Genomic DNA, 72,089 nt, shown 5'->3' on the forward strand with positions numbered 1-72,089 from the left:
AATTCACTTTCTGAGGCAGTGCAAGTCGATAGGCTACTATCCCAATCCTCTCAATGATACTAAAGGGTCCACAAAATTGTGGTGACAACTTGGCACATGATATAATCCACAAGGAGATCTTCTTCGGTTTGATGTGCAAGTACACCTGTTCCCCAACCTGGAACTCCTTGAACAACCTATTCCTATCTTCATAAATCTTCTACCTATCATGTTATACCTTTGTATTCTTCTTGATTACCTGCATTTCCTGTTCCATGTCCACCAACATATCTGATCCAATCAATACCCTGCTAACCGGATCACTCCAACTAATGGGAGTGTCTCAACTCTGCCCATAAAATATCTCAAAAGGAATCATCCTCAATGGTTCCTGATAACCATTGTTGTACGCGAACTCCACCAGTGGAATATACTCTTCCCACTTTCATTGCTGATGCATCACATACATCCTCAACATGTCCTCCAATATCCTATTGACCCTCTATTTCTGTCCATCTGTCTATGGAGGATAAGCTGTGTTGAAGGCCAACTCCATGCCCAAACCTACAAACAACTCATTCCAAAAATTGGAAGTGAACTTGACATCCCTATTTGACACAATCATCTTCAGAACACCATGCAATATGACCACATCATAGATGAATACCTATGCTACATCGGTAGTTGAGAATGTAGACTTAACCAAAATGAAGAGTTCAACATTTGTCAACCTATCCACAATAACCATAATGAAATCATGCTGTCTCACTGTCTTCAACAACCCTGTGATGAAGTCCATGGAAATAACTTCCCATATCCACTATGGAATCACAATCAGCTGTAGTAGTCCACCTGGGTGTTTACATTCTTATTTCACTCATTGACAATTGAAACATCTAGCCACAAACTCTACTACATCCCTCTTCAAATTCGGCCAATAATAAAATCTCTTCACAACAATTAATGTCTTATAATAACCAGGGTGACCTGAATAAGGTTTCACATGAAACTCCCTCAGTATCACCTTCTTGAGCTCATTGTTATCTGGTACATATATCCTTTCTCTAAATCTAACCAATCCATCTGCCGTGAGACAATAATCCATATCCTGTGCGCCTGCACCTGCACCTGCACCTGTACCTGTACTACTACATGTAATTGTACCATCACCTGTACCTATACCTATACTATCAGTTGTACCTATACCTATGTTCTATTTCAACCTGTGCACAATATCCATATATCTGACACCTTTCTGACCTATCTACAAGATCTTATCCTATAGATCTATCCCATAGGAGTTCATAGCTACTAAGTGATTTGCTTGTATATGTCTGCTAAGAGCATTTTCCACTATGTTTTGTTTACCTTTGATATACTTGATCTCAGAATAAAAATCAATGATCGTAGCCAACCACCAAGACTGCCTACCATTTAGATTCGTTTGGTCAAATACATATCATAAACCATTGTGATCACTCATCAATCTAAATCTCCTTGCCAGAAGATAGTATCTCCACATCTTCAACGCATGTATAATCAATTCTAACTCAAGGTCATGTGTGGGGTACTTTTGCTCGTGCTCATTCAGTTTCTGTGACTCATAGCATACCACTTGTCCATCCTACATAAGGAATCCACCAAGTCCCTTCTTGCAAGCATCTGTGCATACTATAAATTCTTTGTTTGGATCTGCAATATTTAACATTGGTGCATGTGTCAACAACTGCTTAATCTTCTCAAAACTAGGCTCACACTCCTCCGTCCATTCGAACTTCTTACCTTTCCTCTGCAATGATGTGATAGTATAAGCAATGTGTGAGAAGTTCCTGATGAACCTCCTATAATAGCTTGCCAACCCCATGAAAGATCTCACCTCATTCACATTCTTAGGAGCTACCCACTCCATGATGGCTCTTATATTTTCTGGATCTACTGCAATGCCCTCCTTGGAGATAACATGCCCTAAGTAGTGTACCTCAGTCTGAAAGAAACTACACTTTATGAGCTTAGCATACAACTAATGCTCTCTCAATAACCTCAACACTTCTATTAAATGTTCGACATGCTCTTCCTCATTTTTAGAATATACCAGTATATCATCAATGAACACAATAAAAATCTTATCCAAATATGGATGCAACACACTATTCATCAAACACATAAATGTAGCTGGAGCATTAGTTAAGCCAAATGGAACTACAACAAACTCATAATGCCCATACCTAGTCTTGAATGCGGTCTTGTAAATTTCCTCCTCTTTGATGCGTACTTAATGATATCTAGATCTCAAGTCGATATTAGAGAACACTGCTGCTCCCTTTAGCTGAATGAACGAGTCATCAATCCTCAGCAAAGGGCACCTGTTCTTGATAGTCACTTTTTTTAACTACCTATAGTCAGTGCATGATCTGAGAGTACCATATTTCTTCTTCAAGAACAATACCGATGCACCCCAAGGTGATACACTTGGCCTAATGTACCCCTTGTCCAACATTTCCTTCAACTTCAACTTTAACTCAAGAAAATTAGGTGTTCTCATCCTGTAAGGTGATTTTGATGTTGGAGCTACCCTTTGCACTAACTCAATAGAAAATTCTACCTCCCTATGAGGTGGAAACTCTGCAATGTACTCAGGAAACATATCCTTGAAATGCTGTAGAATTGGGAATCTTTTCAACACATCTGCATCCTCAACTCCTTACCTTTATTACTATAAATGTGCACTACAAATAACTTACACACTTTTTTGCAACTACACTTTTCTTGCACAACTGTCACCATCCTAACTGAGGTGGCTTTCTTCTTTCCTTGTACGTCTCTTGGTTCTCCATTGTCATCAACACACTCAATGGCTTTGTCATAAAAATCTACCTTGGTTCTATGAAGATACAACTAGTCCATGCCCAACAACATATTGTATTAACCCAACGGTAATACATTCAAATGTATTGCGGTAGGCATACCATTCAAGTCAAATGCACAAGATCTTACCTAATGATGAACTCTTTTCTTCATACCTATATCCAACTGCACTAACCAAGACTCTGTATGAAATTCCTTACTCAAACCACACTTATTCACCAAGTTAGGGTTAACATCGCTATAATTATATCTAGGGTCAACCCAAATAGAAATAGCTTGATCACAAAGCTTACCATCCATCTCAATGATAGATGCCTGATGCTCTACCTATTTGTTATCCAATGATGAATAAATACGCGGAATACTCTGACCAACATCCCTAATAGTTTGTGCCTCCTGCGCACTATATATATGAGGTCTACCACCCTAATTTTGTGGACAATCTCTCATGTGATGATATTTTCCACAACCCCAACACTTTATAGGCTTCCAACCTGTCTCCTTGTTATGACCAAAATCCCTGTCCCATATTTGATGTATTGGACTTATTATGTGGTGCAACATTCCTTGTGTTACATGTGTCTTGTGGTTGTACTTACTTCTTGTCCCATTTGCCTTTGTTCTTTGCATTGCCTCTCCATTCTAGCTTAGTCTCAATTCTGCACTTCGATTGGCCATATAAATGCTTCAGTTTTCGGATGGACTCCTCCAATGATCTAGGCTCATCGAACTCAATCCTATATTTGAATGCAACCAGTAGTAACCCACTAACGAATCTCTGAATCTTAGCCTTCTCCTCCTTTAGGTAAGGCACATACCTCAACAACTCCAAGAATCTGCTAGTGTACTCATCATCTATCATGGATCCCATCTTTAGCTCATAGAATTCTTTCACCCTATCATCAAAGTATATTTCCGACAAATACTTCTTCTTGAATATCCACTCAAAATCAATCCAAGTCAAATCTTCCTCATTTATACATCTGATATTCTTCACATCTTCCCACCAAATGTCTGCTTTTCCTTTGAGACTGAATGTATCCACTCTTGCTTTCATGTTCTCCGAATAGTCAATCTGAATAACTTCTTCATGCCTATCAACCATGCCTCTGCATCTTGTGATTTCTTTACCTCTCCATCAAAAGTAGGTGTCTTTTCTTCCTCAAAGTCATTTGGAAAATACCCCTTATCACTCCTCTTGTAAGGATGATACCAATGATGATCAGAGTGCTTATCTGAATCAGAACTACAATCATACCTATGTCTATCCTTTCTCCTATCTAGAATGTACAACAATCTTCCATCTATGATTGTGTCATATCTATCTGATCTATGCAACCACACGATCTACGACCATATGCCCCATTAGTTATATCCTCCTTCTCATTGCTGATCTGAAGTAATCCCTATCGCTAACTTTTCCTATGCCTGTAAACAACTCCTTATTCTTCCTTTACACTTCTCAGTGTCACTGCCAAGTCGGAAGAGTTCCCAACACCATACTGCTCTTCTGATTCATAGGGAGAGTCTTTATAGTGAACCATCTCACTAGCCATTTGATATTTCTTCCTGCAAGGTAAATTATGTGAGATAAACCAAATCACAATAAACCAACGTACCTTAGTATAGCTCAGGAAGGATACCTTGTTAGCAAGATCAAAAAATAAACGTGATACATGTATAACATAATCAGGACAACATATAGATTCATAAAACATAAGAATATGACCATGCAACCGTCATTCTAGTTAGGGTCTAGTGATCAATGCATGACCTCAACAACAACAAACACCATGACCTCATGCATGACAACCACCATCATTACGTTAGTATGGACTTGACCACATGAAAACATGAACATGCATAAGTGATTCATAACAATCCACACATATGCATAAATACATATGACCAAGCATGAATGAACAATATTTTAAATCAAACCTGCAAGAATGATACATGCAACCAAGCATACAAGAATGTAACCAAACATACTACAATGATACATGTAAGTGACATAAATTGAGATGTAACCAATCATACACTTACAACAATGCATTCCATAATAAAAACCTGACATTTCACATGACGACATCACTACAACCATGAACAACATTATGCAATGCAACAAGCACATGGAATGCAAGTGTGAGAGACATAGATGCAACTGACATGCATGCATGACCAACAGATAGCCCATATAGTCCAAGGGATGAACCATGCTCTGATACCACTTTGTAACCCCCTCCTCCCACATCTACCTAAGCAACTAGCCACCTGGGGTAAACATGCAACGAGAGGCCACTATGACATTATTAGACCTCCTAAGTCATGTTAAGGAAGTGGAACCAATTGAAACACACCATATAAACATCCAATATCAACATAAAAATCCTCAGGAGACATGTCAACCACTCAGATAACTTGTCCCTGGGTCCCACTAATGTTTTAGATCTCTTAGGCCATAGCCGCTCTCATGCTATGGGCAAGGGAGTGACCAGAAACCCAAAGTCACTCTCACATGCTTTCCTTACAGTGACCTGACACCAATGTTTCCAGTGCTATTCTAACAACTCTGGGCCTTGAGCCACTTTTTCAGGCCCAGAGCCCAGGTCACTGCCCAGAATTGAAACATCTCTTCAAATTAGTAAAATAACATGGAAATGACAGTATTAAAGAAAATACTTGTTTAAGACCTTGATTGGACCCCTATTAGCCATAACAGGCATTTCATCAAATATATCAGGAATATGTAATCTACAGGTTTAAATAACAGTTCTGAGCATAGGGGTGTCATACTTAGTTGAGAATCACTAAGAATCACTGAGGGATAAACTTCCATTCCATCCATTAGGTCATAGATACTATTATCACTTAGAACTAAAAATTGATACATGTAATTTTCTATCCTAGCCCGATGACAAAGGTCTGTGCTAGTTTAATTTCAAATTTTCATTTTTAATTTTCTTCCCGTAGGATTTGGAGTTTTTAAATCAAGTTGTTCTCAACTCCCATTGGTTCCCCTGTACCCATCATTGTTCTGTAGCCACCTCTTGTCTTATGTGAGTCACCGTGCCTTTTCGTGATTTCGCAGCGCTATTCCAATTCGCCAATTTCGCAGCGCAATCATAACTAGGCAGTTTCGTAGCGCTTCATGATTAGGCAGTTTCGCAGCGCATCATTATAATTCAAAACTAACAGCGCTGCGAAATCATGGATTCGTACATTCCACAGCGAATCTTTCCCGAAATGTCAAGTCCGTTAGGTGAGTCATCAGCCATGTCTTCTCATGTCAGCTCATATACCTTTCTTATCACATTTTAACGCTCATTGCCACTATCACCACCACTAGATCTGTTGATATGCACAAGTTATTATTCCCAAGAAATTTTACCGTGCATAAACCATAATGATGGCCGTAAGTCCTGCATGAATGACAAATCTGCAAGATTATATCTTGAAAGGTTTTAAACGGAAGAGTTTCAAATTCAAGCGAGGCTGATAATCAAGCGAAGCCGAATTAAAAAAAAAGCTGAATCACAATTCCAACCGGAGCTGGTAGTCTTTGTGTGCGAAGATTTGGAAGAATCCATGAAGAAAAAGGAGCACAGATCCGACAAATGTCTAAGGACTGAACCCGAAGGCCTGGATATAACGCTGAGAAATGAAGAGGTGAAGAAAGCGTTTAAAAAGGCCGGGTGCTGGAACTTTTGCAAAAAGTTACAAGGAGGACATGCACAGGTAACTAAGGAATTTGCACTTAACTTCACTGGTTTGAATTCAAAGGTAGCCATGTTAGAAGTGCAGGTTTCTCTAGAAGTGATATCTGCTGTGACAGAGATCCCAAGAGAACAAGAGGAATGGTTCAAAAATTTTAAATTTGACATGAATCCTTGCAAGGAGTTTTTGAAGGATGATTTTGTAAATGAAGATTTAAGTAAGGCAGTGCCCAGAAATTATGTCAAAGAACATTATTCTCTCTTACTCACCTGCATACAGAAATATTTGACTTGTGAAGGAAGGTATAACAAGGTTTATTCTTACCATTTAAAACTACTTTTGCATTTCACCGGGAAAGTCTCCATAGACTTACCTTTTTATCTGTTTCGTAGTTTGAGTAAGATGTGTGATAAGGTACAGCTGAGGAAAGAGGACTATGAAACCTCTTTGTTTCATCATGGTTTGATTAAACTACTGGTTTTAGATGGGCTCCAAAAGATATACAGGGATTGTAATTCATTCATTTTTATGGCTGGCTTCAAAAACCAGACTGGCCTCACTCCCCAACCTGCTAGGGATTTTACAATAGCTGAGCTCCAAACGGAAGCAAGAGCTAAAAGAGTTACAAAGTCACAAGTAAGATCACAAGTAAGAAAACCAGTGAAGCCACTCATCATCCAAGATCAACCTCAGCAATAAACTAAGGAAAAAGTTCATGGTAAAAGACTGTACCTGAAACAAGCACATCTGGAGTAGTCTCGAGGGTAAGAACAAGAAGCCAGATAAATAAGGAAAAAGGTAAAGCTATAGCAGTCGAAGACAGTCCAGTGTCCAAGGCAAGTTTAAATGATTTATTACAGGCTATTGAATTCGAGCAGTCTCTACCAGTTCAAATCGAATTGATGCAGTCAGAACAAGAAAGCACCAAGAAATCCAAGGCCTCAAAAAGGCTTAAATTTGATGAGCCAGCTGAAGAGTTCGTTTTTAAACCTAGAAGACCTATGACAAGGAGATTCCAGCAAGTACAGGAAGCACTGCCAAGAACAGAGGAAACATGGGAAGGGATACAAAAAGACACAGGCAGAAACTTCATTACAGTTAAAGAAAACAGTATAGCAACCCTAAAGAGCCAATTAGAATCAGCCAAGTATGAGATTGCTAAATTGAAGAAAGCCGCTAGAAAACATGCAGCCATACATGCAAAATATTATAAAACCCTATGGGAAGGGAATGCAGCTGTAGAAGCCCAGCTGAATTCAGTGGTTGATGGCCATTCACAATTTCACACCTGGACAGTACCAGCAATCAAAGAAGCCAAGTACATCAGAAGGATTAATATGCAACTGAGAGCTGGGAATAAGGCTATGAAGAAACAAATTGAAGATCTGAAGGCACAGCTAAGCCAGCTACCTGCTAAATGAGTTTTCATTTCAAGTAAGGTTTTGTTTCCAAAATTTTGACAAATTTGCTTAATCTTATCTTTCTGAGGAAATATAAATCCCTGTTCGACATGTGGAAAGTTTAAGGGAGTTTTTGGAAATCAAATACTCGGCTAATAAAGGTCTCGGGTCAAAAGCAAGCTATTTTAAAAAAAACTCAGCAGTTTCGTAGCGCGCTACGAAACTGCTGAAGGTGATGATTTTTACGCAATTCAAGCAGTTTGAATTATAAGCGGGAATTTTGAAAGGAAAACGTCTAAAGGGCATGCAAGACATCATCTGAAGCTGTCAACAGCCAATTAGGTCAATACAGGTGGACGCTTAAAAAGGTTTAATATTCAAATCCAATTTTTGTCGTAAAGTGAACATCTTTACCACAGTTCAGGGTATATCAAACGGTTTGCCTGCAACAAACTTTTGCTTGCACACATGTTCATGGGAAAAGCTTACAACGCATCAAGGACGTGGCAGTCTTCTACATTTTGAGTAATTAAAGGCTAAAGGTCATGCTTCTGTGCATTCGAATATTTTGGGGAAAACTGAAGCCGAGAAGCAAGGGTAATCTCCTAATATTTCGGAGCAGTTAAAAAGATTTAGCATCCAAGGTCAACATGGAGCATTAATATTAAACACCCATCTCAGCTAAACTAAAAGAGGGCCAGATGTCAAAGAACGAGGAGAAGCCATCATGCATGTAATATGGAGTTAGAGTCATAGTTGATTTAGATCTCTAAAAAACTCCAGTCAGCACTTTGTTGTATTTATTAGTTAGTTAAATGGTTGATAGGTGTCATTAGAAGTAGTTTTCGAATTCCCCTCATGCTGGAGGAGGAATCTTGATCAGTTAGAATAAAAACTCTATATATAGCTGAAACAACAATGTAATCAAGGTTGGAAAACTTTATAACAGAGCATAGTATTTGGCTTATGTAAAGACTCACTTTCAATAATATAATTTTGATTTTACTTCTCAGGATTCATGAAGGATTTCTTATATTCAGAATGTGTAATCTTGTCCTTTTCTTAGTTTGTTTACAGTGGTATGGATGTATAATCACTCAGAATTCACAGAATGTGCTCTGATTTCCTGTATGCATCTATAAACTGTGTGGTTCCATATGAGTGAATGTTCTGAATATTCAAATGCTGAATGCCCTGACTTCCATGTAAGGTCAAGATCTTTGTTCTACTGAAGTGTTGTTGACTCCATAGGCCCAATGGATAGTTGTTTAATGTATTTCCAGCATTCAAATTTGTCACAGTTGTTCTACAAGAGTTAGCCATCTTATTTTTAATCAAAATCATTATTACACCCAGAGAGAGCCCTCTCAGGTTGAGGAGGCTAAGCCTCAGCCTAAAGTAGGTTTGAAATAGTTACTTAGAATCAACCTGACCAGCAGCCTATCAGGGTCTGATTTTGAGATAACATTTTGGTGCGTCTGCCGGGAGTCTGAAGATTACTCATTCCCGAAATCATGAAGCTGAACTTCTGAAGGTAGCAGGAGCTCAGAAGGTTTTCGAGGCTGCATTCTACCTTGGTGACTCCATACAATCTTAAAGTTAAAAAGGTGGCTTCGAGAGGAAGATATACAAGGAGTAATCCTGACCCAAATCCACCTACTCCTGTGGATAATCCAAACACCATCTCAAGGAGTAGGCAAAGATTTCCTGATATACCAGGTACTTCATCTGTATCAAAATCTTTGTTCCCTGAATTTTCTAGAAGTCCTGAAGATAAAATTGTAGATGATAAAATTCATGAGGTATTGTTGAGGTCTGAGAACGAAGAAGAGCTTATTGGAATTATTTTAGATTTACAAAAAAGAGGCATTGATACTTCATCTTTAGTGTCACAAAAGGATAAGGAAGAGTTTTGGGAGGTTGTTACTTCAGAATTATTATTAGAGGAAGAAGATTTGAATCAACTCAAAGAACTTGATCCTTTTGAAGTTTTTCTCAAGTCCAAAACTGGTTTACCTCTCCCAAATTGGAGTTCCTTTGTCAGTGGTTTGCAAAGTCCAAATAGTCCTTTTCGTACCAATACTTTATCTTCTGCCTCTGCTAGTCCAAATAGTCCTCAGACACTATCTCATACTAGTTCTGGTTCCACCGGTCATACAATACCTGTTGTCACTGCTCCTCCATTCATTATGGCTATACCTGCTAGGTATGCTCCTCTAGCTCTCCCTGCTGTTTTACATGATCTTCCTAGCAAATATGCTGCCAGAATTCCAACATGGGGAGGAGATGAAGATATTACAGCAGAGGAACACGTGGATAGGTTCAATGATTTTGTTGACAGGGAAGAAGTGGATGATGAAGATGTAAAACTAAGATTGTTTGCTCAAACCTTCATTGGGGAAGTCAGAAAATGGTTTAAAGCCCTTAGAGCCGGAAGTATTCATAGCTGGGTAGAATTTGAAGACAATTTTCTAAGGAAATGGGGAAACAGAACCAATCCTGTCCAAGCCCTTACTGAATACAACAATCTTAGGAGAGCTCCAGAGGAAACTGTCCAAAACTTCTCTAAGAGGTTTAATAAAATATACAATTCTATTCCAGCTCATTTGAAACCTCCTGGAGCTTTGGCACAGTTGAGATATGCTGAATCATTTGATTCAGATTTTTCTCTTTTACTCAGAGAAAGGGAGTCTGCCTCTCTTGCTGACATTCAAAATGATGCAATTAAAGTGGAGGTGAACATACCTACTGCTAAGAAATCAAAGATGGCAAAGACTAAACTGAAGGAAGAAGAGAAGCCTTCTACCTCTGCTCAAGAAGACAAGTTTGAAACAATGATGAAAACCATGGAGAAATTGATGGACCGACTAGCTCTTGGGAATGCTTCTGCTCCTCCAGCACAGCAAGAACCTCAATTCAGGAACCCTCAGTTCAGAAGACCTCAGAATCAGCAAAGGCCAAGAGACAACAGAAATCAGCAGGCAGATCCTCCAGTAAGACCTCCCTTCCAACAAAATTTGGTAGATGAAGAAGATGAACCTGAAGTCCCTGAGGAATCAATCCATTGTTTTGATGAAGAAATGTCAGGAATTTTCTTGACTAAGGAGGAACATGATGAGTCCAGCATGATGAAATCAGGAGAAGAGCCTTCAGATTTTTTAAAGGGCTATCAGCACGCTATCTTTGAGATGCAAAAGCAGTACAATCTTAGGAACAGAGATGTTCCTATTACAGCAAATAAAGCACAGCCCAAGAAGAATATCTCAAAGACAGCTGAAGATAAAAAGGAAAAATCAAAGGTGGTTGAAGGTAAAGATGATTCTCCTCTTGATAAAAAGGATATTCAAATTCCTTCTCCTCCTAAAGAAATTGAAAAGACTACTTCTGTTTTTAATCTTGAGAATGAGATTGCAAAAATTAAGATATCAGTCCCTTTTAATGAAATTCTCAAGGTAGACAAATACAGAAGCAAAATTGTGGAAATGCTTAATTCACAACCAGGAGTGGCTGATATCCTAAATGTACAAGAAGATAATCCTATTATCTGTTTGGGTCCAAGACTAGAGGATGAACAAAATGATGAGTTTCCCCCTTTCTACATAAGCATTAGCATTCATGATATGACTCTACATAATGCTATGTTAGACTCGGGGGCATCACATAATCTCATGCCTAAGGTAATCATGGAGAGACTGGGGTTAGAGGTAACTAGGCCATATAAGGATTTATTTTCCTTTGATTCAAAAAGAGTCCATTGCATTGGTTTGATAAAAGATGTTGTTGTGGGGCTCACACAAATTCCAGCAAAAACAATTGTTATGGACATTGTTGTTGCAGACATTCCACCAAAGTTTGGGATGCTTCTTTCAAGGTCATGGGCAGCAAAAATCAAGGGCACAATGCAGATGGATCTTACATATGCTACCATCCCAGTGTTTGGTGAACAAAGGAGGTTGTATCACGAGACAAGGATGGCCTACATGGTAAGAAGCAAGGATAAGCCTCAGAATTTTCCTATTTACTCATGTGATACTGGTCTTGGATCAGCTATCCTTTTCAATGAATCAGTTGGAAGAGAATCACAAGATAAACCTGCGGAAAATCAGTGTCAAGAAGGGCAGAAAGGAGATGAAAGAGACATCATGGGCTGCTGGTCATTATACTTTGATGGATCAGCAGGAAAAGAAGGGGCAGGAGTTGGGATTTGGATCACTAGTCCAACTGAAGAAAGTAAGTTCTCTCATACAAATTAAACTTTGATTGTGCCAACAATATGGCTGAGTACGAATCTCTGGTTTTATGTTTGGAAACCTTGATAAATTTGAAAGCTAAAAACATTGTTGTTTGTGGAGATTCTGAATTGGTAATTAAACAAGTAGAAGGTACATATCAAACTAAGGATGCAAGGATGAGAGCATACAGAAATTTAGTGTTGGAGATGTTGGAAAAATTTCAATCCTATTCCTTCAGCATCAAAACTAGAGATCAAAACTCTATTGCAGATTCTCTTGTTGTTTCAGCCAGTCTCTTTATTATTCCTAAGCATTCTTCTGAAAGCTATGAAGTGGAGGTTCGCCATAGACCATTCATACCGGATAATATCACAAATTGGCAAGTTTTTGAGGATGATCAGCAGGTAAGGAACTTCATTGAATTAAAAGAAGAGTTTGAGCACAATCAGATAGATCAGCAGAATATGTTAATAGAGTCAAAGGAAAGTTCTGAAGTCTTACAGTTACAAAACAACTTAATCCCTAAAGGCCTCATTCCCCTTGAAAAATTATTTGATCAAAATGATGTGTTCAAAGCACCAAGACTACAAGCTGATGAAGAGGAAGTAGAAAACTGCAATTTAGGTGACTCGGTTGTGCCTAAAATAGTCAAGATTTCCAAATTCCTTTCAGCTGATATGAAGACTAAATATGTTGAGATGATGAAAAGATTCATTGATGTTTTTGCATGGAGCTATGCTGACTTGAAACAATATGACTCTTCAATCATACAACATACCATTCCTATTTAGCAGAATGAAAAGCCTTTTAAGTAGAAGCTAAGAAGAATTAATCCTCTTCTAATGCCACTGATTGAAAAAGAAGTGAAAAATCTCTTTGATGCTAAAATTATTGTCCCAATCAGATTTTCAAATTGGCTTGCTAACTTGGTACCAGTCAGAAAAAAGAATGGAGAGATCAGAATTTGTATAGACTTCAGGAACTTAAACAAGGCTTCATTGAAAGATAATTACCCCCTCCCCAAAATGGATTTCATTATGCAAAACATTGTTGGTTCACAAAGGATGTCTATGCTTGATGGTTTCTTAGGGTACAATCATATTCTTGTTCACCCAGATGATCAAGAGAAAACATCTTTCACTACACCATGGGGAACATTCATGTATGCAAAGATGCCCTTTGGCCTCATGAACGCAGGAGCCACTTTCCAGAGAGCAACGGATATTGCTTTTGCTGAAGAAAAGGACAAATCAGTGGTAGTTTATCTTGATGATATCACAGTTTTTTCAAAAAGGGAAGAAGACCACTTAAAGCACCTTGAAAGGGTCCTACTGAAGTGTAGGAGGTTTGGTATTTCTCTAAACCGAACTAAAAGTATTTTTGCTCTAACTTCTGGCAAACTGCTTGGTCATATTGTTTCTGAAGAAGGAATTAGGATTGATCCTAATAGAGTTAATGCAATTCAAAAATTAGATCTACCAAGGAGTAAGAAGGAGATTCAATCCTTTCTTGGGAAAGTTAACTTTGTTAGAAGATTTATTCCTAATTTTGTTGAAGTTGTCAAGAACATAACAAAGATGTTAAAGAAAGGAGCAGATTTTAAATGGACAGTTGAAGCAAAGAAATCATTTGAAGAAATAAAAAAGGCACTTACTCAAGCACCAGTACTCATCAGCCCGGATTTTACCAAGGAGCTCCTTATCTTTACATTCACTTCTGAAGACATAATTGCTGGAGTTTTATTGCAAAAAGGAAGTCAAGGTACTGAACAACCCATTTCTTTCTTTAGCAAGACATTGGCCAATGCTAAATTGAAATATAATATCTTAGAGAAACAAGCCTATGCATTGGTGAAAGCAATTAAGGATTTCAGAATCTATGTTTTGCACTCTCACATTGTTGCATACGTCCCAAATGCTGTTATTAAAGATATTCCTACACAAGATGATCCAGATGGAAAAAGGGGAAAGTGGATAGCAAAACTGTTGGAGTATGATATTGAGATCAAACCCACCAAGTTGGTAAAGGGTCAAGGCCTAGCTAAATTGTTCATCCAGTCAAATCTGGACTGTATTGATATTAATTTAAGCACAGAAATCTCAGAAATTTCTGAAAATGAAGAGGAATTGGTCCAGATAAATGAAAAATTCTTGATCTCAGAATGGTACAAGGATATAGCATTTGTTTTGCAGCATAATAGAGCTCCTGATAATCTTTCAAAATCCAAAGCTCGGTTTACCAAATTGAAATCTCTCAGATATTTTGTGTATGACCAAAATTTGTTTTGGAAATATGTAGGAGGTATATTATTAAACTGCCTCATTGAAGAAGAAGCTGATAAAGTAATTGATGAGTTTCATAAAGGGGATTGTGGAGGACATCACTATTGGAAAGCCACTGCAAACAAGGTCTTGAGAGCTGGCTATTTTTGGCCAACTATGTTTAGAGATATCTATAAAAACATAGCCACATGCCATGAATGACAAGTGTTTGAAGGAAAGAGAAAGCTTATGCCAATGCCCTTGGTTTCTATTTATGTTGAAGCACCTTTCCAGCAGTGGGGATTAGACTTTATAGGGGAAATCCATCCTCCTTCATCAGGATAGCATCGCTGGATTCTCACAGCCACCGATTACTTTACAAAATGGATAGAAGCAATACCTACAAGGCAAGCAAATGATTCAGTGATTATTTCTTTCTTAGAAAACAATATATTATCAAGATTTGGTTGCCCAATCAAGATCATTACAGACAATGCTCAAGCTTTGAAGTCCAAAAGGTTAATTAATTTTTGTCATCAGTATCACATTTCCCTTGGACATTCTACTGCTTATTATCCACAGGGAAATGGTTTGGCTGAGTCATCAAACAAGAGTCTTGTGAGAATCATTAAGAAGCTGCTGCAAGAAAATAAAAAATCTTGGCATTTGAAACTGAAATATGCTTTGTGGGCTGACCGGATTTGCACAAAGAGGTCCATTGGAACATCACCATATGAGCTAGTATATGGGGCAGAGGCTATATTTCCCACATCCCTCGGTGTACCAGTAATGAAGTTGATTCAAGGACTAGAAGAGGAACCAAATGCTATACAACGAAGGATCAACTAGCTAATAGCTTTACAAGAGAAAAGAAATCAGGTGTTTGACAGTCATCAACAAAACTAGAACAGGATCAAGAGAGCATTTGACAAAAAGATCAAAGAAGTTACATTCCAGATTCATGATAAAGTCTTGAAATGGGAAGCCAAAATTGAAGAGAAAGGTAAACATGGTAAATTTGAAAATTTTTGGAAAGGGCCATATCAAATTTCTACTTTCCATGGGAATAACACCTACGTTCTACAAGAGATTGATGGAACACCATATGCTGGAGGACCTGTTAATGGCAGGTTCCTAAAGCATTACAATTGATTAAATCTCTGCCAAGTTTCTCACAAGCATTGTATATAACCGTTTTATTAGTCTTTCTTTGTTGCAAATAAATGACAAGCTGAACAGGAAGCTCAAGCCCGAGGTGAAGGCTCACAAAGCTAGAAAGGAATGCTTGTCAACTCTATCTATGTTTTCATAAATTGGACAAAGCACTGGACCTACGAGTTCTTAGTGTACTACAGGAGCACACTATCCCAAGTGGAGCCACTGTTATCACTTAGAACTAAAAATTGATACATGTAATTTTCTATCCTAGCCCGATGACAAAGGTCTGTGCTAGTTTAATTTCAAATTTTCATTTTTAATTTTCTTCCCGTAGGATTTGGAGTTTTTAAAAGAGTTTTTAACTCAAGTTGTTCTCAACTCCCATTGGTTCCCCTCTACCCATCATTATTCTGTAGCCACCTCTTGTCTTATGTGAGTCACCGTGCCTTTTCGTGATTTCGCAGCGCTATTCCAATTCGCCAATTTCGCAACGCAATCATAACTAGGCAGTTTCGCAGTGCTTCATGATTAGGCAGTTTCACAGCGCATCATTAAAATTCAAAACTAACAGCGCTGCGAAATCATGGATTCGTACATTCCGCAGCGAATCTTTCCCGAAATGTGAAGTCCGTTAGGTGAGTCATCAGCCATGTCTTCTCATGTCAGCTCATATACCTTTCTTATCACATTTTAACACTCATTGCCACTATCACCACCATTAAATCTGTTGATATGCACAAGTTATTATTCCCAAGAAATTTTACCGTGCATAAACCATAGTGATGGCCATAAGTCCTACATGAATGACAAATCTGCAAGATTATATCTTGAAAGGTTTTAAACGGAAGAGTTTAAAATTCAAGCGAGGCTGAAAATTCAAGCGAGGCTGATAATCAAGCGAGGCCGAATTAAAAAAAAAGATGAATCACAATTCCAACTGGAGCTGGTAGTCTTTGTGTGCGAAGATTTGGAAGAATCCATGGAGAAAAAGGAGCACAGATCCGACAAATGTCTAAGGACTGAACCCGAAGGCCTGGATATAACGCTGAGAAATGAAGAGGTGAAGAAAGCGTTTAAAAAGTCCAGGTGCTGGAACTTTTGCAAAAAGTTACAAGGAGGACATGCACAGGTAACTAAGGAATTTGCACTTAACTTCACTGGTTTGAATTCAAAGGTAGCCATGTTAGAAGTGCAGGTTTCTCCAGAAGTGATATCTGCTATGACAGAGATCCCAAGAGGACAAGAGGAATGGTTCAAAAATTTTAAATTTGACATGAATCCTTGCAAGGAGTTTTTGAAGGATGATTATGTAAATGAAGATTTAAGTAAGGCAGTGCCCAGGAATTATGTCAAAGAACATTATGCTCTCTTACTCACCTGCATACAAAAATATTTGACTTGTGAAGGAAGGTATAACAAGGTTTATTCTTACCATTTCAAACTACTTTTGCATTTCATCGGGAAAGTCTCCATAGACTTACCTTTTTATCTGTTCCGTAGTTTGAGTAAGATGTGTGATAAGGTACAACTGAGGAAAGAGGACTGTGAAACCTCTTTGTTTCATCATGGTTTGATTAAACTACTGGTTTTAGATGGGCTCCAAAAGATAGACAGGGATTGGAATTCATTCATTTTTATGGCTGGCTTCAAAAGCCAGACTGGCCTCACTCCCCAACCTGCCAGGGATTTTACAATAGCTGAGCTCCAAATAGAAGCAAGAGCTAAAAGAGTTACAAAGTCACAAGTAAGATCACAAGTAAGAAAACCAGTGAAGCCACTCATCATCCAAGATCAACCTCAGCAATCAACTAAGGAAAAAGTTCATGGTAAAAAGACTGTACCTGAAACAAGCACATTTGGAGTAGTCTCGAGGGTAAGAACAAGAAGCCAGATAAATAAGGAAAAAGGTAAAGCTATAGCAGTCGAAGACAGTCCAGTGTCCAAGGCAAGTTTAAATGATTTATTATAGGCTATTGAATTCGAGCAGTCTCTACCAGTTCAAATCGAATTGATGCAGTCAGAACAAGAAAGCACCAAGAAATCCAAGGCCTCAAAAAGGCTTAAATTTGATGAGCCAGCTGAAGAGTTCATTTTTAAACCTAGAAGACCTATGACAAGGAGATTCCAGCAAGTACAGGAAGCACTGCCAAGAACAGAGGAAACAGGGGAAGAGACACAAAAAGACACAGGCAGAACCTTCATTACAGTTAAAGAAAACAATATAGCAGCCCTGAAGAGCCAATTAGAATCAGCCAAGTATGAGATTGCTAAATTGAAGAAAGCCGCTAGAAAACATGCAGCCATACATGCAAAATATTATAAAACCCTATGGGAAGGGAATGCAGCTGTAGAAGCCCAGCTGAATTCAGTGGTTGATGGCCATTCACAATTTCACACCTGGACAGTACCAGCAATCAAAGAAGCCAAGTACATCAGAAGGATTAATACGAAACTGAGAGCTGGGAATAAGGCTATGAAGAAACAAATTGAAGATCTGAAGGCACAACTAAGCTAGCTACCTGCTAAATGAGTTTTCATTTCAAGTAAGGTTTTGTTTCCAAAATTTTGACAAATTTGCTTAATCTTATCTTTCTGAGGAAATATAAATCCCTGTTCGACATGTGGAAAGTTTAAGGGAGTTTTTGGAAATCAAATACTCGGCTAATAAAGGTCTCAGGTCAAAAGCAAGCTATTTTAAAAAAAACTCAGCAGTTTCGTAGCGCGCTACGAAACTGTTGAAGGTGATGATTTTTACGCAATTCAAGCAGTTTGAATTATAAGCGGGAATTTTGAAAGGAAAACGTCTAAAGGGCATGCAAGACATCATCTGAAGCTGTCAACAGTCAATTAGGTCAAGACAGGTGGACGCTTAAAAAGGTTTAATATTCAAATCCAATTTTTGTCGTAAAGTGAACATCTTTACCACAGTTCAGGGTATATCAAACGGTTTGCCTGAAAGAAACTTTTGCTTGCACACATGTTCATGGGAAAAGCTTACAACGCATCAAGGATGTGGCAGTCTTCTACATTTTGAGTAATTAAAGGGTAAAGGTCATGCTTCTGTGCATTCGAATATTTTGGGGAAAACTGAAGCCGAGAAGCAAGGGTAATCTCCTAATATTTCTGAGCAGTTAAAAAGATTCAGCATCCAAGGTCAACATGGAGCATTAATATTAAACACCCATCTCAGCTAAACTAAAAGAGGGCTAGATGTCAAAGAACGAGGAGAAGCCATCATGCATGTAATATGGAGTTAGAGTCATAGTTGATTTAGATCTCTAAAAAAACTCCAGTCAGCACTTTGTTGTATTTATTAGTTAGTTAAATGGTTGATAGGTGTCATTAGAAGTAGTTTTCGAATTCCCCTCATGTTGGAGGAGGAATCTCGATCAGTTAGAATAAAAACTCTATATATAGCTGAAACAGCAATGTAATCAAGGTTGGAAAACTTTATAACAGAGCATAGTATTTGGCTTATGTAAAGACTCACTTTCAGTAATATAATTTTGATTTTACTTCTCAGGATTCATGAAGGATTTCTTATATTCAGAATGTGTAATGTTGTCCTTTTCTTAGTTTGTTTACAGTGGTATGGATGTATAATCACTCAGAATTCACTGAATGTGCTCTGATTTCCTGTATGCATCTATAAACTGTGTGGTTCCATATGAGTGAATGTTCTGAATATTCAAATGTTGAATGCCCTGACTTCCATGTAAGGTCAAGATCTTTGTTATACTGAAGTGTTGTTGACTCCATAGGCCCAATGGATAGTTGTTTAATGTATTTCCAGCATTCAAATTTGCCACAATTGTTCTACAAGAGTTAGCCATCTTATTTTTAATCAAAATCATTATTATACCCAGAGAGAGCCCTCTCAGGTTGAGGAGGCTAAGCCTCAACCTAAAGTAGGTTTGAAATAGTTACTTAGAATCATCCTGACTAGCAGCCTATCAGGGTCTAATTTTGATATAACAGATACATTGATCATTCAATTACAAGTAAAAACATGATGAGAGCCACACATGGGTACTGTCATAAAACACATACATAACTAGCATAATAGCAACATAAATACTCCTGAAAGTCTAGCCATATAGACCACATATAATCCATCAAAATGTTCATAGAAATACAAGGATAAATAACCTTTCATTAATGATGCAAAATCCAAACTCGGGATGGGACTTCCATGTTCCACCTGATCGTAGAATGTCTAAGCCAAATCTCTCTTCAAAAATTCACCCCCATGCCATATTTCAAGCATGAATGTGGGATCTCATAGAACACATCAATCAAAACTCACCCAGGGCTTCTAGAGGCCATCCACCTCAACCAATCAAACAATGATTCCACCTCATGGTCAAACATCACAAAACCATCATCAAATTGGTCTCCATCCAAGCCTTCCAGGGCTTCCAGAGCGTTTGTTCCAACCGAGGCTTCCAGGACTAGTAACTCAACCCACAACTTATATAGAGCTTCCAGGACTAGGAACTCAATCGAAGTTGTTACAGGGCTTCCATAGTGTTTTTCCAACTAGGGCTTCCAACACAAGCTAAGGAAAAATGAGAACCAACCAAAACAAAACAATGAAAATAAACCCACAATCATCATGGCTATCTAGGAAATGGCAAGGCTAGGCAATCCACTGTCAATCCCGACCATCCTCCATGCCAATGAAAAATCACAACCAAAAATCCACATGCATATTCCATGCATGCCAAAACTAGTGAAGGAAACATACATGAAACTCAGTACCTGCAAGAAAATATGATGTAGCTAATGATCCCAATGCCTTCTTGCGCTCTCCTGCTCTTCCTTTGCCTTCTTACTCAAGGAATCCAAGTATTCCACACCCACCAAGAGTGATCCAAGAAAACTCTAAGTCTCCAAGAGTATGAGAGAGAGAGAGAGAGAGATAGAGAGAGAATAATGAGAGAGCTCCAAAACTGAACTAACAAATGGTTACCAACTAATCCTTAGAAGCCTTTTAATGAATGAGGCCTCTGTTTTCTTAATTTTCCACTATTTTCCTTCATTTTCCTCCTCACATGCAACCTATGACCTTTCACCTCCCTTTTCTCCTAATTTCCATTATTTTCATAAATAAATGTGCCAAAAATTCCATTTTCCTTTCCAAATGCTTATCCATTGCCTTTGCCAATTTCCTTAGCCATAACCAAGCACAAGTAATCCCCATCACTAGGATTCTTCCCAACATTCAACTTTAAATAAGTGTCCCATCATCCATGGTTATTATTTTTCCTTTATTTACTTTTATTACACAGAATTTTCACCAAGGCTGTTACAACTAGTGCCAATTGATGGAGGAACAAGTAGGCGGTCTAACAGTGGGGTGCTACTTCATGTGTTCAACTAGTTAACTGAAAATTCAACCATAAATAACTCATGCATGTGTGATTTGAGAGTTACCCAGTTGAGATTGGAGTTCAAGGGAGGTGTACTATCAGTTGTATAATCATCCAAATTGTACAGATGGTGCATGAAGTCAGAAGAAGGTCTATGCTGGATTGTGCAATTCCAATTAAGGAATTTCCCTAATTAATAGGGGTTAATTCCCAAGGAAACAACACAAGGAAATAGGGACTTGGACAAGTAGAAAATTGGTTAAGTATTTGCCAAGGCTTTTCTAGGAAGTAGTGAGACAGATAGAGATAGTGCAAAGGTTGTTTGGGCTTGAGAAAAGCATTGTAATCTTCTCATATTTTATGACTAATGAAATATACAAATACCAGGGGTTTTAGTTGTGGATTTCCCTAGGAAATCATTGTGTAGTGTGTTGATTGAATTATTTCTCTTGTATGCTTCATGATTTCTCGATTGATTAATTGTTTATGCTCATGAGTAGAGTAGATTCAAGTATTTTGTTTTAGAAAATTACATAATCAACTTGAATCTACAAGGAATTTCTACATGGTATTAGAGCTGAAATCACACTAGAAGAGAAGAATACAAGTTTGTCTTTACAGGTGAAATCGAATTTGTAGGATCATTCTTCAGATCCAATAGGATGTCATTCTATGGATTGAGACTCGAGTATGCAATTGACAGAAATTATATTCCTAATCCTCCAACAATCGATGCTCAAGATCTGGTAGAGTGGAAGAAATATGTGGCAAAGGTGAGGAGGACCATACTAGAAGGAGTAGTAGATCATATTATCTCAAGTGTGCACATGAAGGATAAACTATATGCAATGTGGCAAGCCTTGATAGACTTTTTTTAGAACAACAGTCACCACAGGATGTTGGCACTTAAGGAATATCTTCGGAAGATCAATATGGAGAAGGGCGACATAATACCATAGTACTTGAGCAGGTTCCCCCAATGTTGGGATGAGCTTGGGAGTGTTGGTATTACAGTTGCTGAAGATGATGTGGTCAGCCTAACACTTCTAAGCCTTCCCAAGAGCTGGCACAACTACTAGGATTCAACAAATGGGAGGGAGCATCTACCAAAGTGGGAGTGGTTGTGGTCCAATTTGGTGCATGAAGAGATAAGACAGAACACCAGAGATGGAACCTCATCCTGTTGAAAAGTAAATATGTTATATATTCATAATGATATGTGTAATTGTGATTTTATGTAATTGATGAAAAGAAGAAAAATAAAATTATTATTGTAATGCTTGTCTCATGGGTTTAATGAGCAAGCAGTTTTATTTTTAGTATGAATCCCATTATGAATCCTTAGGATTTGTCATAAAGTCAATTTGAGTCTATGTCATGTATGAAGGACCCTTCTTGGGCATATTATATTTGTATATGAGTCAATTAATATGTCAAGTAGCCCTCCAATACTAAGCAAAAGCATTAACCTCAATTCAACTTGAAAATCAAATTAATTGTCTCCCCAATAGTCACGTTGGCTCACCTACATGTCAGGCTGACTAATTACCTCGGGAAAGAACTATAAATAGGAGTACTCAACATCATTTCAGAGGAAGATTTCTAGAGATCACAATCTGAAGTGTGAGGTAAAACAAGTTTTCAGTAGGAAGTGTGAAGTCTCATCAAGGAAGCCTCTCCCGAAGCAAATAAGGAAGGAATAGAAGTCAAGGTTGTTTTGGACTGATATCAAGGACTATTTTCTACATGAAAAGGACTGAAATAATTTAGTCATTTAGGTAGTCAAATTGAAAAAGAAGGTGAAGTTAAGTTAAGAAAGGAAATGTCTCTACCATAAGAGAAGGAAATAAAGGTGTAAAAGAAGGCCATCTACATGTACTAAGGCCTATGAATTAGGGCCAAGGAGCTATAGGTATGAAGCAAAGACAAGGAAGCCAAGATAGAAGTAAAAGGGGAAGGCAGTTGATTATCTTTAATCTAATTAAAACAAGAAGCTTGGTGTCTTAGTCTTGGAGAGGCTAAATAGGTCTTGGTCTTGGTCTTGGTCTTGGTCTTGGAGAGGCTAAATAGGTCAAGGGTCTTGGTCTTAGTATTTGTCAATTAGAGCCTCTATAAGAAGAAGAATTTGTGTGGGCTTTCCTCTCAAGTGGAGAGGTTTTGGCCCTAGAGAATAACCTACAATCTATGTCTCTTGTATATTTATTGTTTATGAATTGGTAACTTTTTGATGAAAGAAGAACACAATAATAATCTAAAGTGAAGAATATAATCTAAGAAGTAAAAAACATTCACAAGCAGTTATCTCTTAGAGAAATAACCTAATACTTGATGCCCTAGATTTCTCAACATGGTATCAGATCTAAGGTGAAAACGTCAAGGAAGGGCATCTTATCAAGGGACACTCAAGGATCAAATATTGATGAAGGAATCAAAGTAAATATCATCTTTAAAAAAGTATCTACAAAGGAAGCATTATAACCCTAGATCGAAGAACGAGTCTACGAATAAGTATTGGGATCATCATAAAGAAAAGAAGGCCAAGTTGAAGATATCTACGAATCAAAGTCCTTAGCATTGAATACATCACCAAGAAGTCATCATTGATCTTCATCAAAGGATCCAAAGAGATCTCACTCTCTATGGGATCAAGGATCACTCTTGAAGAAAACTACCTTAATCAAGGAGATGTTTTCTACTCACTATATCATCATCAACATCAAGGAAGAAACAAGGAGAAAGGAGAATCCTATCAAGTAAGTATATGACCTTACCTGAATATTTCAAAATGTCCTTTTGTAAAGAAATCAACAAATTGGTTGGGGCTTCAAACTATTTTGCATGGAAGAAAAGGACAAATCTAAATCTCATTGAAAATAAGGTCATGGATCATGTCATAGGTTTTATCACTAAAACAAGAGAAGATTATGCTCAAGAACTTGAAAAGTATATGATAGGGGAAATTAGGTCTCAAATGATTCTCAGTAAATCAATTAAATATCCCCTCATCCCATATGTATCTAGATTCGAAACTTCAAAATAAATATATAAAAAACTGGTAGAGTTGTATTTCATAAGCATTGTTGGAGAAGTCATCTCATTAAGGCAAGAACTCTACAAGATGGAGATGTCTAGGGAATATGGGATATACTCATACTTTATGAGGATATCTGAGATCCAAGATCAACTACAAGATTTGGGAGAAGTCATGTTTGATAGTGAAATGACTACGGTTGTATTAAATTCACTAGAGGTGGAGTGGGGTAAATTTACTTCAAATATTTATGGGAAGAAATAAGCTACTTCATTCCAGGGTATATGGTCACTATGAAAGATTGAATAATCTAGACAAAAGGCCAAATATGATGTGGGAGCAAGTGAGCAACATCAAGCTTATGCTGCAATGACAAGAATAAAGGGACAATTTGGAAAGTTTGGTCCTTTGAGAAAGAAAAATAACATCTAAGATACAATGCTATGGGTGTCAAGAATATGGACACTACAAAAGAGATTGTCCTAAGATTAAGAAGGACAATAAAAAAAGAAGAAGAGAAGAATCCCATATCATCAAAGAAGTGGAGGAAGCTAAAAAGAAGAAATCCAAGAATGAGGAATTAAGAGATATCTATTATGATTGAGATAGTCTTCCTCACCTAAGTTATTTTCAAGTTATTAGCTCTTCTATTGTAATATATGGCTATCATTATTCACTAAATGATGGGATGCATTAAGGCATCATAGAAGCATTGAAAGCAAGAGCTCGAGACATCATCATAGAAAAGCATGAAAGATGGTTAGAATATATGGAAGTCAAGGATATAATTCTTGAGAATGTCGTTGGAAACATAAATGGCAAGGTCATCTAGTACAAGGTTCATGATACACCTGTCAAAATGAAACATATGCTGATGGGGATACTTTAGATACTCAATATTCTCTGAAGGAATCTTCATTGAAAGGTTCACTGATCATGAGAAGCAAGTGTTTGATCAAGAATTCCAAACTTGTGGAATTCATGAGATAATGATATGATGACATATAAGTGAAGCAAATCAAGGGATTGAAGCTATTTCAATCAAGGAAGCTATTGCATGATGTCTGGATCACCCAAATGAAAAATGAGGTATGCATGCTTACCTTTGATATTATGGAAGTCATTTCATATTGTTGCAGATATCATGCTCTATCCTAAGAGCATGATCAAAAGAAAGGATATCCTCTCTCAAAGGGATGCAAGAATGCATAGGTCACACATTCACAAGATGAAATCAGCATAATATGCACTCATATGAAGTATGAGATGGTTGGCTACAATTGAGGAACTTTGATTGGAAGCTTCTAGGAATACAATGTGTGAAGAAAGGAAGGAAGAGATAATGGAATATGAAACCATGGTAAAGGAAATAAAGCATCCAAAAGACCAAGAAGATTTGACTAGTATATCTCCATGGGAGATATGAAGACTCTGATGGAGTCTGAAAAAGAAAGATACCCTTGACAATATATATCTTTGGTAGATGTGTCGATATATATGCATAATGCTGATGCAAACTGGAAGATGTCATGATGAAAGAACATCACCAATGTAATGTTGATTTTAATGTTCATTCCTTTATCTTTGAATATCTGGATGGGTTTATGCAGGGCTTCCAAGGGAATATCTATGGATGTCTTCCACCACCGATGCACATTTAGTAGGATGAAAGATCCTTAAGTAAACATGGCATGAAGGAAGGCCAAATATGGACTGATGGATCAATTTCAGATGATGACATGGATGAAAGTGATTGATGGTCAGTTCACTATGTAAAATTCATAAACATGAAGACTCCTAAATAACCAAAAGAAGTTCATGAAATCGTGAGGATGATTTCTTCAAGTAGTTAGTTGTCCCATCATCTACACCTGAGGAGCTGCTGTAGGTCACTAATTAAGAGGGAGTTTGGAAACAAGTTTCTTACTTGGAAGAAACTTGGAAATTCCTAATCCAAGAGGGAGCTTAGGTACATTCCTTCTGTAGGGATGAGTACATTACTTTATTGGAATAGATATGTCCTCCCCAATTAAGAGGGAGTGATAGACACATCATACTTGTCTTCACTTAGGAAGACAAAATGGAGGATTGGGTAAACATTTGGAATTTGATGCTCTTTGAGGATGTATTAGGGAATCCAAGATAAGAGTAGTTGTAGAGGACCGATATTATTTGAGGACTAGGAATCCAAGATAAGAATAGTCTTGGTGGAAGACACCCTGAGAACCCAGGTGGGGTATGTTCCGAGCGAGGCAATGAGGAGGGTGTCCATACATCATTGGTCTCACTACCATTGTGCTCAGATCATGTGGAGAGATAAAGTTGTTAGTCAATGCCTTGCTATGTGGTGATGCTGGTTGATGTGATGTTATACAGATGGGTTACCAATCTGACTCTTCTTATGAGAAATTCTTCAGATTGAGAATGCCCAAGTACACATTAGGGGATTTTTGAGGTCTAAAATGGGCCTCCTAAGGAAATTATAAAATAATAGTGGAAATAATAAAATAAGATTAGATTACATCATCAAATTTTAGAGGGAAAAAAACAAAATTATTTTTTCAACTCGTATTTTCAACTTATCTGTGTGGGCTCATTCAAATTGCAAGCTGAAACACTCGTTGGATGTAGAATTTGATTCCTCATCCAAGGAGTACCCATGTTGCATACTTTCGATGGACCCCGCTACACGAAAAATGAGAAATACATGAAAAATGTGATTCCAATCACGTTTTTTCATGTATTTCTCATTTTTCGTGTAGTAGGATCCATCGAAAGTATGCAACATGGGTAATCCTTGGATGAGGAATTAAATTTTTCATCTAACAAGTAATATTGCTCGAAATTTGAGTAAAAACTTAGGGAGATAAGTTGAAAATACGAGTTGAAAAAATAGCTTTATTATTTTTTAATCTTCGTACTTTTTTACTTCAAAAATGGCGAATCATCCCCCATGGTTGACATAATCATCTTGAATCCTATTGGTTCTTATAAATTTTATTTTGGTTGTACATTTTCTTAGGGGGCCCATTTTAGACCTCAAAAATCCTCTAATGATTATGAATACCTCCCTAGTTAAGAGAGAGCGTTGAAAATTAAATAGGCACGATCTTCATAATGACACATGTAATTATAATTTTATGTAATTGATGAAAAGAAGAAAAAAAATTATTATTGTAATGCTTGTCTCATGGGTTTCATGAGCAAGGAATTTTATTTTAGTATGACTCCCATTGTGCGTCCTTAGAATTTGAGTCTATTTCATGTATGAAGGACCCTTCTTGGGCATATTATATTTGTATATGAGTCAATGAATATGTCAAGTAGAACTCCATGACAAAGAACAAGCATTAACCTCAAGTCAGATTCAAAATGAAATTAATTGTCTCCTCCAATAGTCATGTTAGCTCACCTACATGTTAGGTCCGCTAATTACCTTCGAAAACAACTATAAATAGGAGTACTCGACATCATTTTAGAGGAATATTTTGGAGATCATAGTCTAAAGTGCAAGGTACATCAAGTCTAAAATAGGAAGTGCAAATTCTCTTTAAGGAAGCCTCTCCCCAAGTGAAGAAGGAAGGACTAGAAGAAAAGGTTGTTTTGGGCTGATATCAAGGACTTTTTACTACAGGAAAAGGACTGAAATACTTCAGTCATCTAGATAGCCGAATTGCAGAGGAAGGAGAAGTCTAGTTAAGCAAGGAAATGTCTCTACCCTAAGCGAAGGAAATAAAGGTGTAAAATAAGGCCATCTACATGTACTAAGGCCTATGAATTAGGGCCAAGGAGCTGTAGGTTTGAAGAAAAGACAAGGAAGCCAAGATTTATAAGGAAGTCGAGGCAAAAGTAGAAGGGACAGGTAGTTGATTATATTTGAATCTAAATAGAGGTCAAAACAAGAAGCTTGGTGTCTTGGTCTTAGAGAGGCTCAATAGGTCAAAGATCTTGGTCTTGGAGAGGCTCAATAGGTCAAGGGTCTTGGTCTTAGTATTCATCAATTGGAGTATCTATAAGAAGAATAATTTGTGCGTCTTCCTCTCAAGTGGAGAGGTTTTGTCCCTAGCAAATAACCTACATTCTATGTCTCTTGTCTCTTTATTGTTTATGCATTGGTAATTGTTTGATGAAAGTAGAACACAATAATAATCTAAAGTGAAGAATTTAATCTAAGAAGCAAAAAGAATTCACAAGCAACTATCTCTTAGAGAAATCTCCTAATACTTGATGCACTAGATTTATCAACACATCCAAGCATGATGATGAGGAGAACCATGCCTTGGCTGGAAAGGAAAATAAAGGGAAAGGGAAGAAATCCAAATCTAGAGGGGATTCTAGTCAGGGTGGAAAGAATAAGGACTTGTCGAAGATTAAATGTTTTTACTGTCATGAGCTGGGACACTATGCCACAAAGTGTTCGCACAAGAAGGCTGAAAAGAAGCCCTCAAGAAAAGAGGTAGGTGAAGCTCTAGCTTCACAATTTGAGTTGGATTTCACCCTCATTACATGCATGATGACATCAGTGATGGGTAGTGTGTGGCATATTGATAGTGGAGCCTCATTACATATGACTAGAAACAAATGTTTTTTTAGCAACTTGGAGGAGAAGGACCTTTAGATGCACATCGATATGGGAGATGATGGAAGGTATAGCATGACCAACATCAATACTATTACTTTTTAGAGGGAGTATGGTTCTCCTTTCACATTAAAAGATGTCATGTATGTTCCGGTTCTGAAGAAGAATTTAGTTTCAGTTGCTATGTTAGAAGATTGTGGATACGATGTGATATTTAACAAAGGAAAGTATTTCCTTCGTCACATAGCCACAGGACAAGTGGAGTGGATCAAGGTTCGAGTGAAGAACCCCTACAAATTGGATGTAGAAGACTCTACTGCTTTGAGCAGGAAAGCAGAGAAGGCACAGAGCTAAGACATCGATGAATTATGGCATAGAATATTATGCCATTTGCACCATGGAGCCTTGAAGATCATGCAACAAATTTCTACAGGACAAATACACCAAAGCCACCTTTCATGATAAGGAGAGTCGAGCGCAAGTGATCCTTGAAAGAGTTCACTTAGAAGTGTGTGGACTGTTCTCGATAGCCTCCATGGCCAACGCAGGGATTATGTGATATTTGTGATGATTTATCATGTAAGTGTTGGATTTTGTTTATGCATAAAAAATATCAGACGTTCTCTAAATTTATAGAATTTAAAAAAATTGTTGAGAAAGACACTGGCAGGAAAGTGAAGGCTCTCAGGAGCGATAACGATGGAGAATATGTGTCGAATGAGTTCAAGAACTTTTGTGCAATAGAAGGCATTCAACGAGATTTAATAGCACCCCATAACCCAAAAAATAATGGGGTGGCTAAAAGGAAGAACAAAAGTATTCTGGGAGATGCACTGGAGATGTTACATGGTTAGGGCCTACCATTGAATTTGTGAGTTGAAGCATGCAACATAATTGTATATGTGGAGAATAGGAATCCTCATCGGATTCTCAAGATGAGTGCACCAAAAGAAGCTTTTTCAAGGAAGAAACCAGATGTGTCACACTTCAGGATCTTTGGTTCATCAGTTTACTGTCATGTTACCAAGGATGCAAGGAAAAAGTTAGAGCCGACAGCTGATTTGGGCATATTTTTTGGGTACATTGATACACCTCACAAATATCGAGTGTACTTGCCGTATCATAGGATGAATTTTTTTTGTAGAGATGTGAAGTTCGATGAAGAGAAGGCAATGAGATGTTCCCTTGAGAAGGAACTTCAGTTACATGTAGATGAGGAGATTTTAGCTCCAAAGAAAGAACCTCATGATGATTTGGAATAGCCACATGCAGAGACATCTATAGATGGAAGGAAGTGCACCAGAGAAGCTGACAAATTGATGCATGATGCTAGAGAGAATGTGGGGGCACCCACATCACAATGTAGGCAAAAGAGGTCACTATATCGGTACACTGCTACATGGATTTGATGAGCGAGAGTGTAGAGAATGAGCCATCCTCATTCGAGGAAGAAGTGCATAACAATATGGGTTGATGTCATGGTAGAGGAGTATGACTGCATTATAAGGAACAGTTCTTTGGAAGTAGTCCCAAGGCCAGAGGACAAGTCAGTGGTAGGTTCCTAGTGGATCTACGATGCCAAGCAAGAAACAAATGGAAGTATCGAGAAAAAAAAAGGCCAAATTTGTGGCCAAGGGGTTCTCTCAGGTGGAGGGAGTTGATTACGAGGAGACCTTTTCTCAATTAGCAAGGTACTCTTCGATCAGATCTATTCTAGCACTTTCAGCGCAGATGGGATGGAAGATACATTAGATGGATGTGAAGACAACATTCCTCAATGGAGTGATTGAGGGATAGGTGTACATAGAGAAAAAAAAAGGATTTAAGACTTTCAAAAAGGAGTCGCATGTGTGAAGACTCAAGTGATCATTGTATGGATTGAAACAAGCACCTTGTGCTTGGTACACTAGGATCAGAAACTATTTCACCAAGTTGGGCTTCACCAAAAGTGAAGCAGATGAAAAAATTTACCATATTGTGGTTGAAGGTAAATTATTGATTATAATATTATATTTCAATGATTTAATTCTAACAGGTGATGAGAAGTTGGTCAAATCTTGCAAAGAGGATCTTGCAAGAGAATTTGAGATGAAATACCTGGGGCTCATGCATTATTTCCTTGGTATGGAAGGATGACAAGGAGATGGGGAACTATTTGTCTCTCAGGGAAAGTATGCCAATGAGATAGTAAAGAAATTCCACATGCAAAGAAAAAAGCCCATGGAGACTCCTCTAATAGGGAATTGGAGGAAGGAAGATGCTACTTTAGGTGAAGTAGTAGAGGCTACCATTTACAGGAAGCTTGTGGGTAAACTTATGTACTTGGTGAACACCTGGCCTAGCATGTGTTTTGTAGTTAACCAGCTTAGTCAAGCAATTGTTAAGCCAACCAAACTCTATTGGAAGGCATGTAAACACGTGTTGAGATATCTCAGAGGCACCACTTAGTTTGGTATTTGGTACATATGGATGAAGGGAGTGAAGCTTCAAGGCTTCCTAGATGCAAATTGGGTTGGGAGTAAAGCAGATAGGAAGAGAACATCAGGGGGAATATTCAGTATTGGGTCAGCAACAGTTTCTTGGTACAACAGGAAGCATAAATCAATTACACTCAGTTCAACAGAAGCAGAGTACATGGCTGCTAGTCAAGCAACCTGTGAGGCTATCTGGACGAGGAAGATCCTTGTTGAGTTATTTGGTCAGTTGATAGATCCTACAATGAGTTATTGTGAAAAATAGAGTTGTATCAAACTCTATGAGAATATAGTTTTTCATGATCGGTCCAAGCATATTGACATCTTTTATTACCATCTACGAGATTATGTACAGAGGAGAATCACATTGTTGGAGTACATTCCTACATAGGAACAAGATGCCGACATATTGACTAAGGCACTGTCAAGAGGAAAATTCGAGTTTCGTAAAGGTAGGATTGGGGTATCTTGTAATCCATTTCTTGTTGAGAGGGAGTGTTAAAAATGAAACAAGAAAATATCGATTTAATTTTCCCTTGAATTAAATTAGGAGAAAAATTGTAATTCCACATCACAAGACAACTTGTATGAGTTAACTAAATTAATTTGACTTAGTTGGTTTTGTTAATTTGATTTGAGGGTCTAACTTGAGTCATGTAGAGTAGCTACTAATTTATAGGATATCTTCTTGAGTTTATTTTGAGTTGTAATTAATTAATTCAGTTTAACTGAGTTAAAGTTAGTTAAATTAGTTCCAACTGATGGAGGAACTAGTAGCAGGTCTAACAGTGGGGTGTTGCTTCATGTGTTCAACCAGTTAACTGATAAATCAACCATAAATAACTCATGCATGTGTGATTTGAGAGTTACCAATATGATATTGGAGTTTAAGGACAATGTACTATCAGTTGTATAATCATCCAAATTGTACATGTGGTGCATGTAGTCAAAAGAAGGCCTATGATGGACTAAGAAATTCCAATTGGGGAAGTCCCCTAATTAATAGGGGCTAATTCACAAGGAAATAGTGAAAAGAAATATGAACTTGGGAAAGAAAAAAATTGGTTAAGTATTGGCCAAGGTTTTTCTAGGAACCAGTGAGATAGATAAAGATAGTGCAAAGGTTGCTCGGGCTTGAGAAAAGCATTGTAATCTTCTCATATTTTCTAATTAATGAAATATATAGATAGCAAGGGTTTTTAGCTATGGATTTTCCTAGGAAATCATTGTGTAATGTTTTAATTGAATTATTTCTCTTGTATACTTCATGATTTCTGGATCGATTAATCATTTCCACTCATGAGTAGAGTAGATTCAAATCTTTTGTTTTAGAAAATTACATAAGAAATTTTAATCTACAAGGAATTTATACAACAATGGCTTCACCACAGTATCTGGTAATAAATGCACAATTAAAAATAAAGGGGAATCGTCTACACATGCTAGAATTCACGGAGAAAACAAATTCACCTTGTTATAGACTAACGAAGGAACTACTACAAGAGACTAGGTAGACATAGCATCAGAAAATCATTTGACACAAACGATAAACAAGACCTACATGCCAAAAGATTCAGTATTGGCTTCCAAGCAACCCACTATTGAGTCTCCATCCACAATGGAAGAAGAGGAATTGCAAGATCTTGAGTTATAGGACATGGATCTCGAGAAAATAATTATTGGTTGGAAAAATAAAGATCCAACAACCATCCCCATTGATCAGATCCAACTCATAGCCAAAGCTTACATGCGATATCAGGATATGATTCTAAAGAGATCCAAAGCATAAGGTATATCCCTTCCTCCTTCTTCTTCTCTTTCTATGCAAGGGATTAAGAATAATGCTCCCCAAGATACCACTCTCTCTACAAAATAACCCAAAAATAATGGAAGGAAGCCCAACAACTAGCTCTTATAAGAACTTGGTGAATTTTTGGTGAATTTGGACCATGTAGCTCCCATGAAATATCTATTTCCCCTCATATCAAAATCCAAATGATGGAATTCTTCTCATTTAATGTAAGAGGGATGAACGAAAATCCAAGCGCCGAATCTGTAAAAACCTTATTTCTCAAGAAAACTTGGATATTATGATCTTACAAAAAACTAAGTGCTCTTCCTAGAACCTCACTAAAATTATCAATTCAATATGGAAAAATTGTGACCTCCTTTCTCATTGTGCTTCAGGGACAGCGGGAGGCCTAGCCATTCTTTGGAACCTTGCGATAGTGCATATCTAAGACTCCTTCTCCCTCAAATTATCAAGTCAATCTATAAAAACTGTGACCTCTTTTCTCATTGTGCTATAGGGGAAGCAGAGGGCCTAGCCAGTATTTTGAACCTTTCGATAGTGAAGATCCAAGACTCCTTCTCCCTTCCCCATATTCTTCCTATTAGATTCCAACCCACTGGCTCTACTCATTTTGGTTTCATATTGAACATCTACGGTCTGACCAATCCCTTGGACAAAGGAACCTTTTTAGCTAACCTCAACCTGACTTCTAAGCTTGTATCCTCTAATCAATGGATTCTAGGAGGGGATTTTAACCTAATTAGTTCCCTATAGGAGAATGAGGTGGAATAAAAAAACTAGAAGAGGCGGCCATTTTCTTCAATTCCTTTATTAACTCCTACAAATTGTTGGACATCCACACCTTCAACGGATTATTCACATGGAATAATCAGTGGGGTGACTCTCAATAAGTTGCTTCTAAATTAGATCATTTTCTTCTCTCCAAATCCCTCCTTTTGTCCAGCATAATCGTCAACGCCTCTGTCCTCCTCAATTGTGGTTCAGATCACTGGTCCATACAACTGCTCTTAGGTTGGCTTGCATCACTGAGGAAAACCCCTTTTAGATTTAAAGCTTTCTGGCTTTGGCACCCAAGTTTCCTCTCCAATATGGAATCATGGTGGGCAAAGTTTGTAATCATTTCCGGTAGAGTGATGTATTCATTCCAGTAGCGATTAAAATTTGTCAAAAAAAAGATAAAATCTTGGAACAAAAGTGAATTTGGGAACATCTTCTAGGATAAAATCAGATTGGAGGCCCAAATGAAAGAGTTCTAACAACAAATAATTGGAGAAGGCATCTTTAAGAAAACAAAAGACAAGGTTCACACCCTTTGTTTTCAACTTTAGGAGCGATTAGCGTAAGAAGATATATTTATAAAAAAAATTATAAAATAAAATGGCTCCATGAGGGGGAGCGAAACACTAAATTTTTCATAAGTTAATGATCAATTACAGGCATCGCAACAAAATTAGAAAACTCCACACTTAGAATAATCATTATGCTGAAAACCATGAAGAATTGACTGACACTCTCATGCTATACTTCAGTATGATCCTAGTAGAACTGATGTAGGACATATAGAAAGAGATAAGGACAACCACTTAGCATATTCCAAAACTAATCTCAACAAAGCAGAATGATGCATTATTGAAACTAGTCACTCTTTAGGAAGTGGAAAAAATATTGATGAACATGCCCTAGAACAAGGCTCCAGGCTCAAATGGCCACATTTCAGAATTTTTCCAAGTTTGTTGGCCAATTCTGGGTAAGGATCTTTGGAAAGTCATGGAAGAATCAAGAAGTTCATCTTCCCTTCTCTCAGAATTTGACACCACCTTCATTTTACTAATGTCCAAATATTCTTGTGCCATCTCTCCTGTTGAATTCTGCCCCTTTTCCCTCTATAATGTTATTTACATGATCATTTCCAAAACAATTTCCAACCATCTCAAGTCCATTCTATCTAAGATCATTTCCCCCAAGTAGACTAGTTATGTCGAGGGACGACAAATCCTAGAGAGTATTATCCTTAACCAAGAGCACATTCACTCTCTTCGGTCCTCTAAACTGACTAGTATGTTCCTCAATATTTATTTGTCCAAAGCCTTTGATAAAGTCAGTTGGAAATATATTTATCATGTCCTTAGATCCTTTGGTTTTCATGACATGTGGATATCATGGGTCATGGATCTCATATCTAAGGCATCCTTTTCCATCATTGTTAATGGCTCACCCTCTCATCCTTTTTCTTCCCCTATAGGCATTCAACAATGAGATCCCTTGTCCCCTTACATCTTTCTACTTGTAGTAGAGGGCCTTGGATGTTTTATAAAGAACACATTGGCCACTAAAAGACTCAAAGGTTTCCCACTAGGCTCTAATAATCAATGCTCAACTCACCAACAATTTGTAGGTGACATCCTTCTGATGGGCCAACCTTCCATTCAAGAAGTGAAGATATTAAGGATATCCTAGACACATTTGTAGTTTCCTCCAGAACTGATATCAATAATGGAAAATCTCATATTTTCTTCTTTAATACTCCTCCTGCTATTCAATTTCATATCTCTCATTACCTGGGTTTTGAAACATCTCCCTTTTTACCAAATATCTAGATATCCCTCTCACAACCAATCCTCTCAAAAGTTCCGTTTGGGAAGATTTTCTCCTGGAATTTGAAGCCAATGTCTCTAGCTGGACATTTATATCCCTTAATTTTTCTATATGTTTCACCCTTCTTAAATCCATCTTACAATATATCCTCTCGACCTTAACTGCCCCCAAACCTATCCTCAATCAACTCAGAAGTCTTTAGAGAGCCTTTTTATGGTGAGTTACCAACCTTCAGAAAAAAATGGGCTCTAGTGGCATGGGACAAAGTATGTCTTCCAAAATCTATAGGAGGGTTAGGTATTCAAGATCTGGAAATTATCAACAAAATTTTGAGTGTAGAAACCTGGTGGTGTTGGCTTAAAAATATCGCTCTTCCTTGGTGCATCACATGGGAAAATAAATATGCTCCAAATTCATTGCCTCAACAACACATACGACCAAAAAATCATCCAAAAGGATCTCATATATGGAAGGCTACAAGTAATAATAAAACTCTCATTCAAGACCACAACTTCTGGGAAATCAAAGATGAAAAAATGACCTTATTTTTGGAGGACTCATGGAACCAATTACCTTGAATTTATACACTTCCCAACTCTCTTCCTGTCAAGAACCATAATTTGCACCAAGGTATTTCTATGGTGGCTCAATTTTGGGAGTATCCACCTTCCAAATCTAAATGGCACTACTGGAATATTTTCTCCCCTCTGTATGCTCACACTCATGAAGATGAAAGACAACTTCTTCACCAACAATTAACTTCTTGAAACATTGCAGTAACCATAGATTCCAATATCCTCCGATGGGGCTATGACTCTTCTGGTGCTTTTAATCTCAAAGAAGACTATAGAATTCTGACTTATAATTAATAGAGTGATCAAAATGCATCATGGAAGCACCTATGGAAATTAAATCATTGGATGAAAATAACATTCTTCTTGTGGTGTATGATCCAAAAAAAAAAATACTCACATGGGAAAACCTTCAGAAGAGAGGCCTTGTGTGCCCCTCTATATGTGGCCTCTGCCCTTAGAAGTTAGAGAACATGGAACATATCTTTCTCAACTGTGATTTTACCTTTGCAATTTGGAACAAATTAAGGGGTGCCTTTCATAAACTGAGCTCCATTTCTATCTTATTGGAAAAATAGAAGGAAATGCCTTATATCACTCCCATTCTTAATAGAATGTGGCAGTTAACTTCAAGATTCACTCTTTGTGACACTTGGAAGGAAAGGAACACCTAAATTTTCAAAGACACCGACTCCATAACAAAAAAATTCTGGAAGTCCACACTCTCTTTCCTTCAATAGATGATAAAATCAGTGCATTGGGACTACAAATATTGGGAATGTCCTACAAAAGAACAAAACATTATTCATTCATTGGTAATTTAAAAGCAAGGCCAACCTATAGACAATCCTATGTATACCAAAAGGGAATGCCATCCCTTCTTCATGGTTTCCTCCTACCATGGAATTCATAAAGCTAAGCTTTGATAAATCCTCACAAGGCAATCCAGGCCCAAAAATTGAGGCTTTTCGTAATAGTTCAGGCCAAATTTTGAGCATCTATGTAAGTAAATTAGGTATAATTACCAATGATGAAGCATAACTCTGGGAATGGGAACATGGTTTGGAAATTTCCATCAAACTTTCTTATCAACAATTGATCATCGAGGGAGACTCTAATCCTCATTACCATTATGCAAAAAATTCAAAATGGTTCATCCCTAAATAAAGTCTCCAAAAGCTAGCGCATCGAATATCATATTAAGAGTGGAATAAATCATGTAGAAAATCCAAGCTCTTCTATTCTTACATATTCACCATGAGCATTAAACTCTTAGACCACCTAGCTAATCATGTCTTGGACTCAAATTATGCCTCATTGCAATGGAAATGGTCCCATACGGTTTCCCTTCCTCTGAGGAGCTATTGTGAGGAAATAACAATGCATGATCTCACCCAGGTATGATGAAACTTGAAACTAACGCTTACTATAGTAGGTAGATTTGGTTGAGTTGTTGAGATAATTTCTCAACAACCAATCTTCTTATTTTGGAATCAGTTGGATCTCACAAGCACCATAAATATGTGATGTATCCACGTGATTTGTGACGGTTAGACAAAGACCAATTATATTGTTGTAATATGTGTTAAAACTCAGATTCAACATTAAAACTCTGCATGCGCACCACCACCTCTCCATGTGCTTCGTGCATGTGGAGGGTCACATAAGATTTCCTCAAGATTTTCATGTTAAACGATGGGCAGGTATGTACCTATGGGATCCACCTCACACCCCGATCGAGGATAATAATAATAATATAAACAATATTAAAGTTTAATAATAACCAAGATTAATACTAAAGTTTAATAATAATGAAGTTTAATAATAAGAATAATGTAGTATAATAAAGTTTAATAATAAATAAAATTTAATAATAATCAAGTTTAATAGTAAAGTTAGTGATAACTTTTATTAATAAAATTTAATAAGAATGAATAATGATAATTATTATAATACCATATTATTATGATAATATTATTGATATAGAAGATACCAAGGAATCAAAACTTTCAAAAAAGTAGATAATCCTATGAAGAAACAACCAATGGATGATTGTGAAGGCAAGGTTCATCTTCCCTACATTCTAGGCGCCACTGATAAGATTTCACAGATTTTAAAAAAGAATAATATAAAAACCACTTTCAAACCCTTGAATACAATTAGCAAATGTCTGGAATTGGTAAAGGTCCTATTGATCCTAAACACCACAAAGGGGTTTATTTGGTTCCATGTTCATGTGGAAAATCCTACATTGGTGAGACTGAGTGTTCTATATTACCTAGGATTCAAGAGCATGTCATTGACATCAAACATAACCGCTCCAAAACCTCAACTTTTTCCAAGCACTTTAGTAAATCCAATCATCACATTTGCATCAAAAACTCCAGTGTTTTGGACAAAATTGATCATTATCATCATAGAAAATATAGAGAAGCCATCGAAATAGGAAAACACCCCAATAACCTCAACCGTGATGATGGTTGGAAAATAAGTGATAATTGGATCCCTACACTAACTAGGGGTTCTACTGTCTCCTAGGTAGTCCGGGTCTCTTTATCTCTTGCTAGTTCACCTATCCCTAAAATCATTAAATTAATATTTTAATAAGTTCGTTTAAACCTTAGTTGACCTAATCAAGTACCAATAAAAAACCAGAAACCTTTATAGATCAATATATAATATTATTCTATCATCATTATTTAGGAACTTCCTTAGCAATTTATCTAAAACATTATTAACTAATAAAGAGAAATATAATAAACATTCAAATTAGTAATATATAGAAAACCTAACTAGTTATATCATAAAATTAGATGTTTTAATTTCTTGCAACAATTAAAACATTAATGTTAGTAAATTTAACATTAATAATTCAACAAACTAATTAATACTAAAACTTTTAGTTAATAAACATATAACATTATAGTATTTGAAACGTTATAGCATTACAATAGAATAAATAACATTAAGCATTAATTAAATGTCAACTAAAATAACTAATACAAAAAACTCTTAGTTAATAACATTATAATATTTGAAGAAATAACATTATAATATTTGAATAAATAAACATTAATAAAGAACCCTAAATTTTTTTAAGATTATATTCAAATAATTTTATGTAAAACTTAGTCTAGTATTAATTAATAAACCAATAATCATCATAAAAAACATAAACATACAAATATTAAATAAACTAATAATCATCAATAAAAACATAAACATTTTATAGAAACAAAAATAAAAACTTAAAAATAATATTTAATTAATTAAACTATTTTTTATTTATTTTTTTATTTATTAAATTTTTTTTTTTCAGAACCTTATCAAACCTGTTGGCTCCATTCATCATCATCCCAACCCTCTCCTCTATTTATTGTCCCCTTATTATCTAACTTTTTCACACACTTGATCTTGATGATGAACCACAGAGGTTGGTTCAAAATGTCGATACAATAAAAATCATGAACGCGATGACTTTAGAAGATACCACTACAAAAAATGAAGATCGCAGAAGCCTCAAATCTATAATATTATTGATATTAGAAATAATATAATAAACCCAAGGGATTATTGATATTATAGACCCAAGGGATTAATATTAAAAATCTCATGGATTAATATTAAAAACCTAACTGATTATGATATTGTTGACATGGTCAACTCTAGTCAACATGGGAATCATAGTTAACGATGGCCAACATGACTACCATGGTTAACCATACTTATCTTCAGAATTAATGTTAATCCCTTCAGTTTATTAATTTCTTGGGTTTATAATATTAATAACCCCTTAGGTTTATTAATCCCTTAGATTTATTAAATTACTCCCAAGCCTTTATAATATTAATCCCTTGGGTTTTTAATATTAATCATCTCGCCTTGGGTTTATTAATAGTTTGAGATAATAATATTAATCCCCTAAGTTTATAATATTAATCACTTGGGTTTAATAATCCCCTGGGTTTATAATTTTAATCCCTTGGGTTTATTAATCCATTGCATTTATAATATTAATACCCTGGGTTTATAAATTTCTTGGATTTATAATATTAGTAATCCATTGGTTTTATTAATACTTTTCTTTTATAATATTAATCTCTTATGTTTATTAATAATGTGGGTTTGTAATAGTAATCATTTTGGTTTATTACCTAATCGGGGTGTGTGCCGGAGGATGGCAGGGGTTGCAGACAGTAATGAGGAGTAAAGACAAGGTACACCCCACCACCCCCCTCACACTCAAGGCGATGGGTGTGGTGACCCTTCACATGAGTACATGCAAGGGTGGTGGGAAAGGTGGCAGGCACTGTAGGGATGAGGTGAGAGGTATAGCAGTTAAGGAGAGACAGGTGAGGGTGAATTGTATTATGGTTTGCAGAGTTTGGAGCTGGAGCAGTAGAGAAGGAAGACGCCAACACCAACAACAACATCCTTGGAGCAAAAATGGGTATGTATCCTGGCCCTACGCCTCCCTTGCAATGTCGACATGGTTTGATTTTTACTGGGGGGATTGGGAGAAACCTGGGAAGGGAAATTGGGGGAACTACTGGGGAAAGTGGTAGAGGCATTGCGTGGTTGTAGTATGGATTTTCATTTTAGTTATGAGGCCATTAGGAATTGATCTATCCAGTGGCCATGAGGCCATTCCTTTGGGTAGCATTGAGACCTTGAGCTTTACATGGTGCAGACAGGGAGCGATCGGGTACCGGGGATGGGTAGATGATAGTCCGATAGTAGAAGCTAAGGGTAGCCAAGAGCAGGAAAATTGCTAGGCTGGGGGGTGGAGCAGTGGATACAACCTCAATATGACCTGGGGATTTGGGCGTAGGAGTTGCATAGAGAAACCTACTAGGATCCCTAGGGGGAAGGAAGGGTATGACAAGGGAAAAGAAGCGACACTGACTTACTGGGTAGAGGGGAACAGGATGGCATACCAAGGCACGAGGATACATGCATGGCTGAGGAAGGGGACCGCCAACCATACATGGTATGTGAGGTATCAGAGAGGGAGGAGAGAGAATCCTGAAAGGATAAGGAGACTGGCCTCGTCTTATGACTGGGCGGTCACCCAACCTGGCCCCTGTTCTAAGCATAATTGGGTTAAGATAAGAAATAGTGAGAATGCTAACAATAAGAACTCCAAGCATGACAACAAATTGCATCAAAGACAGAGGTTAACACCCCTTTCGTGTGAGAAAGTTTCAAACAGTGAAAAAATGGCTTGGCCAGCAAGAGGAGGGGACCGCGGAAGATGAGGGTGGGAACCTGTAAAGGCCAAAGACCCAAGCACATAGGAACCTTGAAGATGAAGGAAGTCAGTGAAGAATCTCATAAGTGAAGCTGCTGCGACATACCGAGAGGGAACGGATGAAGGAATCCATAATTTGTTGGAGGAATGGGAGGAATAAATAAAGCATAGCAGTGAGATAGAGAAGGAGATAGAGAATTAGAGGACATTAGTCCCAGAACCTATAAATAACAGAGGAAGGATAATACAATTCAAATCGAATTTATACCTTTATTGGCTTATGAAAATCCTATTGGGGAAGGCTATGGAATAGATCTCAATGGGGATGGCCCTCTCCCTCCAAAACATGCCCAACTACAAACAGGATTTGCAGTGCATCCAATTCCAACTACACAAGAAGGACATCCACCTGGACATAATTTAAAGGCACATCTCATGCATCATTGAATTGACTGAGATGCATGGGGAAACTATCAAGGACCCAACATTGGTGGAATTGGCATCGGAAGAGCAGCAGAGATAGTTAGTTAATCTTGTTACTTTTTGTTTATATATGTAGGTAACATTTGCTTTTCATTATGCATGCTTATGGATAGATAGACATATAGAGGGCTCTCTCTTTAAGATTTAACTTTGTTTTAGTTAAGATGTTTTAGGCTAGCTATGATTGTTCTAAGGGGTTTTTGATTTTTTTTGAGATTGGGTGGTGGGATTTGCTTAGATAGATGGATATATTGATGTCCTTTAGACCACTGGGCTATGGAGTCAACTAATAAGGAAGCAAAGTTGGATTAACTCATTAAAGGGGATGTTCCAAGGGCAAAATAGCGTAGTGTATTTCAGATGTTTGAGACAGAGGGGTGAAAGGGTTTCACTTGGGGTGAGAGAGTAGTTTAGGGTTCTCAGACCCAGATAATGAATGAGGAAGGAAGGGGTAATCGAAATCAAAGGGCAGTTAAGAATCCTTTAACCTAGATTATTCATGAAATCAATCTAAACCAAAGAGAAATTAAGAATTCTTTAATTTAAATATCAGAACATTCAAATTCTTAACTGTTAAAATAGAGTGTGATTTAAAAAGTTTTGAAATATTATTCCAGTTATAGCATTTAGATTGAAACACATAAAATATTATGAATAAATTTGAGAAAAATGACAATGACACAAGAAAATACTTGTCTAAAATTTGCTCAACCCATGAATCCTTGGAAAAGTATGATCTTTATTAATCAATCCATCTTGCTGGCTCATCAACTGATACAATAACCTTCTGGGTCTTCTTGATCAAAAAGTCTATAGAAATGTCTAATAGAATCCACACTACATACTTCGAATTGTGAAGTATTTATACAAAAATTTATTACAAAATATCTCAAACTAATTTGAGATTTAATCTAGGAAATAAAAATATCTTCTTGCAAGAAGATAGAGACAACTATTGAATTGTTTCATGCTATCCCTTTTATTTTGGTACTGTTGGCTTTTATGGTTTGATTTTTAGCCCTTTATGTTGCTTTGTTGTTTGATCTTTTATGCTGGAAGCTTCATTTACTTTAGGATTTCATCTGATACACTTTGACTCTGCTGATCTATCTTCATCCTTTTACCATGTTGTTTTACTTTTACTATACACTAACCTTTTTACTGCATATTTCTATAGTAAATTAGTCAATTTCTCCCATGTTTCAGCATCAGGTAATTGGATTTTTAGCATCCTCCTATATATTTCATCTGCCTCGGTGTATTTGGCAAAAGTAGGCTTATTGATAAACAAGTGTTTTACCTCATGTTGGAGGTAAAACAAGTTTTCAAATGTCTAGTAGAGTACTTTGTGTTGGAAATAATACTGAGAGGGGGGGGGGGGGGGGCGTGAATCAGTATTATCAAATTCTTTTCAATATATCTTCCAGATTTATACTTTAATTTATTCTTCAGATATTGACCATTAATTTGTATGTCAGTACCATATAATAATGAGCAAGAACAAGAAAAATAGATAGTCACACCAAAGAACAGCAGATATAAGGTGGAAACCCAATGTGGGTGAAAACCACCTGCTGCAATATGTCTCTATATTCTTTCAATTAGAAACTTCTTTTACAATGATTTTGTACTGGTGCAGTCCTTTACCAGTACGCAGGCTACAACCTGTTGAGAGATACAACCCTCTCTCGTTTTCCAGTCTCTCATGGAAGGGAGCTACAACCCCCTTAGCCCTTGTACTAGCTGAACTACTAGTATATAGGTGCTGACCTACTTCTTTTCTACCAAGGACCACTTTTCATAAATTTTCAAACTAGATCCATAAACATCAAATAATCATCAAGTACATGTGAATCAACCAATCTCCTTTCACAATCACCCAATCAACCAATAACTTCTCAGAATGCAGTAACCAGAAAAGCAATACTAGTAATCTAAACCTAGAACTCAACAACAATAGATAAAAGGCAGCCAACAAATATTTTAAGAAAATTCCACAACTTCACCAATAGAAACCTGCGAATATCTGCAGTTCTTCTGTGTCTGGACTGCGCAACTCCACACCTGCACTGTCTACCTGACAGTGTACCTCCGCACCTGCACCTTTTGCTGCTCTGTGTACCTCCGCAGCTGCGCCTTCTGCTACGCTGCAGACCCCCGCACCTGCGCCTTCTGCTGAGCTGCGTACCCCCGCACCTACACCTTCTCCTGCGCTGCGGAGCCCCGCACCTGCGCCTTTTGTTGTGCTGTGTACCCTCGCACCTGTGCCTTCTGCTGCACTATGTACCCCCGCACCTGCGCTGTGGATCGCCTGTGGACCTCCGAATAGAGCCAAATTAACAGTCCTCCAATGTGCCACAGATAGTCAGATCCACAGATCTGATCATGCGCCAGAGAGATCACGACCTATCAATAGATCCACCTTACAATTTATAGATTTCACCTTGATTTAGATCTAGCTTTTCAAACCGATCACCCAAAATTTCAGATCTTAAGATATTCAAATTTCACAAGTGACTAGCCAAGTGATCTCCTTTCCTTTTTATAGGCAAGCCCTTACTCAAACCATGGAACAAAACCATCGAAAACCAATACAAGGGATCCAAAACCGGGGTTCAATAATTTAGATGCTATACCACGGACCAAAACCATAGGATCATGAATGTCGGACTAAATACCATGGACCAATCATAAAAATTCCTACGTGCGTGTGCTTCTTTGCATTGAAGTGAGTGAATTTGACGCCCGCACCTTTTGTTCGGAGAACCTGTGGGTATGCCTACACTTCTTGTTCGGGGCACCTGCGGGTCTGCAGCTTTTCTTAAGCTCACCTGTGGGTATCTCTTTTTCTATGATTTTGAGAGCCTGAACATAGATTTTCCACTTGAGTGAGTTGCCATCAAGTACAACACCTGTGCCATAGCGCCAAACCTGAATCATAATGCCAACAATCTCCCCCTTTGGACTTGATGGCAACCCCAAGATCGTCAAAGTCATTCTCCTCCTTTGTCATCAAGGGAAAAGGGTTATTCTCCCCCTGAGAACATGCTGAAAGCTCTACTTTGCTGTGCTGATCATGCTCCCCCTGACTGTAGGCCAGATCTGTAAAAGAAATTTTCTTCAAGAAGAACCATAATCCACCATACACCATAAATGACCTTGACAAAGGAGATATGAGACATAGAGACAAAACATTAGCAACAATATTCAGATCAGCATCCATGTTCTCCTTCTGAACTTTCTCCTCCAAGATCTTTTATAATAATGCCAACAATGTATTATTAGAAGAATAAATGCTCCCCCTGAACCTGTGCCAGATGGTCTTTGACCAATCCATAAACCAGCGAATGTACACGTATACCCCATATGAAACTCGTGTACAACCAACAATCTCTAAAATAGATAAGATTCAACAACAAGATGATGCATCAACTACCCCCAGCTTTTGCCTGAGGTATTCAAAGGTCTCCCTGGGCAGTGGTTTGGTGAGTATATCAGCAACTTGTTCCTTAGAAGGAACATACTCCAACTTGACTTTTTGTTCAAGCACTTGTTCCTGAAGAAAATGATATTTGATAGGTATATGCTTGGTCTTTGAATGCATGACTGGGTTCTTTGAAATGCTGATAGCACTTGTATTAACACATAGGATGGAGATAGGTGGAGTACAAGTGATTTGAAAATCCTGCAAGGTTTGAATCATCCAAAGAAGTTGTGTGCAACAGGATGTAGCAGCCACATACTCTGCTTCAGCTGTGGATAAAACAATTGAACTTTGTTTCTTGCTGAACCAAGATACTAATCTGGAACCCATGAAGAATGCACCCGCACTAGTGCTTTTCCTGTCATCCACGCTTCCGGCCCAATCTGCATATGTATAAGCATGAAGTGTGAGATCTGTATCTGTAGGATACCATAAGCCATAGTTTTGAGTTCCTTGAAGGTACTTGAAGATTCTCTTAACTGCCTGAAGATGAGTTTCCTTTGGATTTGCCTGAAATCTTCCAACTATTCCCACTACGTGCATGATATCTGGTCGGGTACCTGTCAAATAAAGCAGACTTCCAATCATGGATCTATAGGTTGGCTGATGCACTGCCGCAGATTCATCATTTGCACTGAGGCTGCATCTTGTAACCATAGGTGTACATACTGGTTTTGAATCTTCCATGCCATACTTCTTCAAAATCTGATTGAGGTACTTGGTTTGAGACAAAAAGATACTGACATCATTTTGTTGGATTTTCAATCCAAGAAAATATGTCAGTTCTCCAAGCAAAGACATTTCGAATTCTTTCTGCATCACCAAGGCAAATCTTTGACTCATAGCTTCTTCATTGCTGCCAAAGATAATATCATCTACATACACAACAAGTATTAGCAATTTGTCATTTTCAATTTTTATATAAAGATTGCTATCTGCTGATCCTTTTGAAAAACCTTGTTGATGAAGATATTTGTGCAAACGGTAGTACCAAGCCCTTGGAGCCTGTTTAAGACCATAGAGAGCCTTTTTTAGTCTGCATACAAGATTTGGATCATTCCCAAGAATGAAACCATCTAGTTGCTCAATGTACACTTCTTCTTCTAAGTCTCCATTCAGAAAGGCTAATTTCACGTCCATTTGAAATACTTTGAACTTCTGAAAGCTTGAGAGAGCAAGGAACATTCAGATGGCCTCAAGTCTAGCAATGGGAGCAAAAGTTTCTTCAAAGTCTATTCCTTCTTGTTGAGCATACCCTTTACAAATAATTATGTCCTTGTTTCTAATCACTTCCCCATTTTCATTCAACTTATTTTTAAAGATCCATTTTTTATCTATAACATTCTTATCTTTTGGTCTAGGAACCAACTCCTAAGTGTTATTCTTTTCGATCTGCTCAAGTTCTTCATCCATTGCTTTGACCCAACATTCATCTTTGCATGCCTCTTTTTCATTTTGTGGTTCAGTGGAGGAGAGCAATGCCAAATAGCTTGAGGCTTATGCAATTGTTCTTCTTGTTTGTATACCTGCCTCTTTCTGCCCCAAAATTTGAGATTCTGGATGATTCTTCTCAACGTACCTAGATGGAGTCTTCTCTTCTATCCTTATATATTCCTCTGGTGCCTCTTGAGGTTCTTTTTCATCATCAGTCTGATTTAAAGGATGGTCTTCATCCTCTTCGATAGTTTCATAATTTACCTGCCTAGGAATGTTTCCTTCTTCATCAACCACTACATCAATGCTGTCAACAATTCTTCCAAGTCTTTTATTGTAACACTTGTATGCTTTGCTGTGGAGAGAATAACCAAGGAGAATGCCTTCATCTGCTCTAGGTTCAAATTTGCCAAGATGTTCATCATTATTCTTAATATAGCATTTGCTTCCAAAAAATTTGAAATGTTTCACTGAAGGAGTCTCACCATACCAGAGCTCATGAGGAGTTTGAGTGCTGTTCACCCGGACATTTGTTTTGTTGAGAATAACAACCACAGCAAATGCAGCTTCACCCCAAAAGGTTGCGGGAGTTCCAGACTCATCAAGCATAGCACGAGCCATTTAATGAACCGTTCTCTTCATCCTTTCCACTACTCCATTTTGCTGAGGAGTCCTAGCTATAGAGAATTCCCTTCTTATTCCATGTTCTTCACAGAAGTCAAAAAATTCATTCGAGGTAAACTCCCCGCCTCTATCAGACCTGAGGCATTTTATTTTGTGATCTGATTCGTTCTCCACCAAGGCTTTGAGTGATTTTAACTTTTCAAAGGCTTCATCTTTGTGCTTCATAAGTCCTATCCAACACATCCTAGAAAAGTCATCAATGAATAATATGAAATATTCTTCTCCTCGAGGTGACCTTTTCCTAGATGGGCCACATACATCAGTATGGACATGTTCAAGTGGCCTGCTAGCTGATCCTTCCTTCTCAGGGAAGTTAGTTCTGGTTTTCTTACCAAACTGACATGATTTTCATATTGTGTTGTCTGGAATTATGATGTCTAGAAGACCACAAACTTCTTGGTACTTGCATGCTTTCCTTATCTGTGAAAAGCTTAGATGCCCCAACCTCTGGTGCCATAACCAGTGTTCATCATTTTTGCTCAAATAGCATTATTATTGTCCTTCTTCAAATATGTATAAATTATTTTGAGTTCTTATGCCTTTGATCACTGTTTTTCCTGTATCAAGATCACGAACACTACATCCATTTGATCGAAATATTACCTCAGTTCCTTGATCGCACATCTGACTGACACTCAGTAGATTATGCTTCAAGCCATCAACATACAAAACATTTCTAGCTTTGACTTTTTCTTTCAACTGAACAGTGCCTTTTCCTTTTATGACTGCAGGGGTATCATTTCCAAAAGAAACTTTCTTTCCCTTTTCTAAAGCACTATATGATTGAAGTTTTTCTTTATCACCTATCATATGCTTCGAACATCCACTGTCGATGTACCATTGATTTTCCTATCCTTCTACATATAAAGTTATCCCACATCTTTCTAGTTGCGGTTCCTTCATTCTCCATGTTCTGGCATTTGAGGTTTGTTCCTTCTGAGTTGTCTTACGAAACCTGCTCCTGCATTCAGAATCTTCATGACCGAAGTTATTACAAATAGAACATTCAATTTCAGTTTCAAGGGCGAAAAAATTGTTATAGGTCCTTTTCGTGATTCTAGTCATACTTCTTTGTTTTTGAGCTTCTCTAGTCATGATTGTCTTATAGGCAACACATTGAGCTGCTTTGTGACCAAAGTTATGGCAAGAGAAACATTGGCCATTGAAGAAACTCCTGCGATTATCAAATCTATCAACCAATCGATTGTAGTTTCTACTGACATCCATTCTTGAGGCAAATTGGGAAGCTTTTACCTGTGGCTGGTTGTGGCTTCTGTTTGTCCTTAAGGTAGATTTCCCCCAATTTTCTTGATAGTCTTTGTTCATTCTTGAGGTAAACTGTCCCTGATGATTTCTATTAGGCTGTTGCTCGCTCCTTCTTGCTGCATCAAGATAGCTTTTGGAGGTGGATGCTTGAGATGCTTCTCCATTATATCCCAGACCTATCTTGATTAGTGGAGAAAGCTGCACATTGATAACCTCATCAAGAGTTTCAGATCCTTTAACAAATTTAAGATTAAGAGCTTTTGTTTTCTCAATCTCTTTTCTAAGACCAACAATTTCACATTCCAATTTTTCATGATGTTTTTCCCTTTCAGCCAGTTGACATTGCAGAGAATCAATAATCACATTTTTCTCTTCTAAAAAAATTTTGAGTTTAGAAATCTCTTCATAAAGACCTTTTTCATCTATAACATCCATGTAATCATAACCTTCCAAAGCCATTAAAAGTTTATAATTATTACCTTGTTCATCTTCGTCACTATTTGAAAGTCCATCACTATCTTCATGAGTGTAATAGCTTTTCTTATTTGCATTTTGTTTCTTGTTCCATCTAATAGGTTCCTTCCCCTTGTCAATCTTATCCTTATGAGGAAATTTGGTAGCATAGTGACTGACTCTTCCACAAGCAAAGAATTTAAAAGGTAACTTACCTCGGAATCGTCCAACACCCCGTTGAAGGTTTTTGACAAAATTTGATTCTTCTTCTTCTTCTGACACGTATCCTGACTCATAGTAATCTCCTTTGCCTGAAGCCTTGAAGGCAGCTTCTCTCCTGTCTGATGGTCCTCCTTTCCTCATTTCATAAGCAGTTAGAATTCCGTGTAGCTGTGACATGTTAAGGTTTCGTAGATTCTCTTTCTCTTCTATTGCAGAAACTTTAGATTCAAACCTAGGGGACAAATATCTTAGAACCTTTTCAACCACAACAACCTCTTTTATTTCTTCACCCAAATTTTTCATACAATTAACAATCTCATCTACACGAAGGAAATAGTTAGCCACACTTTCATCATTGTGCATTCTGAGATTTTCATACTGAATTCTGAGGGTTTGAAGTTTTGCTCGTTTTACCTGTTCATCTCCTTCATAGCTCAAAACAATCTTGTCCCATATTTCTTTTGCAGATTTATACTGCATAACATTCACGAATTCTGATTGAGATAGACATCCTAATAGAGTATTGACAGACTTTGCATTTGTTTCATATTTCTTCTTCTCAACCGGATCTGTAGGAGTTGCTGATGGAAAAGTGTACCCTATATATATGATGTCCTAGACTTCTGTACCAATAGATTGAAGATAGGCAGTAACTCTTACCTTCCAATATACGAAGTTTGTCCCATCAAAAATTGGTGGCCTGATAGATGCTTCTCTCTCGTAGTTGCTCATGATGATGGATCTTCCTTCAAGCGATCAAGCTTCTTCAGAAGGACCGGCTCTGAAACCAATTGTTGGAAATAATACTGAGAGGGGGGTGAATCAGTATTATCAAATTCTTTTCAATATATCTTCCAGATTTATACTTTAATTTATTCTTCAGATATTGATCATTAATTTGTATATCAGTACCATATAATAATGAGCAAGAACAAGAAAAACAGATAATCACACTAAAGAACACCAGATATAAGGTGGAAACTCAATGTGGGTGAAAACCACCTACTGCAATATGTCTCTATCTTCTTTCAATTAGAAACTTCTTTTACAATGATTTTGTACTGGTGCAGTCCTTTACCAGTACGCAGGATTCAACTTGCTGAGAGCTACAACCCTCTCTCGTTTTCCAGTCTCTCCTGGAAGGGAGCTACAACCCCCTTAGCTCTTGTACTAGCTAAACTACTAGTACGTAGGTGCTGACCTACTTCTTTTCTACCAAGGACCACTTTTCATAAATTTTCAGACTAGATCCATGAACATCAAATAATCATCAAGTACATGTGAATCAACCAATCTCCTTTTACAATCACCCAATCAACCAATAACTTCTCAGAATGCAGTAACCAGAAAAGCAATACCAGTAATCTAAACCCAGAACTCTGCAGCAATAGATAAAAGGCAACCAACAAATATTTTAAGAAAAGTCTGCAACTTCACCAATAGAAACCTGCGAATATCCACAGTTCTTCTGTGTCTGGACTGCGTAGCTCCGCACCTGCACTGTCTACCTGACAGCATACCTCCACACTTACACCTTCTGCTACTCTGCGTACCTCCGCACCTGCGCCTTCTGTTGTGCTGTCGACCCCCACACCTACGCCTTTTGCTGAGTTTCGTACCCCCGCACCTGCGCCTTCTGCTGCGCTGCGGACCCCCGCACCTGCGCCTTCTGCTGCGCTGCGTACCCCCGCACCTGTGCCTTCTGCTGCACTGCGTACCCCCGCACCTGCGCTGTGGATCGCCTGTGGACCTCCGAATAGAGCCAAATTAACAGTCCTCCAATGTGCCACAGATAGTCAGATCCACAGATCTGATCATGCGCCAGAGAGATCACGACCTATCAATAGATCCGCCTTACAATTTATAGATTTCACCTTGATTTAGATCTAGCTTTTCAAACCGATCACCCAAAATTTCAGATCTTAAGATATTCAAATTTCACAAGTGACTAGCCAAGTGATCTCCTTTCCTTTTTATAGGCAAGCCCTTACTCAAACCATGGAACAAAACCATCGAAAACCAATACAAGGGATCCAAAACCGGGGTTCAATAATTTAGATGCTATACCACGGACCAAAACCATAGGATCATGAACGATGGATTAAATACCATGGACCAATCATAAAAATTCCCACGTGCGTGCGCTTCTCTGCATTGAAGTGAGTGAATTTGACACCCGCACCTTTTGTTCGGAGAACCTACGGGTATGCCCGCACTTCTTGTTCAGGGCACCTGCAGGTCCGCAGCTTTTCTTAAGCTCACTTGCAGGTATCTCTTTTTCTATGATTTTGAGAGCTTGAACAGAGATTTGCCACTTGAGTGAGTTGCCATCAAGTACAACACCTGTGCCATAGCGCCAAGCCTGAATCATAATGCCAACACTTTGCCTGTTGGCAATGCCTTCATTGACGATGTACTGACCTGATCCTTGGCTACCTCTTTGATTTTCCTATTGTAATCCTCTTGAGTTATGAGCTTGTAATTTATTACTAAGGGATTGGGTAATCCCATTCTCTCAAAATTTGGAACTTACCCATAAATCTATCAATGGCTACTTGCATATTCTGACACTTGTCCTCCAAGTTTTGCATTAAGTTTCTCTTGGAGAGGACCTTTCTCACCTCCAAAATTGTCTCTGTTATGTCCTCTATTTCCAATTCCTGAAGCTCATACTTATTCTTTCTGTTAAGGAATTGGATAATTCTAGTAGCTTCTTCTGGCATTTATCCTAATTCTTCTTTTACTTTTTGGATGGCCTCTGTAGTCATCTTTATTAAATCTATCTGCTCAAAAATCACCTAAATAGATGGCCAAATATCATTGACAAAGTCAATGATATTGACCCATAGTAGTTCCTTATCCCGCCCAAGGGGTTCCCTTAGTGTTAGGTCCTTGTCCATGGATTTCAATCTCTCACTCATCCTGACAGCTTTTTGCACTTCTTCTTTGTGCATGATTTTGGCAAGCTTGTAATCAGTTTCCAAGCTTGTCACCTTTTCTTTGAGCTTATTCATCTTTGTTGTCTGTATGGACATTTCTTCCATAGATTTAACCAAATTTGTTGCTTCTTCACCTTATGTACCTATTTCTAATGTAGATTCTATTGAAACTTGTTGTGTTGTGGTTATTTGAGCTGTGCGAGCCAATGAGGATGCCAATGTGGAAGGAACAACAATGGTTACTGCTGGGATGACATTCACCGAGCTAGTGACAATATCAGTTTGCTTTAATTGGATTAGGCTATCCAATTCCTTTTTTGTCTCCCTCAACTGGTCATTTAGTTTGAGGACTAAGTCCATCAACTCTTCATGCCTAGTTTAGTTTTCCAAGACTTCTTGTGTCTAGGGGTGTTGCAGCTGAGGTATTTTCAATTTTTTCTTGAGCACTGCAATGCCATCATTCTTCTTTTTGATTAGCTGTTCAGTAGATTTGATGTCTTTGGGATTATGTCCTAATTCAATCACCAAATCTTCCAGAGAATTGATTCTGGTGTCTTTGGCCTGTGAGGAGGCCTTCTCCAACTAATACTAGGCTGAAATGTTGTTCAATGAATTTTTCAACTGATGGGCAACTATGGCTTTTCCTGTAAGGGTGGAGTGAATAATTTCTCCATCCTGTTTTTGAAATTCAATTTGGTCAATGAGATGAATATCCCTTGCCAATACCTCAAAATCAATCTTCTTGAAATCTACTGATGTTCTTGGCTATTGTACAGTTGGCTTTATGAAGGACATTTTCATCTTCCCTCCCTTGATGTCAAAAGCTGACATCAACCTAGTTTGATTGGTGGGTGTAAGTTTAAGATACTTTGCATAAGACTGTGCCTTTAGTTTCTCATTTCTCATTTTGATTTATTTGAACCTGTCCTTAATGTACTTATTTCTATCAGTAGACCCACTAAATGAGGAGACTTCTACACTGAGATGCCTTTCCAAAATTTGAGTTTGTGAAGTAGATGGCTCCTGTGTTTCCTCAGGTGGAGCTGTGCCCTTGCTCATGTCTAACTCAGTATCAGTTATTTCTACTGATCCTTTTGTGTCTTCATGTTCTGAAATAAGATTGAGGCTTGGCCTTTTGCTCTGGCTAGCTTCATATTGTACATTGGATGTGTCCTTTCCTAAACTGGAGGCTCCCTCTCTATTCCTTTTGGGATTCTTTTCCTCACTATGAGGAGTTTGCAAAATAGTAGGGGTACTCATGGTTCCTTCGTGCTCTGGTACCTACAGGAATGAGCTTTCATCAAGTTGTCTCTCTAAATCAAACAAGGTATTTTCAACATCTACCTTTGTACTATCCCTGTCTATGAGAGTGTTTTCCAACCACTCAGATTGATTGGCATATCTTTCTATCTCTGGTATGGGGTGATGAATGTAAGGTCCCAATTTGACCTTTTGTCTTAGTTTGGTAATAAACCCTTGGGGGTCATACCTCCACATGAAACTGCTTTGAAACTTCATTTGTTGCAGAATTTGATCTGCTTCCTGCCCTGCTTCTCTAGAATTGCAAATGAAAGGGCCTAACTGATTTTTGACTTTGAAATGAGTTCTTTTCTTGGCTTAGATAAAGTTGACTTCATCAGAGTTCATTATTTCCCTATAATACTCTAGAGAAAATAACCTCATGGGGAGGTATTTGGGGAGTTTGTATGGGGCAAGCTAGAAACCATAGATTCTTATTTTGGTGTGATTTTGGTAAAGGTACCAATCTCCCACCTTACTTTTCTTGGACAATTGGAGCACTCTTTTGATCTCTTGGCTTATTCTGGGTGGAGGACTTCCTATCAGCATGGTCATGACTAGATGGACAAAAGATTCAATGAAGTTTGTGTAGGTGTATGGTGATGAATATCTGTGGAACAATGGTGTCCAAAATATAATAGACCTGGGTTGGCCTTTAATATCAAACTTTTGGATGGTGAAGGGAAATTTGTATGACTGATAATACAAAAACATGTGGTATAGTACAAATGAGTATTTGAATACTCTTTCATTGTGCATTCTGGTAAACTCTTCATGCATCTTTTCAGCTATGAATTGGGCATAATTGTACAAAGAAGCAGGAGGCTTTCTTGGGGTGAAAATGGACATGAAGGCCAGGATGAGCTCATCAACAAATTCATCAATGGTACAACCCAAAATACATGATATCATGGTTATAATTTGCTTGCCCCTTCAGTGAATGGAAGAACATATGGAGGGGCATATTTAGGAATGTGCCACTCTTCTACAATGAAAGTTTGGAAAATTTGGGCCAATTTTGATGGACTCAATTTGGTGTACAGGTCTAACAAATCCGTAATGCAGAGTGGGGTCAGGTTTGGACCTAGTTGGACTTGAAACATATCATTGATTGACTCAGTTGTAATGGTAAACAATACTTTTTGGTTAGGGGACATTATAACTCTTTGGCTGGGAATGTAACAGGCATGACACATATGGACAATCTCAGGAAAAATATGTACTTGTGGAAACTCGTATTTCGAAAAATTGGAGTCCCAAAGGCCAATGTCATCAGAATGGTTTAGATATGTGTCCTTAATGAAACAATGAATTTTGAGCAGGAGTTGATAGGTACTTGTGTCTTTGATTTGAAAATCCTTGTTAGCCAGGGGGAGGTAGTCAAGGTCCAAATGGGGAATTTTGATAGGTCTGACATCCATGGTGATGGGGGCAACCATAATTTAGTTCTTGTGGATTTGAATTAGGCAATACTAGTTTATTCAGAGGCTTTGAAGGAAACTCAGAAACTTTCAGAAGGGTTTGAGTGTGTATTTTAAATTTAAAGTAATTTCAATTAATTTTACTTAATTAAAATAATTTTAAAGATTGAACGTTTTCAAATTTGGAAGGGTGTCTTGTAATTTGTTTTCAAATACCTGGAAGTTGGGTGAATTGACTTCAAAATCAGTGTTCCCGGCAACTGAAGAAGTTTGAATGGCCCTAGTACGAATTGAGAGTTTGATTGGGGTCTTTGCAACTTCTTTAGGAATGGAATTTGAGGTCAATTGGTGATTTCAGCGTTTGCAGGTGTCGCAATGGTTTACAGAGGTTCACAAAGAAAATGAGTGAAAAAGGCGAAATAGGGCTTCTTGACCTTTTTATTGAGCAACGGTCACTTTGGCAAGAAATTGCAAATGAACAGTGGGCGGTTTTTCAGGTTTGGTTGGGAGGTGGTTTCTTAAGCCATTGCACCGCTTTTATGGAGGAGGCGTATTTTGGAGGGGTCGCCTGATCTAAGCCAGTGCTTGACATGTAGCAAATGGGGTACTAAGGAAGACTACTTTATTGGGCGGGTAAAGTTCGGCCATCGGGTGAACCCGATATGGCTATGGACCATTAGATGTGGGCATTGATGATCGGATGATAGTCGGCCTAGGGATGTGCTTGGATGAAATGGGTAGAGGTTTAGGGGGGCCCAGGTCTTTAATCCTTGGTAGTTTGGGATTAATTACCAATAAATCCTGGGATTAAATGATCAGGAGGGGCTTAATGATGGGATTAGTTTCACTTTATCGAGAAGTGGTGAATTAAGATAGTTTTGTCGGGAATATGGGGTAAAAGTATAGTTTATAGCTAAACTAAGGGTTGGGATTTTATATAGGGGATTTAATTATATATGAGAAAAGGTATATTGGGAACTATAGTATTATGTTAAGAATTAATATGAAATGAAATGAGGGGAGTGAACATACCCCTAAGCATAAATGTAATATTTGCGCATTTTATTCACATACACTTCATACTTAGGATAAAATCTTTTTGTGGGTATTTTGAATGAAATGGAATTCAACATGGGGTTGTTTACTTTTCATAGGAAAATGAAGTTTAACCTTAGGAAAAGGGTTTTTATTAGGGAAATAAGGGAAATGAATTTTATATGGGAATTCTAACACTTGATGTCCGTAAGTCATTAAGCCGAGGGTCCCGTCCCACCAAAAGTCAGAGAAATGCTTTGAACCTTTATGACTTGGAGGAAATTTAGTATTAGAGTTTAGTTGTGGATGGGGAAATTAGTAAATCAAGGGATGAAATGAATGAGGGGGAGTTAATTAAATCAAGTTGTAAACCATTGTTTTTTCTTTGTTAACTGCTCATGCACATTGAAAGATATGGTTAAGCATGATAAATGTGCTTTTATCCAATCAACTTTATACTTCAACAACCTTTCTTCTACTTACCCATTACTTACCCTAACATTTTTTCTTCATTTTATTTGGGTGCACTTAGGCTAGTAGACCCTTATCATTCATTTTTCTTTTGAAAAGTTAACTATCTAATTCTAACCTTATATCATCCAAGGGCTTAGATTAAACTGATGAGCTCCTTTTATTTTCTCTACCTATCTAATGATCTGCCAAGATTAAACTGTTTGGTCAGATTTTATTCTCTAACTATAAACATAAAATTCAAAGCATGAAATAGTCAAGATTAAGTAGTTTGATTACCATGGGTTGTGGCATGTATGATAAGCTACACACAACCATTATTTAAAACAATAAAGCAATAAAATAGTAGTGGCATTTATACTTGCACAATTTCATGATCTATTTTTGTTTTTGGGGTTCATATATTTTCATTTTTTTTGATATTTTCTTATTCTTTTTTCCCTTTGATATTTATTTTAGGACATACCCTCTTTACATTTTTTAATTTTTAATATGGAAAACATTTGCAGAAAGCTAAGGTATGTACAATATTACAAGGCTTAACCTTAGCCAATTCAAAATTATGAATCCTATCACTATAGGACTCTAACAGTGGCTCCACATGGGGATGGAATTTGCTAGTGAAATTTCAAGAACTCTAAATATCAGTAGCCTTTGAATTGTGGCTGAAGTTACCTTACAAAGTGTCCTTCTGTGAATCTGCATTATTGATAGTTATGATGGTAATCCTTCAAAGCTTAGGGCCTTCTCTCTGGGCTTCAACTTCAAAGGATTACCATCCAATCCAATCTACACTCTGAAATGTTATGTACAATGATGTAAAGTAAAGTGACTACTGTAAGTCAGTGGAAAATTAGTGCTTCAGCATCCTACCATTAATAGGTCCTCCTGGTAGATCTGATCCATCTATGTTTCTCAAGAAAAAAGAATTGTTGCCTTTGTAGCCAAAAATGACATAAGGCCCTTGCCATAGAAAATCAAATTTTCCATGCTTGCCTTTATCTTCTCTCCTTGAATCCAACTTCAGGACTTTATCTCCTATGTGAAAATCATCTGCTTTAGTCTTTTTATCAAAGACTTTCTTGATTTTTTCTTGGATTATTTGTGATTTTACATATACCACTTCCCTGGTCTGCTGCAGGTGTATAATTTGGTTTATTCTTCTTTGAATGTCATTCGGTTCCACCTATAGTTCCTGAAGGATTTTCATGACTGGCACTCTCAAGGATGATGGGAAAACTGTATCCATCCCATAAACTAGTTGATGGGGTGATGTTCCAATGGACTTCTTAGTAGTCAGTCTATCTGCCCACAAGGAATTGACTAACTTCTTATGCCATGTCTTCTTGTTACCCTCCAGTAACTTTTTAACAATATTGACTAGGATTATGTTGGATGACTCTGCCAGTCCATTACCTTGAGGGTAATAGGCTGTGGAATGGCCAAGGGTGATATGGTATTTATTACAGAAATCTATCATTCTTTTGGACTTGAAAGATGTTGCATTATCAGTGATGAGCTTCTGGGGACATCCACATCTTGAGAGGATATTACTCTCTAGGAAGGTGATTATGACAGTGTCTGTGGCTTGCCTAGAAGGTATAGCCTCTATCCATTTGGTAAAATAGTCTGTGGCTATTAGAATCCACTTATGTTGAGCTGAGGATGGGGGGTGTATTTCTCCAATGAAGTCTAATCCCCATTGTTGAAATGGCATCTCAGTGGAAATTGGTTTAAGAGGCAAGGGTAGCAGTTTCCTTTTTCCTTCAAAAATCTGGCATTTGTGACAGGAGGTCACATGCTTTTTGACATCTGCAGACAATGTAGGCTAGTAGAAACTAGCCATCAGAATCTTGTCAATAGTACTCTTCTAGTACAAGTGTCCTCCACAGTCCCCTGCATGAAACTCTTGCAAAATCTTGTCAGCTTCATCTTTTAATAAACATGTTAAGAGAATACCACTACTGTCCTTCCAAAACAATGCATTATCTATAACACAATATCTCAATGACTTCATTTTTAAGAATCCGGCTTTAGTTCTTGTCTGTCCAGGAGGAGCTTGTAAGTTTAGTAGTACAAATGTAATATTTGCATACCATGGTGATTCAACAAAAGGTTCACTGATTTGTGGAGTCGCCATCTCCTCCTGATCATCCAAAGCACTAATGAAGTTGATATCAAGGGTCTGGCAGTTGGATTCAGCCATGAGTTTGGCTAAACCTTGGCCCTTGATGAACTTGGTGGGTTTTATCTCTATGTCATATTCCAATATTGTGGAAATCCACTTGCCTCTTTTTCCTTTAGGCCCATTTTGAGTCAAAATGTCCTTAACTATAGAGTTTTGAACATAAGCAATGATGTGAGTGTACAGGATGTATACTCAGAAATCTTTGATAGCTTTAACCAAAGCTAATGACTGTTTTTCCATGATATTGTATTTAAGTGTGGCATCTCTTAAGGATTTACTAAAGAATGCTATTGGCTACTCATATCCTTGATTTTTCTTTTGCAACAAGACAACTGCAATGGTGTATTCTGAAGCAAAAGAAAAAATAATAAAATCTTTGCTAAATTCAGGACTAATCAGGATTGGAGTCTTGGTTAATGCTTCCTTAACGGCTTCAAAGGATTGCTTGGCCTCCAATTTCCATTTGATTGATGAGTCCTTTCTTAGCATGTTATTTAATTCCCTAATTAATTCTTCTAGATTTGAGATGAATCTCCTAAGAAAATTAATCTTACCTAGAAATGATTGTAGCTCTTTTATGTTTCGGGGATGGGAAATAGTCAAAATGGATTCTATTCTAGCAGGGTCTATCCTAATCCCATCTTTTGATATGATGTGTCCTAACATCTTTCCCTCTTTAAGATCGAAAAGTGTCTTTTTAGGATTTAAAGAAATCCCAAATTTCCTGCATTTGATAAATACTCTTTTGAGGTGGTCTAAGTGTTCATTGTCAGATTTAGAGAAAACTGTGATGTCATCCTGGTATACTACTAAGAAATCATGGATTTGTTTGGAAAAAGCTATATCCATAGCTCTCTAAAATGTGGCACCTACATTCATTAATCCAAAGGGCATCTTCAAATACATGAAGGTACCCCAAGGAGTAGTAAACGCAGATTTGGGTTGGTCCTCAGGTTGGAATAATATTTGGTTATAGCCAAAGAATCCATTTAATAGTGAAATGCTAGATGATCTCACTACCCTTTGCAATATATGGTCCATTTTCGGTAAGGGGTAGTTGTATTTTAAAGAAACTTTGTTCAACTTTCTAAAATCTACACAAAGTCTAATTTCACCTGTCTTTTTCCTAGTTGTAACTAAGTTTGAAATCTAGTCTGAGTATCTAATGGGTGCTATTATTTGGGCATCAAACATGTTTTTAACCTATTTTTCTATGGATGGAATAAGAAATGGGTTTATCCTTCTAAGTTTCTGTTTAAAAGGTTTATGATCTTCTTTTAGAGGTATTTTGTGTTGGATTATGCTGGTGTCATAATATTTTAAGTCTTCATAACTTCATGCAAATACATCCCGGAACTCTTTAAACAGATTTAAATATTTGAAATTTTCCTATGGGGGTAAGGCTTTAGATATCTTAATGAGCTTTGGATTATTTTCAGCTCCTATATTAACTTCTTCTATGTCAACGCTTAGAGGTTCCATCTTGGGCGTTCTAGATACATAATTAGAGTCAAACAAATCCTCTAAAGGTACTAATCCTTTAGGCAAAAAATTATCTTTCAAATTAATAATATCAGGATCATCATCCATTATTTCATCTATCTCTACATTTTCTAAACTACTTATTTCTAGCTTAGTAAATTTAGTTGGTTTAGTTATATTAAAAATATTTACATCTAAGCTATCTTCTACATTACTGTCTATTGTACAGTCAGTATCTATCTTACAGTTCTGAAATTCACCTTCATTGTTCATGAAATCATAGATCTGAGAGTCTTGGGAAAAAATTTGCCAATACTTAAGGTTGTCTGGTATAACAGGCCTGTGTCTGACCTCTGCAGTGTACTGATGGTTTGGTTGAAATGTAAATTTACAAGTACTAGCAAATGTAGCCACACTGTGGGCCTACATGTTTTATTTTCTGGGAATGGCATTAACGTTTGATTCCATGAGGTCCTTGACCAAGTCTAAAACAATATCTCTATGTCTACCAAGCCTAGGGTTGTTGACAAAATATTCACCATTGATCTATTTCATAATCAGCTTTGAGTCTCCCATGACAAAAACTCTTTTGGCTTCCAATTTCCTAACCAATTGTAACCCTAGAATCAGGGCTTCATATTTGGCTATGTTATTGGTACATTTGAAGTTCATTCTGAAAGCATGTCCCTCAACATGGTTATTTTCCATATTATGGATCCACACTCCTGTACCAGCCCCCAACCTATTTACAGACCCATCAAAGTCTAAATGCCAAAGTGACTCATGGAATATGTTCTCACTGTCAGCTGTTCTATACTTAAGGTCTTTGGCTGTGATTTCCTTTTGATCAGTCTCAGCCTTGTATAAGATGAAAGAGTCCATATCTGAATGCATGGAGTATATGGGAAAGTTTTGGGGCTTTTCATCACTACTAACCATGTAATTCATTAAGGTATCCCTATATAATTTTCTTGGTTGGCCAAAAAAATATATGGTGGCATAAGACATATCCAACTGCAAAGATCCTTGCAGTTTTTCTCCCCATGAGCGAGATAGTAGCATTCCATATTTTGGTGGGATATCTACAACTACAATGTCCATTAGAATTCTCTTTGCAGGGAACTGGAAAGGAGTCACACATAAGTCTTTGATTAAATCAAGGCATTTAACCTTGCTAGAGTCAAAAGAAAATAAATCCTTATAAGGCCTGGTTATGTCTAGTTTCAATCTTTCCATTATTTCTTTTGGCATGAGATTGTGGGATGCTCCTAAGTCCAACAAAGTGTTATGCAAAATTTTATCATGAATATTTAGGCTGATGTAAAAAGGAGGAACTCCCCCTTGCTGATGAATTCCATTGCCCTCAGGGCCAAACAACAATTTAGGCTGGTCATCGTTCAAATTAACACAATCCTCTCCCTCTCCTATGTTCAAAGTCTTAGTTATCTGTGACCTATAAGATTCATTCTTTACTAGTTCGGTCAGAGGAACTGATATCTTTAATTTATCTATTTCATTTTTAATATTGAAAGGGAGCTGAGGTTTGTTTGTTTGATTCAAATCTTCCTTAATGTGTGCAGTTTGAGTGTCTTTATCCTATTTCTCAGTGTTAGGCATTTCGGTCTATGTTTCTACTATTTTACCTTGATTTCTTTTATCTTGGTTGTTTTTAATTATTGGCTCTATTTGGGTTTCAGTGGAGGTTATATCTACAATCCTAGGGGTTGAAGTTTTAGGTGTTCCCCTAGGGAGAATTTGCAATACTTTTTTAACTGGAGCTTCTTTTATTATCTTAGTCTGAGTTTGGATGGATCTTTTAATGGGAGTTTCATTATTCTTCTTACTTCTCATGCTATATTTTTTATGTACCTCATATATAGCTGACTCATATCCCTGCTTAAAATCAAAAGATTCACTAGATTCTAACTGTATCCGATGAAGCATAAATAACTCCTGTTCTTCTTGAGTAAGAAAAACAATGTCTTCCTCTGTGGTTTCCAGTAAGTTAATCTGGGTATCATCCTCTACTTCTTGGTCTTGTGATTCCTCAACATAGTTTTCTTGGAAGGGTGGCCTAATATGTGGGTCTGGTGTAGCATTTTTTGCAGCATTAGGGTTCTTCCTAAAATTTGGGTTTCTTATTGGGGGTTATTGGTGTTGATTCTCCCATTGATTTTTCTTATCCATGATATCTAACCTATCCATAATTCTTTCTAAACTTTTAGCTGAAACATCTACTTTTCCATCTGAAGTTGAAGCTTCTTCTTTAAATACAACTTTATTTTCATTCCTCATTTGTGATTTCCTAGCTAACATGTTGGCTTCTACACTGACAACATTAATCTACATTTGTTCAAGTGTTTCAGGATTTCTCTCCCTTAGCTAGTATGGCATATCAACACCAAACCATCACGGAACTTAATTAATGCTAGGTCATTTGGAGGCTTAATGTTGGCTAGAATTGCATTATAGATATTATTAAACCTAGTGTAATAGTCTTGAACTGACTCATTGGGGGCTCTCCTAATATTGTCATATTCAGAAAGTATTTGCAATGGGTTGTTCTTTCTTTCCCATCTATCAATTAATAACCTTTGAAAATTTCCTAGATCTGCAATGTGGTTGGCAGGAAAGGCTTTGAACCACTTCTTGACATCACCAGTTAAAGTTTGGGTAAGCAATATCATCTGGATATTTGCCTCATCTATTTCATGCAATTCAAAAAAGTCAGACATCTCGTTTACATGCTGCTGGGTAGTGTAATGACCAGTAGCATCAAACAAGGAAATCTTACTCGGATAATCTGCAGGCATGCGATGGAGTTGGGCAGGTAAAACAAGAGGAGCATATCTGTTTGCCATTGCTGTTGTTAGTGTCAGTATTTTCATACTTCCATCAGGGATCAAAATTCGCTCTTTGCATTTTCATTTTAGGGGTCCCATAATGAAAATTTTGCATCATTCCATTAGGTCATGACATACTGATCCACTGATGGTTGTCCTCTCTTCAGAAAATCTAAATTTTTCCCTCATAGAGTATACTTGCTGATCCTTCTTCAAGTTGTCTTCAGTTATGGTTTTATGATCAATCTACAGTCATCATTTCATTAGGTCATAGGGCATGATTTCATTAGGTCTTAGGGTTTCACCACCAAGGTCAAAATTTTGATTTTAAAGGTCAACAAGGGTATGAGGATGATTGATAAATCAAGCATGATGGTTTGTAAGTCATAGCTACTAAGTTATGATATTTTAACCTAATGTAATTTTCACCTCCAAAACATGTTTTTGAGGTGAAAACAGAGTATTTTAAGTTTATTTGTATGTCATATGTAATTTTAAGTCCCTTTATGTAATAATTGATCTTAGCTACACCAGAGCATTTCTCCTTGCTACAAGACAAAGAACACTACAAAAATCAAGTCAAATTGAGCATTTATCCACTCGCAAAGACACAAAGAAGAAAAAGGCATTAAAACAGAGTTTTTAAAAAAGAACAAGAAACTTTAGAAAAGTGGGTTTTTCAAGTGAAAAATTAAAATCCACTCCTATTTAAGCCCTCACATTTCATTTTCAAATTCACTATCTTCATTTGCCAAGAAAGGAGTGAAAAGGTGAGAAAAGAAAACAAGCTTGAGTGAGTTAGAGTGAAGAAAGCCTGGCGCTGTGCTTTTGGTAGAGTGGTGCTGCGCTTTTGGCTGAAGCAGATTGGCGCTACACTTTTGGAGACCGACATTGCACTTTTCACCTGGCGTTGTGCTTTTACCTGATTTTCTCAGTGTAAATTAACACAGGCGTTGCACTTTTGTCTTGGCACTGTGATTTTGAGTGTTGGCGCTGTGATTTTAGTAGGAGAAGCCCAAAAACCTCCAAATCCTGAAGCAAATTTCAAAATTTCCCTTGCTCTCCATTGCCACAAGTAAGTAAGCATTCTTCACCTTGGTTTTGATTTGCTAATCTAAGTCACGAGCATTGTTTTCCATGTTTAATATCAAACCCTAAAATCTCCCTAATGATGCTTAAACCCTAACTCTTAGCTATTCATCCTAGCACCTAGCCCTACAATCCTAAAATTCCCCTATCCCTATTTCACTATCACCCTATCCCTTTTCCCCTTTACCACTATTCCATATCATTCACATTCCCCTTTATCCCTTTTCCCCAAGAGAAAATCTCAAGCAAACAAAACCCTCCCTATCATTTCCTACTCCTCCATTCATTTCCTAGCTACAAGCTCATCTTCTATCCCCTCATTCCTCCTTTCCATACACCTCAAACTTACAAACATGGACCTGGAAGACCAAGACTATGAGGAGGAGAACACAGGCAGTGACACTTCAACTGATAGAGCCATGCAACCGAGAAAACCCCATAATGGAGGTAGGATCATCAGAGAAGAGCCATCAAACCTTAGGGAATTGCAGGCCTCTGAGTGAGCTGTCACATGCTTCAGATACCTTGGCTGCTATGAATTTTTTGAACAGGTTGAGAGAGTGCAGTATCAGCCAGAGCTTAGTAGACTCTTTCCAACACATCTTCAGGAAAACAGGGTGACTCTTGCTGGGGTAACTTTCACCATTTCATCTTCCATTATTTTAGATGCCACTAGGATTCCTAATGTAGGGGAGAAGTGGTTCAAATTCCAAGATCTAGATGAGTTCTATTAAGAACCTTATATCAAACCCAAGTACAAAAATCAGGTGAAGCGATTATTTCCTTTCAGGTTTCTTGATAAAAAGTATGTCCCCATGATGAAAATCATCATGAAGTATTTCAATCGGGTTGTACACTTATCACATCAGGCTCCTCATGCATTTTACCAGGGTGAAAATGTTAAACATCCCCTATTACTTGTTCAGGAGTATTGAGAAGATGGATTTTATTGTCCAAAGGAAGCCTTACCCTCAGCAGATGAGCAGCCTTTATCATTACTCTTTGATCAAGGTCATTGTGCTTCATCATCTCATTGTCCTTAACATTCCTTGGGAGACCTTTATTTCTCATGAGATCTTCAAAGGTCCTCAAATTCCTTCACTAGTTCCTCAAGAAGTAGGAGGACCTTCTATCCCAGTGAAAACAGATGAGGAGGCCAAGGAGACAATAATTACTGAGGTTCCCATCTATATGACATATTAGAGGGGCACTAGGAGATTATTTGCAGTAGATAGGCAAGTGTTTTCTCCACGGGATGTGGAAGGGGACTTTCCTTCTTCATCAGCTCATAGGCAAGTTTTTTTCTCCACGGGATGTGGAAGGGGCCTTGCCTTCTTCATCGACACAATAGGTACAGGTGCAGAAGCTTCACAAAGGCAAGGAAAAGATGCTAGAGTAGAGTCTTGATGATGAGCACTACAACAAAACCAGCGATTAGCGTCCCTTTTTACTTCTTTTTTTGCATCTAGAGCCCATTTTTGTTGCTATTTGCAACCATTTATCAAATATGGTGCAAAACTTGACACAAAATTTGCATCAAGTTTTGCACCAAATCTTACACCAAGTTTAGCACCAGGTATTACAATAGGTTTTGCACCACGTTTTGCACCAAATGTTATGCCAAGTTTTGTGTCATCCTTTACACCAGGTTTTGTTCCAGGTTTTGCATCAAGTTTGGCACCTAATTTTGTTTGACATACTTTTGCATCCTGATTTGCATCCACTTTTTGCACCTACACTTGCATCAACTTTTGCATCCTTTTTTAAATCATTTTTTGCATCCATTTGTGCATCCCTTTTGCGCCAAGTTTTACATCGTGTTTTGTGTCTAGTTTTGCATAAAATGTTGCATCTACTTTTGTTGCATCCACTTTTCCCTCTTGTTTGGCATCCATATTTACATCCTCTTTTGCATCTATTATTGTACCCACTATTGCATCTAATATTTTTGTGCCACAATTAGCGCCTAGTTTGGCACCTCCTTTTGCACCCACTTTTGATTATAATTTTGCTTCCACGTTTGCATCCTCATTTGCGTCTAGGTTTTCATCAACTACTACATCTATTTTTGCATCCCTTTTTGTATCCAATTTTGGACCAGGATTTGCATCGGGTTTTGTGTCTCGTTTTCCATCTACTTTTGCATCGATTTCTATTGCATCCACTTTTGCACGCAATTTTGCATCCACTGTTGAACCCATTTTAAATTTCACTTTTTGCATCCCTTTTTACATCTTCATTTGCATCATACTTTGATTCTTTTTTTGCATCTACCATTACATCCACTTTTGTTATGCCACAATTTGCACCATGTTTTGCACTCACTGTTGTATCCATGTTTGCTTCCAATTTTGCATCCATGTTCACATCCTCTTTTGCATCAAATATTGCATCTATTTTTGCATCCACTTTTATGTCAGGTTTATGCATTGGGTTTTGCATCTCGTTTTGTATCTACTTTTGCATCTACTTACATTATATCCATTTTTTGCATCCAATTTTTTTTTGCCTGTTGCATCAATGTTTGCTTCCACTTTTACATCCATTTTTACATCTTATTTTGCATATTTTTTGTCTATTGTTACATCCACTTTTGTTGCACCATATCTTGCGCCTACCATTGCAACCACATTTGCTTCCACGTTTGCATCCCCTATTGCATCCACTTTTGTTTCATCCATTTTTGCATATACTTTTGTTTCCGTTGTTGCATCCACATTTGTTTCACCACAATTTGTGCCAAGTTTTACACCTACCATTGGACCCATGTTTGCTTCCACTTTTGCCTTCATGTTTGCATCCAAGTTTGCATTGACAACTGCATCTACTTTTGCATCCACTTTTGTGTCAGGTTTTTCATGTTGTTGTGCATCTACTTATGTTGTATCCACTTTTCATCCAATTTTACTTCTATTGTTGCCCCCATTTCTATGTTCGCTTTTGAATCCCTTTTCCAACACTCATCATATTTTCTGCATTGATGATATTCCTTATGGCATTGACAATTATGAAAAATTGATGATAATGTCAATAATATTGACAATGATGAAAATGAAGATGATGGCGATGACATGAATTGTGATTATGATGATAAAGACGATAGTGGTTACAATGACAATGATGATGATGGCAATGATTATGATGATGACGATGCTAATGACGTTTGCGAATCTTCCCAATTTTAGATGTTGTCATTGTCATAATCATAAGCATTATCTTTGGTGTCATGATCATCATTTTCATCTAGGTCATCATAAAAAACAATAATGGAATGAATGATGATGATGCATGATTACAACAATGTCGATAGAAATTACATTAATGATGATGATGGGGATGATAAAAATGACAATGACGATGATAATGGTGGTGATGATGATCATCATCGATCATCTGTCAAAAATAGAGTTGTTATTTCTCTTACGTATATCAATGTGTCCTAAACAACCCTTTTCTAGCACTGATCACATTTTTTGGGTTGATGATATTTCTTACAACATCTACAATTATGAACAATTGCAAACAATGTCCATAATGATGATGATGATGGCATGAATGGTGATTATGATGATAATGTAATGATGGCAATAACAATGACAAGGATGATGGTGATGATGATGACAATGATTATGATAATGAGAATGACCTTACAATCTTATGGATTCGTGAACAATTACTAGTTTCAATACCATCTTCTGGATACGTATTACTATCATAGTTTTTAAATTTTCTGTCTCTCTTGAGGTATCTTACTATAATGGTGTTGTCAACACTAGAAAGATATATTGTTGTAATGGTGGTTCTAATGTTAGCACTAGCAAAGTTTAGTAGGGAGGATGCTACTACAAGAGGAATTCCTTCTAAGTGACTATGGCATTCAAAATGAGTCTTTATGGGCTGCTTGTTAACACATGTTCTCATGCTCATATAAAATTAATGTGAAAAGTTGCTTTAATTGGTTCCCATGCATAATTGATATCGATAATGGGGTGGTATAAAATTGTAATGGGCATATCCGTTAGTTAGTTATGATGGGTCAACAACATTGAAACCATCCAAGTGACATTTCACCTTGGAACAATCGTCGCTCGTGCGAAAACACGAAGTTTATGTAAATGAAAGTTGTGATTGTAGTGGAATTAAAACCATCGAGAAATATCAAAGAAGACGCTACCTACCAATTTTGAAAGACAACCAAGGAGTTGCACAACTATTTGCGTTAGGATGTAGTGAGGGAATCGAAGGAAATTTGGTAGCCCTAAGTTGCCATTACTATTGCCAATCACACATTCAATAGTAACCATAAAAGGTAGCCACATATAAACAGAACCTCGAGGTGTTGACAGTCAGAATCTATTGTAATAGCTTTGACGTATATATAGTTTTGTGTTTAGATGAGAATGAAGTGGGCTTCATCTAGGGTTTGGCTCAATCCTTGTCCATTCCATTCAGTGGTGTTTAATTCGCCAAGCAAGAGAATATTACGTGAGTGTTCAGAGTTAAATCAACAGAAATCAAGGACGTGTGATTGTCAAATTATTGTTCCTCCCTTATGATTAAGCGCTTGATGCGATGGTCATTATCCTTGGGTGATACTTTTATTCCCCATTTTCTATTGAAAAAGTAGCGTTTTTCTGTTCGATTATGATAGGATTGGATGAACGCCGATTTGGGTGGATGTAGACCCATGTTTTTTTGTGGTGATCTTCAAATGTCTTGAGGATAAGAAAAAAATCCTTGACCAAGGTCCATGGTTTTGTGGATGAGTTGGTCTTCTAGTGAAGCCATGGTTTCCCAACTTCAATCCTCTCACTATGTTGCCGATGACTACTCTAGTATGGGTAAGATTCCCAGTTTTCCCATTCACTTTACCCATCTAGATCTCTTAGAAAAAGTGGGAAATTTTATTGGAAGATTTGTCAAAGTAGACAGGGAAAGACTTTTGAAAGGCATTTTCACCTATGTTTGCATATGTGTTTAGGTAGATCCCAATGAAGTTTTGCGAGATAAAATTGAGCTCAAGTGGATGGGAATTATGTATTCCTAACCCCTGGACTATGAAAATACAACTTATAGATACACGTATAGATACACCAATAAATTTCAACCACAAACCTGTAAATTTCATTTTCCTTCACACCATGCATCTAATTTGTATTCTGTATGAGAATTAACAAAGGAATGATGCTCTTTTTCCTATATTTTGACTCCCGGAGAATACTATGATAAACGTGGATAGACATAGGGTCCTGTATGGTCCATTTACATCCCATGGATGGGAAATCAGAAGTAAATAAAATAACATCCATTACATAGGCACTCATGTAAAATGGGGGAACAATGTTTTCTAGAATAAAAAAACTACAGTTCTTCCTATAATCTAGGATTTGGATACTTAAATTATTAGATAGAACAGTCCCCTAGTCCATAACATAGCTGCATCAATCAAGGGTACCCACTGGTCTGAAAACTTTTGGGTATTGACATAACCAAATAATCTACATATCATAGTGGCAACATAACAATATGGACCGACAAGAGAAGCTATAGAATGCATACCCTTATTTTCTCGCTTGTGCTTGCTGACATCTCTTCTCCATCCTTTGATGACTTCAGATTGATCCTGATTTTCTTTCATGAATTTTTCAATGAAGTCATTATCATATTTCTTCTGAGCTGCCGACAACTGGTACATTCGAGTCGAATCTTTGTTGGTGAAAGAGCCGATGATTGTGTTCCTCTTGGTCATAAAGTTTCTGTCAGTGATGTTTAGATGGTCAACAACACATGTGATCATATCCATGTAACGAAGGATGTTCAACTGAGCAACAATTCTGTGGAGGAATGAATTGGCCAGATCACTATATGTAGTATCAGAAACTGGGTATGAATCTTCGGCTATGACTACTCTTTCTGTGACTCTCGGCTCTTCATCTTCGAAAAGTTGATATGTGGCCTCCCAGGTAGATGTTCCGGTGTTTGAGGTGCATGTGGTATCGGTAAATAAAGCAAGCAATTCTGCAAACTCGGGGGGAAGAGCAACTGATTTTTGTTGAACAACAGGTTTCTTCATGGGTTTGGTCGACCAAGACATTTTTGTTGAATTATGCTTGTTGGGACTGACTTGTCAAGAGAAACACAAGGGTGAGAGTAACTAACATTCAGAGCGAATAACTTAGCAAATAACCGATTATATAATAATCCAAGACTTTTATGAGAGAAATCTCAAGAAACCATTAGTAATAACGAATGCGTTTATTCTATCGAAAACCATTAATTCTCCACATTTGGCCATTAATATCGCATCCACCATATCTCAACTTTTGAAGCCTTGTCAGTTTGAAACCTCCGATTGCAATATGTGTTGCAGACTCGACTGCTCCATCATAGCACACCTTAATATAATATCACAGTTTCCATGTCACGCCTTTCATATCACAAGTTTTAAAGACGTGTGTCTGGTCATGGACATTAAAAGTTGCAATGGTTATGGTGTAAATAATTAAATTGAATGGATATGGTGTAAATAAATTCGCAAGTTAGAGGCTTCGGAAGTTTGGTCATGGACAATAAAAAAAAAACGCCACTCACGAGATCCCAATATGCAACGTGGCAGTTTTATGGGGTCGACCTCTTTATTACTATTTACATATATATGCCGGCTTTTATTATATTTATGCTTTAAACCTTTAAAATTTATTTGGAAAAGGTTTTAATCACCATTTTTCTTAAAAGACTTTTTAGGATGTTCTAATATAATCCTTTCGCATTGAGGCTTTAGAAGTAAACCTAAAATTTATCGCTCTTTTTAATTAATTTTTTTTTGATCTTAAAACTAATATTTCCTCTCAATTTTTTTTTTTTTTAATAATTATATCCTAAATTTTAAAATAATAACCCTTCTCTATTAATTCTTTTATTAATTATATAATAAAATTATTAATTCATACAACACATATTTAACATTTTACTAAAATATTACTTTTACTTACTTCCATATCCCACTACTTCTATGACGTTGCACAAACCTACTTCCATATCCCACTACTTCTATGACGTTGCACCGGTTTGTGCAAATGCTAGTTCTATATACGATGTAGGGTTTTAGGGTCGGCGACAATGCTCTTTAACTTTTTAAAACATTTATATCTTAAAATGGGTTGTTATATCGGATGTAGGGTTTCAGGTCCGCAGATATATCCTTCTCCGAGGGGTTTCGGGAGGACCTCTTACGCCGCGCCCTCTTTTCAGGTAGACGCATTTGCAAATATTTTCATTGTGCTATTTTTCTTTCCAGGCGGCGGATTGACTTGATCGGTGCATGGACAAAGGTGCATTTTTGGATAATCGATGCGGCTGGTTCAGATCCTCATATGCAATCGGATAGAGGTGAGTCTAAGCCTTGATTTCTTTTGTCCCTCTCAACCCATATTCTCTTATCACGATGTCTTTTTTTTTTTGTATTTCCACTTCACATTTTCCAGAAGAGGTGCTGCTTATATTTGCTTTCACAGACTCACAGCAGGCATATTTTTTCAATCTGTGTTTTTTTTAGCGCATTTATTGGCTTACATATCGATTGATATTGATATATTTTCCCTCAATTTTTCTAATCTTTTATTTCATCTGAGTATAAAGAGATACATTATGTAAATGCTTTAAGCTTCGAGAAATATCAAAACAAAAATATACATTCTTTGCTAAGCCTGAAGAAGGCATTGATATTGATTGAAGGGTCCTGTAACTTCTCTAAAATTCAGAATTCTTCTTTTGAGGCACTTGGATCATCTTCAGAATACTGACTGTCATAAGAATCCCCATTCGAGGATGAAGAAATATGTTCGTGTAAGATATGACAATCCTTGATTTCACTTCATAACCTTGAACCCTCAGCCAACTATAGTCCTTCCTTCCTCAAGGTGTCTGCTTCACCATTTAATTCTTTGTAGACATGTTCAAAGCACTCTGAAATAAAAACGGACATAACGTTTGGTTTC

General features: G+C 37.3%; 1 protein-coding gene across 2 annotated transcripts in view; it reads left to right on the top strand.

Moving 5' to 3' along the window:
- The first annotated feature begins 71,181 nt into the window (after positions 1–71,181).
- Positions 71,182–72,089, top strand: part of LOC149181259 (uncharacterized) — a 13,059-nt gene continuing 12,151 nt past the window's right edge. For both annotated transcript variants that reach the window (XM_089418294.1, XM_089418293.1), the window contains exon 1: positions 71,182–71,481. The gene's annotated coding sequence lies outside the window, so the exon portion shown is untranslated. The remainder of the gene's footprint in view (positions 71,482–72,089) is intronic.

Source organism: Pinus tabuliformis, chromosome 3_2 (genome assembly GCF_031772625.1).
Source record: "Pinus tabuliformis cultivar Carrire ecotype Pingquan chromosome 3_2, CPIR1, whole genome shotgun sequence".
NCBI lineage: Eukaryota > Viridiplantae > Streptophyta > Pinopsida > Pinales > Pinaceae > Pinus > Pinus tabuliformis.